Source organism: Lolium perenne, chromosome 3 (assembly GCF_019359855.2).
Source record: "Lolium perenne isolate Kyuss_39 chromosome 3, Kyuss_2.0, whole genome shotgun sequence".
Lineage (NCBI taxonomy): Eukaryota > Viridiplantae > Streptophyta > Magnoliopsida > Poales > Poaceae > Lolium > Lolium perenne.
In genome coordinates, this window is record NC_067246.2 from 91045703 (window position 1) to 91117408 (window position 71706).

General features: G+C 43.1%; 4 protein-coding genes across 8 annotated transcripts; 3 read left to right on the forward strand and 1 right to left on the reverse strand.

Annotated features, from left to right (window-relative positions):
• Nucleotides 1-17410: 17410 nt before the first annotated feature.
• LOC127341944 (GDSL esterase/lipase At5g45920) lies at nt 17411-20385 on the reverse strand. The gene is made up of 5 exons (XM_051367884.2): nt 20126-20385; nt 19829-20053; nt 19676-19743; nt 18862-19029; nt 17411-17833 (listed from the first exon to the last, which is right to left on the reverse strand). Exons 1-5 carry the CDS (start codon nt 20222-20224, stop codon nt 17674-17676), a joined length of 720 nt encoding a protein of 239 aa, XP_051223844.1. The 5' UTR covers nt 20225-20385; the 3' UTR covers nt 17411-17673.
• Nucleotides 20386-22812: 2427 nt separating this feature from the next.
• On the forward strand, nt 22813-30398 carry LOC127341940 (transcription factor GTE3, chloroplastic). 4 transcript variants are annotated; one of them, XR_007876057.2, is made up of 7 exons: nt 22813-24196; nt 24281-24368; nt 24512-24634; nt 24764-24839; nt 26184-26413; nt 26620-27614; nt 29854-30398. XR_007876057.2 is itself a non-coding variant. In XM_051367880.2 (5 exons), the coding sequence occupies exons 1-4, from the start codon at nt 22955-22957 to the stop codon at nt 24823-24825; spliced, it is 1509 nt and encodes a 502-aa protein (XP_051223840.1). In that variant the 5' UTR covers nt 22813-22954; the 3' UTR covers nt 24826-24839; nt 29854-30398. The 4 variants fall into 4 exon arrangements, 2 of the variants coding, with proteins under 2 accessions (XP_051223840.1, XP_051223839.1); XR_011755073.1 differs by lacking the exon at nt 26184-26413; XM_051367880.2 differs by lacking the exons at nt 26184-26413; nt 26620-27614 and having other exon boundaries at nt 24287-24368.
• Nucleotides 30399-30704: 306 nt separating this feature from the next.
• On the forward strand, nt 30705-34097 carry LOC127341942 (uncharacterized). Of its 2 annotated transcripts, none has more exons than XR_007876058.2 (8): nt 30705-31160; nt 31265-31506; nt 31667-31763; nt 31920-32103; nt 32186-32267; nt 32354-32399; nt 32469-32575; nt 33740-34097. XR_007876058.2 is itself a non-coding variant. In XM_051367881.2 (8 exons), exons 1-7 carry the CDS (start codon nt 30771-30773, stop codon nt 32520-32522), a joined length of 1095 nt encoding a protein of 364 aa, XP_051223841.1. In that variant the 5' UTR covers nt 30705-30770; the 3' UTR covers nt 32523-32560; nt 33740-34097. The 2 variants fall into 2 exon arrangements, 1 of the variants encoding a protein (XP_051223841.1); XM_051367881.2 differs by having other exon boundaries at nt 32469-32560.
• Nucleotides 34098-34566: 469 nt separating this feature from the next.
• Nucleotides 34567-35214, forward strand: LOC127341943 (signaling peptide TAXIMIN 1). The gene is made up of 2 exons (XM_051367882.2): nt 34567-34819; nt 34903-35214. Exons 1-2 carry the CDS (start codon nt 34683-34685, stop codon nt 35024-35026), a joined length of 261 nt encoding a protein of 86 aa, XP_051223842.1. The 5' UTR covers nt 34567-34682; the 3' UTR covers nt 35027-35214.
• Nucleotides 35215-71706: the final 36492 nt, after the last annotated feature.

Sequence of the window (71706 nt, forward strand, 5' to 3'; positions counted from 1 at the left end):
CTTTTGAAAAAGGACAACCAATTCTAGTATAGAACCCTAAACTCCATCTCATATGTGAGCAGACATTGTTTTAGATGTACCTCAAGGAACAACGAAATATGAATAGTATGTTCTGAAAAGTATAGCCTGACCTACACTTGACGTGCAGCGAGAGGAACAAATCCAAAATATATATATGCATTAAGCTTTACCAATCAACCATAGAACATCTTAAGCACATTGGCAGGGAGTCACCCAAGAAAATGCTTGAACCAACATGTAACAAATAACAACCACAATTTGGTATCATATAAACTGATTTGTCTTGCAATTTAAAACAGTTAAATTATGACAGCTTGGTATCTTAGAAACTGACTCTGAATGTAGTACTTCTATGACCTTTCATCCATATATTTTGCAACCCAAAAACATATATTCTAAAATGAAGCCAATGAAATGAGGCTTAAGAATAAGGTACAAGACATGAAATAGCAAGGACCAGAATTACCTCAGCATTTGCATCTGTTGGACTCCTCTCAGTTTCACCAATCAGTTGATCTACTGCTCCCTCATCCTCTTCATGTCATTCGTAAATCAAGGCACTAACTGAAATATAATCAATAAAGACTGCCCAGTAATGCAGTGACTTCATCATTTCCTAGTACATGACTAACATGACGGTGTAATGAACTGAAATATGCAAAAAAAAAAAAAGGGTGTTGTTAGAACGAGTTACATGAGAGGATCATATATAATGCAAGAAAATAAAATGGAATATAGTCTGAGTAAATATCCTATTTAACTCCAGAAACCATGATAACAAAAATGCAGATTCAGCTTCTAGTTATATGTAACACAAATTCTTTCAAGCATGCCATATGATCTATGAATGACTTTTAGTTTTAAGGATCTTACTTTTGTTTTCACAGATGATAAAGTAGAGGCGACATCAAGATCAAGCAACCTCCCTTGACTGTCCATGTTTTCGTTCAAATCCTTTTTGTTTATCTCCAGCAGCTCATTTTCATTTTCTAGGAACTTGACCTCTGTGCAATAAAAAACAATTATAACGACTGTCAGCCTGGCAGACAGTAATCAAATTCAAGGGGAAGAATCAAGAATTCACTAATGTTGCATCATGGATAAAAACAGTGTTGCTTATGTCTAATCAGGTTGCTAAAATTAGGATACACTATCATATGATTCCTTAAATCAAATTATGAGACAAATTAGCTTAGGTTAAATGGCACCAAACACCGCTGATGCAAACAACACATGTAAAAATAATGTATTAAAAACACAACCTCCTAAGAATGAAATAGATCTGCAGGTATTCACTAATCAAACCTAAATGTGAGCTAGGTTTTAGGCAAGCTCTAATTTAATTTACAGGAGCTCAATATCCACCATGACATCCGAGCATTTAAGTTGAGTTCATATGTGACAGCAAGCCCAGCAAGCCATACCTATATCAAATGGAAACCTTGTTTAGACGGAGAAGAGCGCATATTTGTTGAATTAAAAAGATGCAAGTTCTCTAATGCACCCAACAAGTGAACGATTGGGTGAAGCAAGATCATAAAAATAATTAGAATGGCATTCTGAGACAGCAGATAATATATACTTCATTATCGAAAAAGATAATACATACTTGGTTCAGTACTTGGTTCAATCGTTCCAGGAGGAAAGCGCACAAGTACTGCCATGCAGAAAGCAAACAAAAAGTTGAGAGCAATTCCGTTCGCAGGTAGAGCCATTCAATAGCTGCAAGGCTAGAAAATAAAGGCCGAGAAAAACAATCCAGGAGGTACAGATAACATAGTAGTCGTGGTTGCCTCCGCTGCACATTTACAACAGCGCCGCTGCCACTCTTGGGGAACATCTCCTTTGTCACCCAATGATTCATCTTCTTCGTACAATCCACACGCTTGGTCCCCACAATCAACAGGAAGTAGGTAATAAGGAGGAGCACTCGGATAGCATATGCTAGCATGCAACCTACAATATCAAACATAAAAACACCAGGCGTGAGAATTTCCGCTGGTACCCGAAGCTGTTGCTTGGGTAGAACCGCTTTTCCACAGAGTAAGAGGTCGATCAGTACGAAAACAAAAACATATAAGCATTTACTTTTTCTGTATGTGTTAAAAATGTACGCAGAAACAAAATAGTGTGGACATAATTTTGTCATTCATCTATAGCAGAGTTCACAAGCTAATTAACCTCAATAAGTGCTAATGTCTCCAACATTGTCCATTGATTTGACCTCATGTACCCACGCTGTTTCATCTCATCAGCAATTTGTAGCCGAAGGAACCTTCTGCCTTCTGGCAGTACCTTGCATAAGTTGTCCAAGGTACGAATCTCATCCAACATCACAGATGCATTAGGCATAACAGTGAGGGAAGGAGATTGGTACAGGAGGCCATACCTTGTGACGACCTAAGCGAGGGTCTTGATGTAGTTGTTGATGATCTCTTCATCGGGGACGCTGGGGTTGCCGGAGTTACTTGGGAGCGGCTCCATGACGACCAGCCAGTGCTCTAATTTCACCCGTCCATGGCCAAGAGGGGAAAAGAGAGTCCATCAGTCGCCGACGTCCTGGGGGCTGCGCGATGGATCAACAGCTTTAACGGCGGAGAGCGGAATGATGTGGGGGACGAGATGAGGGAGGAGGAACCGTTTCCGTGGCTGCATCACCGCAAGGCGATGGGAAGGGCTGGCGGCGGCAAACCCTAGCGATGTTGGTCGCCTCTCTTTCTTCTTTCTGCATGGGGTTTCCAGGTACGTGCGATACGGGATGTGTGCTGAGTTGGGCCTACCTGTCGGCGCGGAGCATTTCCTGATACGACCAAAGAGTTGACGTATTGGAGGTGGGCAGAATAAGGAACATGTTCCTCCTTTTTAAGTAGTGTAGATTTTATCTAATTTTAACTTTGCTTGGGTGACAGCCGTGGAAAACATAGGGCCCATATAAACTGGCCGTGGCCCCCATATGTTTGGCAAAACGGCTTTTTTTTCAAGTAAAATAGGAACTTTATTAACTAGGAAGGGTTACGAAACGATCATGATCTATGACCTAAAGAATAGCATCAGGTCCAGAACCTAACCACATATACACTACTAGGAAAATGCTTATAGATAGAAATAGATTCGGTGGCACATTCAAAAAGCCGTGCTCCACAAAAATATTCTATGGCGCATAAAAAAATATGCTCCACAGAATTGTTGAAATTCTGTGGCGCATAAAAAAATGTGCCACATAATTGAGGCTTTCTGTGGAGCATATTGATATATGCGGCACAAAATGTGTAATTTCTATGGCGCTATATGCGCCACATAATTTTTTGTTTGGATTTTTAAAATCTAGATTTTTTAAAATTTTAGGCTTTTTTGAAATTTTAGAGTTTTTAAAATCTTTTTCAATTTTTGAACTTTTAGGGGTTTTATTTTTTATATTATTTTTAAAAAATCTAAAAATCTATTTTTGAATATTTTTTAATTTCTATATTCTTTTGATATTTTTTACATTTTAAAAATTTTAGAATTTTTTAGATTTTTCTAATTTTGAATTTTAAGAATGTTTGATATTTTTGAAAAAATGGTTTTTTCAAAAAAAAATGAATTTTTTAAATTATTTCATGTTTGAAAATTTTACTTTTTTGAAATTTTCAATTTTAAAAAATTTATCAAATTTCTTGGCTTAAGAGGATTGATATGATACTAATATCAATAATTAAGAACTATAGTAGCATAAGGGTAGCTCAATCAAATAGAACTTAGAAGTTAAACGTGCTTAGGTTGGATGGGTGACCTAGCGGGAAGTTGTCATTTCAATATGATTTGAGATATGTTTGCAATGTTACTAGATGTTTAAAAAAAATCAAATATTTAGTTTTTCCAGATTATTTCATTTTTTGATTTTTTCTATTTTTTGATTTTTTTATATATTTTGATTTTTTTAATTTTTTGAGAATTCTGTGGACCATATAGTGGATATGCGCTACATAAATTTAATAATTATGTGGCGCATGTAGATATGCGCCATAGAAATAAAATTTAGTGGCGTGACTTCTGTGGCGCATGGAATATGAGTCACCGAAAGTAAAAAAAAAACGTGCGCCACAGATGAGGGTTTTCCTAGTAGCTATATGTGCAATGTCCCGATCGTGCCAAGTTGGCAAGGCAGAGGCTAACCCTAACCTGAACCGTTTCACTTTTACAAAAACACAAACTCTATCGCGACTAGATAAATTCTTAATCTCCTAGTTGACGCGATGCACGCCACCTTCCTAAGCACACCCGTATGCACGGCATCAAAGACAGTGCTTTCTATAGATGACATAAACTCGCCGGAGTTTGACTTTCTCTGAAATTTCAGGCGGTCCGGTGATAGTTGGTCATGAAACTTCTCTCCCGCCATCCGTTGACCGGCTGGCAGAATTGCCTCCAAAACTGCGAATACAAAGTTCTCGGGCGTGGGTTCACGGCGCCCTTTAAAAAGGTTACGGGACAATCGAGTTTTACGAGATCTGTTACGGATTAGTTTTTTTTTTTACCTAAACCTTGAAAGTCGGTTATTTTAAGGATTTAATCACTTTTACGGATCTGCTAGAGACGCTCTCGCTAGAACTGTAGAACCCACCCATGGCAAACTTGCTAGTCGCCATCCCCTAAAACAAGATGTTTTGTATCTGAGCATGGTTCTAGATAGGCTTATTGAGGTACTTAGAGCATGTCTAACAGATCCCGTATTTCGCTGCCCCGTATAACGCTCGCATTTCGCCCCGTATCGAAAAATTGCTAACGGAAGAGCCAATCCGTCTAGCAGACCCCGTATTTCGCCCCGTATTTTCAAAAATAAAAACTCCGGGAAGTTCATCTTCATTGATCATACTACGGATCATACATACATTGCGATCATACTACATCTATCCTACATCTACTCGTCAAGGATGACGAAGGGGATGAACGCGATGGAGGCCGCCTCCTCCTGCGCCTCCCGCGCCTCGAACTCCCGGACGGCGGCGATGGCCGCCGCCTCCTCCTCTGCCTCCGCCCGAGCTTTCTCGGCGGCATCCTTCTCGGATTCGGCCACCGCACGCCGGAAGGCCGCCTCCTCTTCCTCCTCGCCGCCTCCGCTTCCTCCGCCGCTGGTGCTGCCGATGGTCGCCGCCCATGCCGCCTTGGACGCGCGGTCGCGCTGTGATACGTCTCAAACGTATCTATAATTTCTTATGTTCCATGCTACTTTTATGATGATACTCACATGTTTTATACACATTATATGTCATTATTATGCATTTTCCGGCACTAACCTATTAACGAGATGCCGAAGAGCCGATTCTTTGTTTCTGCTGTTTTTGGCTTCAGAAATCCTAATAAAGAAATATTCTCGGAATTGGACGAAATCAACGCCCAGGGTCCTATTTTGCCACGAAGCTTCCAGAAGACCGAGGGAGAGTCGAAGTGGGGCCACGAGGTGGCGACACACCAGGGCGGCGCGGCCCAGGCCCTGGTCGCGCCGGCCTGTGGTGTGGGCCCCTCGTGACGCCCATTTACCTGCCCTTCCGCCTACAAATAGCCTTCGTCGCGAAACCCCCAGTACCGAGAGCCACGATACGGAAAACCTTACTGAGACGCCGCCGCCGCCAATCCCATCTCGGGGGATTCAGGAGATCGCCTCCGGCACCCTGCCGGAGAGGGGAATCATCTCTCGGAGGACTCTACACCGCCATGGTCGCCTCCGGATTGATGAGTGAGTAGTTCACCCCTGGACTATGGGTCCATAGCAGTAGCTAGATGGTTGTCTTCTCCTCATGTGCTTCATTGTCGGATCTTGTGAGCTGCCTAACATGATCAAGATCATCTATCTGTAATGCTATATGTTGTGTTTGTTGGGATCCGATGAATAGAGAATACTATGTTATGTTGATTATCAATCTATTACCTATGTGTTGTTTATGATCTTGCATGCTCTCCGTTGTTAGTAGAGGCTCTGGCCAAGTTTTTGCTAGTAACTCCAAGAGGGAGTATTTATGCTCGATAGTGGGTTCATGCCTCCATTAAATCTGGGACAGTGACAGAAAGTTCTAAGGTTGTGGATGTGCTGTTGCCACTAGGGATAAAACATTGATGCTATGTTCGAGGATATAGTTATTGATTACATTACGCACCATACTTAATGCAATTGTCTGTTGCTTGCAACTTAATACCGGAAGGGGTTCGGATGATAACCTGAAAGTGGACTTTTTAGGCATAGATGCATGCTGGATAGCGGTCTATGTACTTTGTCGTAATGCCCAATTGAATCTCACAATATTCATCATGTCATGTATATGCATTGTCATGCCCTCTCTATTTGTCAATTGCCCAACTGTAATTTGTTCACCCAACATGCTATTTATCTTATGGGAGAGACACCTCTAGTGAACTGTGGACCCCGGTCCATTCTTTTACATCGAATACAATCTACTGCAATACTTGTTTTACTGTTCTCTGCAAACAATCATCATCCACACTATACATCTAATCCTTTGTAACAGCAAGCCGGTGAGATTGACAACCTCACTGTTTCGTTGTGGCAAAGTACTTTGGTTGTGTTGTGCAGGTTCCACGTTGGCGCCGGAATCCCTGGTGTTGCGCCGCACTACATCTCGCCGCCATCAACCTTTAACGTGCTTCTTGGCTCCTACTGGTTCGATAAACCTTGGTTTCTTTCTGAGGGAAAACTTGCTGCTGTGCGCATCATACCTTCCTCTTGGGGTTCCCAACGAACGTGTGAGTTACACGCCATCAAGCTCTTTTTCTGGCGCCGTTGCCGGGGAGACCAAGACACGCTGCAAGGGGAGTCTTCACAATCCAATCTCTTTACTTTGTTTTTGTCTTGCTTTATTTTATTTACTATTTTGTTTGCTGCACTAAAACAAAACACAAAAAAATTAGTTGCTAGTTTTACTTTATTTACTATCTTGTTTGCTATATCAAAAACACAAAAAAAAATTAGTTACTTGCATTTACTTTATCTAGTTTACTTTATTTACTATTGCTAAAATGAATACTGCTGAGAATACTAAGTTGTGTGACTTCACAACCACAAATAATAATGATTTCATATGCACACCTATTGCTCCACCCGCTACTACAGCGGAATTCTTTGAAATTAAACCTGCTTTACTAAATCTTGTTATGCGAGAGCAATTTTCTGGTATTAGTTCTGATGATGCTGCTGCCCATCTCAATAATTTTGTTGAACTTTGTGAAATGCAAAAGTATAAAGATGTAGATGGTGACATAATAAAATTAAAATTGTTCCCTTTCTCATTAAGAGGAAGAGCTAAAGATTGGTTGCTATCTCTGCCTAAGAATAGTATTGATTCATGGACTAAATGCAAGGATGCTTTTATTGGTAGATATTATCCCCCTGCTAAAATTATATCTTTGAGGAGTAGCATAATGAATTTTAAACAATTAGATACTGAGCATGTTGCACAAGCATGGGAAAGAATGAAATCTTTGGTTAAAAATTGCCCAACCCATGGACTGACTACTTGGATGATCATCCAAACCTTTTATGCAGGACTGCATTTTTCTTCGCGGAACCTATTGGATTCAGCTGCTGGTGGTACCTTTATGTCCATCACTCTTGGTGAAGCAACAAAGCTTCTTGATAATATAATGATTAATTACTCTGAATGGCACACGGAAAGAGCTCCACAAGGTAAGAAGGTAAATTCTGTCGAAGAAACTTCTGTCTTGAGTGATAAGATTGATGCTATTATGTCTATGCTTGTGAATGATAGGACAAATATTGATCCTAATAATGTTCCATTAGCTTCATTGGTTGCACAAGAAGAACATGTTGATGTAAACTTCATTAAAAATAATAATTTCAACAACAATGCTTACCGGAACAATTCTAGTAACAACTATAGGCCATATCCTTATAATAATGGCAACGGCTATGTTAATTCTTATGGGAATTCTTACAACAATAATAGGAATACACCCCCTGGATTTGAAGCCATGCTTAAAGAATTTATTAGTACACAAACTGCTTTTAACAAATCTGTTGAAGAAAAGCTTGGGAAAATTGATATACTTGCTTCTAAAGTTGATAGTCTTGCTGCTGATGTTGATCTTTTGAAATTGAAAGTTATGCCTAATAGGGATAATGAAAATAAAATTGTTACTACATCAAATGCCATCCAAGTTAGAATTAATGAGAATATAAGATTAATGGCTGAACTGCATGCTAGGTGGGAAAGAGAAGAAAATGAAAAACTAGCTAAAGAGAATAATGTAGCTAAAGTTTGGATTATTACTACCACTAGCAATGCCAATGCTACACATGTTGCTGCACCTCCTACTAATAATGGTAAAAGAATTGGTGTTAGCAATGTTTCCACTTCTAATGCAAAGCGCGAAAAACTGCCTGAAACTGCCTGTGATAAAACTGCTGAAATTTTTTCCAACATTGGGGACAATGATCCCATTGCTTTAGATCATAATGGTTTGGATTTTGATGATTGTCATATCTCTGAAGTTATAAAGTTCTTACAAAAACTTGCTAAGAGTCCTAATGCTAGTGCTATAAATTTGGCTTTCACGAAACATATTACAAATGCTCTCATAAAAGCTAGAGAAGAGAAACTAAATCGCGAAGCTTCTATTCCTAGGAAGCTAGAGGATGGTTGGGAGCCCATCATTAAGATGAAGGTCAATAACTTTGATTGTAATGCTTTATGTGATCTTGGTGCAAGTATTTCTGTTATGCCTAAGAAAATTTATAATATGCTTGACTTGCCACCATTGAAAAATTGTTATTTGGATGTTAATCTTGCTGATAACTCTACAAAGAAACCTTTTGGGAAAGTTGATAATGTTCGTATTATGGTTAACAATAACCTTGTCCCCGTTGATTTTGTTGTCTTGGATATTGAATGCAATGCATCTTGTAACATTATATTGGGAAGACATTTTCTTCGAACTGTTGGTGCTACCATTGATATGAAGGAAGGTAATATTAAATATCAATTTCCTCTCAAGAAAGGTATGGAACACTTCCCTAGAAAGAGAATGAAGTTACCTTTTGATTCTATCATTAGAACAAATTATGATGTTGATGCTTCATCTCTTGATAAAACTTGATACACACTTTCTCCCCTAGCTGAAAGGCGTTAAAGAAAAACGCTTATGGGAGACAACCCATGTTTTTACTACAGTACTTTTATTTTATATTTGAGTCTTGGAAGTTATTTACTATTGTAGCAACCTCTCCTTATCTTAGTTTTATTGCATTGTTGTGCCAAGTAAAGTCTCTAATAGAAGTAAGATACTAGATTTGGATTACTGCGCAGAAACAGTTTTCTTTGCTGTCACGAATCTGGGTAAAATTCTCTGTAGGTAACTCAGAAAATTATGCCAATTTACGTGCGTGATCCTCAGATATGTACGCAACTTTCATTAGTTTTAAGTTTTCTCATCTGAGCAAGTCTGGTGCCTGTTAAAAATTCGTCTTTACAAACTGTTCTGTTTTGACAGATTCTGCCTTTTATTTTGCATTGCCTGTTTTGCTATGTTAGATGGATTTCTTTGTTCCATTGACTTTCAGTAGCTTTGTGCAATGTCTAGAAGTATAAAGAATGATTGTGTCACCTCTGAATATGTGAATTTTGATTATGCACTAACCCTCTAATGAGTTTGTTTCGAGTTTGGTGTGGAGGAAGTTTTGAAGGATCAAGAGAGGAGGATGATATACACTATGATCAAGGAGAGTGAAAGCTCTAAGCTTGGGGATGCCCCGGTGGTTCACCCCTGCATACATCAAGAAGACTCAAGCGTCTAAGCTTGGGGATGCCCAAGGCATCCCCTTCTTCATCGACAACATTATCAGGTTCCTCTAGTGAAACTATATTTTTATTCCATCACATCTTATGTACTTTGCTTGGAGCGTCTGTTTGTTTTTGTTTTTGTTTTGTTTGAATAAAATGGATCCTAGCATTCATTGTTTGGGAGAGAGACACGCTCCGCTGTTGCATATGGACAAATATGTCCTTAGGCTTTACTCATAGTATTCATGGCGAAAGTTTCTTCTTCGTTAAATTGTTATATGGTTGGAATCGGAAAATGATATATGTGGTAATTGGTATAATATCTTGAATAATGTGATACTTGGCAATTGTTGTGCTCATGTTTAAGCTCTTGCATCATATACTTTGCACTTATTAATGAGGAAATACATAGAGCAGGCTAAAATCTGATTTGCATGTTTGGTTTCTCTAAGGTCTAGATAATTTCTAGTATTGAGTTTGAACAACAAGGAAGACGGTGTAGAATCTTATAATGTTTACAATATGTCTTTTATGTGAGTTTTGCTGTACCGGTTCATCCTTGTGTTTGTTTCAAATAACCTTGCTAGCCTAAACCTTGTATCGAGAGGGAATACTTCTCATGCATCCAAAATCCTTGAGCCAACCACTATGCCATTTGTGTCCACCATACCTACCTACCACATGGTATTTCTCCGCCATTCCAAAGTAAATTGCTTGAGTGCTACCTTTAAAATTTCCATTCTTTACCTTTACAATATATAGCTCATGGGACAAATAGCTTAAAAACTATTGTGGTATTGAATATGTACTTATGCACTTTATCTCTTATTAAGTTGCTTGTTGTGCGATAACCATGTTCCTGGGGACGCCATCAACTATTTCTTTGTTGAATATCATGTGAGTTGCTATGCATGTTCGTCTTGTCTGAAGTAAGAGCGATCTACCACCTTATGGTTAGAGCATGCATATTGTTAGAGAAGAACATTGGGGCGCTAACTAAAGCCATGATCCATGGTGGAAGTTTCAGTTTTGGACATATATCCTCAATCTCATATGAGAAAAATAATTGTTGCTGCATGCTTATGCATAAAAGAGGAGTCCATTATCTGTTGTCTATGTTGTCCCGGTATGGATGTCTAAGTTGAGAATAACCAATAGCGAGAAATCCAATGCGAGCTTTCTCCTTAGACCTTTGTACAGGCGGCATGGAGGTACCCCTTTGTGACACTTGGTTAAAACATGTGTATTGCGATGATCCGGTAGTCCAAGCTAATTAGGACAAGGTGCGGGCACTATTAGTATACTATGCATGAGGCTTGCAACTTGTAAGATATAATTTACATAACACATATGCTTTATTACTACCGTTGACAAAATTGTTTCTTGTTTTCAAAACCAAAGCTCTAGCACAAATATAGCAATCAATGCTTCCCTCTGCGAAGGGCCATTCTTTTACTTTTATGTTGAGTCAGTTCACCTATTTCTCTCCACCTCAAGAAGCAAACACTTGTGTGAACTGTGCATTGATTCCTACATACTTGCATATTGCACTTGTTATATTACTTTACATTGACAATATCCATGAGATATACATGTTACAAGTTGAAAGCAACCGCTGAAACTTCATCTTCCTTTGTGTTGCTTCAATACCTTTACTTTGAATTATTGCTTTATGAGTTAACTCTTATGCAGGACTTATTGATGCTTGTCTTTAAGTACTATTCATGAAAAGTCTTTGCTTTATGATTCAATTGTTTACTCATGTCATTTACCATTGTTTCAAATCGCTGCATTCATTACATGTGCTTACAATAGTATTGATCAAGATTATGTTGGTAGCATTGTCAGTTAAGAAATTATCTTTGTTATCGTTTACCTACTCGGGACGAGTAGGAACTAAGCTTGGGGATGCTTGATACGTCTCAAACGTATCTATAATTTCTTATGTTCCATGCTACTTTTATGATGATACTCACATATTTTATACACATTATATGTCATTATTATGCATTTTCCGGCACTAACCTATTAACGAGATGCCGAAGAGCCAGTTGCTGTTTTCTGCTGTTTTTGGTTTCAGAAATCCTAGTAAAGAAATATTCTCGGAATTGGACGAAATCAACGCCCAGGGTCCTATTTTGCCACGAAGCTTCCAGAAGACCGAGGGAGAGTCGAAGTGGGGCCACGAGGTGGCGACACACCAGGGCGGCGCGGCCCAGGCCCTGGCCGCGCCGGCCTGTGGTGTGGGCCCCTCGTGACGCCCCTTTACCTGCCCTTCCGCCTACAAATAGCCTTCGTCGCGAAACCCCCAGTACCGAGAGCCACGATACGGAAAACCTTACTGAGACGCCGCCGCCGCCAATCCCATCTCGGGGGATTCAGGAGATCGCCTCCGGCACCCTGCCGGAGAGGGGAATCATCTCCCGGAGGACTCTACACCGCCATGGTCGCCTCCGGATTGATGAGTGAGTAGTTCACCCCTGGACTATGGGTCCATAGCAGTAGCTAGATGGTTGTCTTCTCCTCATGTGCTTCATTGTCGGATCTTGTGAGCTGCCTAACATGATCAAGATCATCTATCTGTAATGCTATATGTTGTGTTTGTTGGGATCCGATGAATAGAGAATACTATGTTATGTTGATTATCAATCTATTACCTATGTGTTGTTTATGATCTTGCATGCTCTCCGTTGTTAGTAGAGGCTCTGGCCAAGTTTTTGCTAGTAACTCCAAGAGGGAGTATTTATGCTCGATAGTGGGTTCATGCCTCCATTAAATCTGGGACAGTGACAGAAAGTTCTAAGGTTGTGGATGTGCTGTTGCCACTAGGGATAAAACATTGATGCTATGTTCGAGGATATAGTTATTGATTACATTACGCACCATACTTAATGCAATTGTCTGTTGCTTGCAACTTAATACCGGAAGGGGTTCGGATGATAACCTAAAAGTGAACTTTTTAGGCATAGATGCATGCTGGATAGCGGTCTATGTACTTTATCGTAATGCCCAATTGAATCTCACAATATTCATCATGTCATGTATGTGCATTGTCATACCATCTCTATTTGTCAATTGCCCAACTGTAATTTGTTCACCCAACATGCTATTTATCTTATGGGAGAGACACCTCTAGTGAACTGTGGACTCCGGTCCATTCTTTTACATCGAATACAATCATCTTGCAATACTTGTTTCTTGTTCTCTGCAAACAATCATCATCCACACTATACATCTAATCCTTTGTAACAGCAAGCCGGTGAGATTGACAACCTCACTGTTTCGTTGGGGCAAAGTACTTTGGTTGTGTTGTGCAGGTTCCACGTTGGCGCCGGAATCCCTGGTGTTGCGCCGCACTACATCTCGCCGCCATCAACCTTCAACGTGCTTCTTGGCTCCTACTGGTTCGATAAACCTTGGTTTCTTTCTGAGGGAAAACTTGCTGCTGTGCGCATCATACCTTCCTCTTGGGGTTCCCAACGAACGTGTGAGTTACACGCCATCAAGCTGCCACTCGGCGAGCCACTTCTCGAAGGCCCGGCCGCTCATCGGCTTGAGAGGCGGGTCTTGTCGGTACCACCGCCCACCCGCGGCGAACTCCCGGAGCGAATCCGGCACGTACAACGCGCCGGCGTACCGGCACGCCGCACGGCGGCTCCCGGCGGCGGAGTACCGGCACTTGAGCCGCCACGCCTCCTCAACGGTGTCCGGCGAGCGGGATCGCTTCGATCCGCTCGCCGGCGAGGCAGTACTGCGGTGTCGGGCGTCCATGCCGGAGCTGGGGTGGAATGCGGCGCGAGGGAGTGAGGAATTGCTCGCCGGAGCTAACTACGGAGGCGGCGGCGCACTGCGGAGCTAGGGTTGCGAGTGAGGGGTTAACCCCTCACTCGCACCTGCGCCCAGTATAAGTAGGGGGCGACGGGGCCGATTTCCTGAGCCCCGTATTTCGCCGAAACGGGCCGGCCCGAATACGGGACCTGCTAGACGGCCCATATCGCGCCTGCCCCGTATGCCGCCGGAATTTTACGGGGTGGGCGGGTTATACGGGGCTTGTTAGACATGCTCTTAGCGTCCTTAGAGTGATCCTAGGAAGGCAGTGTGAGTAGTGCTAGGCATGTTAGGTCAAGTGACATGGTGTGTGAATGTTGGGTTTTTTTTTCTCTCGAAACTTTTGGATAACTTTTAAATATTGAACTTGAAGTGTAGTGCACTAGAAGACCTCAAAGTCTAGCGCATCCAATATTGCTCCAACTTTAGCATAGTGGATTTCAAACACATAAACTTAGGATGATAAAATATCCCGATTAGTTCTTGTGATCTCATGGCTTCTTCTTCGGTGCGATGATGAAGCAGCATTCAGTAGGTTTCGTTTGTGAAGGATGTTTTTCTCACTTCCGGTGCATTCAACGATCGATCTTTATGTTCACAAATATCCGGGATGAGCAGGTCATGTGTTATTTATTTTTGAGGTTAGTCTATCTAGCGAACCTTTAATGTTCGATCTATAGTTTCTTCACTGAAGTTCGTGTGGAAGGTCAAGATGCAAGAAAATGCATCGTAGAACACGACTTTGGTTTTTAATATAAGTTCCATTTATATCATAGTATGTTATTCATTTTTTATTTTGTTTTGTTCAATTTTATTATGCTCTACTTGGTATATCCATATAATCAGATGTTTGCTAAAATAAATAAATAAATCATTTTTTGAAATAGCTGAGCCTCAGCCTCTGCATCAATTGATGCATATGAACATTTTATTTCATTATTAAAAAAAATCATAAAATATTACAACTTATGGATCACATAAGGTTGAAATAAAGCTAATAACGACATGAAGCATTGATCCATCAACATGATCATGCTATCAAGCTAATAGCCGCACCAACTATATTAAAGTTATACAAAAACAAACATCATTACTTCTATCCATGTAAGGCGAAAAAGTCACATTGTTGCGCACCCCTTATTCTTAGTCTTCGGATGAGACGATTGGGTCCAACAAGGTACATTCAAGTGACACATATAATTCTATTTGATTCTTCTGATTGTTGTGGAGCAAAGAAGTATAGTGATATGTGACATGTTGTTTTAAAGTTGTATAAAAAAGAGTAGCATTACTCCTTATATCCATGTAAAGCGAAAATGTCACATTATTGTGCACCCCCTTACCCTTATTATTCGGATGAGACAATTGAGTACACCAAGGTACATTCAATTATCGTGGAAGAGATAAGTATATTGATACGTTACATGTTGTTTTCTATCCAATTATTTTTATGCCAAAATCAAGATTTAGACAAGAATTAGATGAAAGTAGAGAGCATCTGGATCCAAAGATAAGAAAGACTTTGATGAACATTGTTGGTTTTTATTGAGGAGAGACAAGAAATGACGTAGAAATAGGTAAATTATGTTGTTGGAGATGCTCTCCTATGCCTATGATACATGGGAGGAGGGAGTAGATTCTCAAGGACAAGTTATCAATTGTACTCTACGGAGATTTGTTGGATAGGTCGAAGAGATCAAGAAAAACTTCCAAATGTATATGCCTATGATACATGGGAGGAGGGAGTAGATTCTCGAGGAGAAATTGTCAATTTATACTGTATGGAGATTTGTTGGAGAGAGTGTAGAGATCAAACAAAATTTCAAAATTGATAATCTAGGTGTTGAACAATTGTATGATAGATGGAGAACAAGAGATGCGACTCAAAGGACACTGATGTCGCCCATCGCCCAGAGGGGGGGGGGGGGGTGTTGAATAGAAGGTTTTAAACCTATACGATTATGGCTTAAACAAATGCGGAGTAAAACTAGCGTTTAATTTGTCAAGCACGGAACCTATATAACTAGGGTTCACTTATGTGCACCAACAATTTATGCTATGCAAGACAAGCAACTGTGTGACAACAAGATATATAATATCAAGCACAAAGACTATCACAAAGTAAAGCACATAAGTAAAGAGCTTCGGTATAGAAATAACCAATGTGACGTGGAGACGATGATGTACCCCGAAATTCACACTCTTGCAAGTGCTACTCTCCATTGGAGCGGTGTGGAGGCACAAAGTCTCTCCAAATGCCACAAAGGCCTCACCGTATTCTCCTGGAGCCTTCTCACCAAAAGGGAAGTCCTCGATCCACTATGTAACCTTGAGAGTGGTCACCGAACCCACACAAAGTTTGGGGCAATCTCCACAACTTAGTTGGAGGCTCCCAAGAAACTGCCACGAAGGCCTCACATTTGAGGAATCTCCACAACTTAATTGGAGCCTCCAATAACACCACTAAGATCACTAAGCCGTCTATGGTCCAAAGAACCAAAAGGAACAAGCTCCCGAAGAGAATATCTCACGAACTTCTACCTCCACGTATCACCGCCGGATAAGTCAAACCGATGCACCAAATGCAATGGGAAGAACGCCGCTAAGATGCACAAATCCTCCACTCTCAGATTCCAACAAAGCTATGACTAAAGCTATTGGGAGAATAAGAGAGGAAGAACAAATAAGAAGAGGAACACCAAATTTTTCTCCAAGAACTAGATCTAATGGGCTCCCTCACGAAGAGAGGAATTTGATTGGTGAAGATGTAGATCTAGATCTTCTCTCTCTTTTACTCAAATGGGAGTAAGAATCATGGAAGTAATAGAGAGAAAGCAACCTCAAGGAAGGTCAACAGTGGGGGCAAAAAGAGCTATGCAAAGTTAAAATACCATTGGGAAAGAAGACCCCCCTTTTATAGCACTTTCACAAATGTTACCATTGCATGCGCAACACGGGCGGTAGTACTGCCACTAGGAGCGCCTACCACTACGGGTGGTAGTGCTGCTCCTACGAGAGGTACTACCTCTTAGCTGTTGAAACTGAATCCCAAAAGAACAATTCATAGAAGAAATTGAGAGGGGCGGTACTACCGGCGTTCGAGCGGTAGTACTAGCTATTGCAAATAAATTTACACTAGGCGGTACAAACGGATCACTACTGACTGATGCATGTAAAATGCATACATAAACTTTGTAGTTTGTTAATACTTATTCTTACATAATTGCATCGTATGTAATGTTATAATCATGTTTTATATTAATTTTTGAGGATTTTTCAATGATCCCCTTATTTTGGTTATAACTTTACGGAACAGGAAAATCATGTTTTATGTATTTTTATTTTTCAGAAACCTAAACAAAGTCAAATTGATCGGGAACTTTTCAAGACTCGGTATTTCACGAAGAGAAGAAGGTGGAGCACTACTTCACGAAGAGAAGAAGCTGGAGCACTGGAACCACAAGAGGGGAGCCCCACCCTTGGTCCATAAAGTTGAGTTACAATTTGTTAAAAGCGTATCAGAATAACTCTCGGCTATGGTTCGCAATTAGTTAGTTGCCCGTAGTGTGTTGGGATCTTGCAGTAACATTAAGACCTTGTATTTATCGGTTTCATCAAATGAAATCGGGGACGTGCCTCTCAATTCAAAAAGAAGATGAGAACTGGAAATCATGCTTGACCATACATGGTTTAGCTTACCATATATCAAACGCGTGGCAAACGCAGCAGAAACCAGCTTCCCTGCACCTTAGGGAATGTACCGGAAAACAGTAGAAAATGCCATTTATTTTCACTGTGTTTTTCACTAGCAAACCGTACAATGGCATAACCACTTTGTGAGAAATACATGGAACATAAATCACATCTTCTAAACAAGCGGCGCCCATGGCATAAGGTAGCCTCACACCTTCTAAACAAGTTATGCAAATACATGGAACATATATCACATCTGCTAAACAAGTTATACGAATACATCAGAGTTCAAACCAAGCAGAGCTTCCCTTCTGAATAATCAAACGATGCAGTACCTTGTTCAAATTTCCAATGCTTTCAAAGGGTCCTTCGGGTCAATTTCATGGAAGAGAGGGAGATCGGACCGGAGACTCTGCTGGCTGAAACCAATTATTTCCAGTGTCTTGAGCACCTCGTCAAACAAAATCTTGTTTCCAAACGGGGTGAAATGAAGTCCATCGCTGCATGATATGATAAGGTTATCTGCTGCTTATAGTCAGGGAGCCATAATTCGTAGTAATGCTTTGGCAAGATACTGTGTAATCAAAATCTCAATTCACATAATACAAGGTCATGAAAAGTGAGTAAGTATAAAATATTCTACTCCATCCGGCCCTAAATACTTGTGGCAGGTTTAGTGAACCTAGACATGTTTCAGCCTACATTTTGCTTAAATGTGCGACGAGTATTTAGGACCATACTGGCCAATTGATGATCGACTATCAAATCACTGGACAGGAAAAGTGAGTAAAATAGCCTTCATAGTTTCAAGCTAGTCTAAGCACATATACAAATGTCTATTAGTAAATGGTAAAAGATGATTCAAACATAAAGCTTTTGATAGATTATAAAGTATCTAAGAACATCTACAGAATGTTCAATCTTTGGGAGAAATTACGTGTTCAAGAAGTAAAGGATAAAACTTCGGCAGTTTCCACAGAGAAACAAAACAGCTAATATGTATTTTGCTTATTTGTAAATGCAGGTTTTTATCTGTCATTCAAAATGTTAGAGAACAGAGTCATGGTTCAGAATATCATGTGAAATTTATGGGGCTAAATAATCATTGTTTTTACAGTGAGATTGGTGGCACGTGATGCAAATAATCAAATGAATTTTATCTTGGGTAGTCAGTTTCTCTGTTGCCCTCGTAAGAATGTGAAGCATAACCAAGAACATCGCACTACAAAGTTCAAAATCCCTATAAGTTGGTTCCATCAGATGCACATAATTGTGAATCTTCATTTTACTAAGAACGCCAATAACAATGTCACATCATAAAGCATGCCAGAAACAGTCGGAAACTAAACTGGACACAGATTCAAGCTAAGTAGAGTTTATCCGAGAATTGTCGCCCGCTGATTAGTTTTATATCAACCACTTCTAATCATTAAGCTTTTCTATGTTGGCACAGGAGATATAAGATTCTTAAAATTTAAAACAGATTTGCATGATCTAATTTTACTCACACATGAAAAAAGATTCCTACCATAGTGCAGATGTTTGCCAATCAGGAAACTGCTGCATCTGTGTCCAGATGTCTATAACTGGATGATCCAATTCTTTAGCAACAGATATGCATGCCTGTGCATAAGTGCCAGCAGCTTCATTTGTTCTTTCAGGCTGTCTTGAAGAGGCATTGTCTCCATACATGTCTCTGCATGGAAAGATGTCGCATAAGTTCAGTTTGCTAGCGAATCAGCTTTGCCAAAGGGTATAATTTCTAATATTTGCTTGAAAGGAATATTTAGGCCAGATCACAGGCCACCAAGTGGCAAGTGGATAACAGGATATGCATAGAGCCCAATAGTACGCCCCAACAATGTTCAAATGTGCATGCTCTTGAATGAAAATTGAGTCAACATATAAGGAACTCTACCCCATGGGCTTAATAAAAAGATGCCAATACGTCAAATACCAAGCATGCCCTGGTTACAATAGTAAGTTCAGCCAAATTTCTTAATATTGTGATTAATATTACTAACAGGTTTGCTCGACATAATTCACTACATAAAACATAAACAATTTTCAGCAGTTTTCCTCCTGTTTTATTCATCACAATTATCAGAGTAAATGAACAGATGATGTCGAATATACTGTTGTAAGAGCTAGTACATGTCAGTAATACATCACCAACTGCATCAAGAGTGGCATTTAGCTCAAGGAAAACAAAAAGGGGGATCAGCATACAGATATCTAGTGGATCCTATCCCGTTGACCCCCGAGACCTGATCACTCACCATAAACAAAGCTAATAAGTGAAGTAATACTAGCTATCTGCAAGGTGAGGGAGCTATTGTTACCGGATCCTCGCCGGCTCGTGGATCGGCGGAGGGGTGATGAGTATGATAGCAGCAGCCGGCCACTTATTCTGCAAAATCAAACCACGGATGAGTAATTGAAGAAGCAAGCAGACAGTGTTTTTCCAGGACAGTGTGTGTATGGCCGCGGGCAACCTTGAAGTAGGCACAGATGGCGCGGAGGTTGGTCTGGTACTCGTCGAGCGGCACGTGCTGGTGCGCCTGCTGCTGGTCGGGCAGGCTCGCGTCGTTGGCGCCGAAGAACACCGTGACGGCCGCCGGGTCCGCGCTCTCGCTGGCCGCCCCCTCCATGGCTCTGTCCAGCACCTTCAGCGCCCACCGCGTGTTGTACCCGCTGAGCCCGCGCAGCACCACGTCCGCCTGATCGGCGGGAATCCGATGTCAGCAGCTAGCGCGCGGCGGCGTAAAATGGAGAGCGGGGGCGTGTTGTACCTGGCGGCCGAAGTGGTTAGCGAGGGCGGCGCCCCAGCCACCGGCGGCGAAGGACAGCTCGGTGATGGAGTCGCCGAAGAGCACCAGCCGCGGCCGCATCTTGTCTCCCCCACTCTCTCCTCTTCCCTCCGACACGGATCACGGATCGGCCGCTGGACTGGGCTGGCTACCTCGGAGTCGGAGATGAGATCACGGCGACTTCACGACCACCTCACTTCTGCAGTGCAGTAGTATATAATGCCGTGTGGTAGCATCACCTGTCGTGGTAACTGCTTATGGGCGGGTGTGGTAGCCGCCTGAACCAGACGGAATCTCTACGTCTCTACACCTTAAAATTAAGACATTTATTGATTCATAGAATTGAAAAAACATAAAAATGAAGAATCATAGGATTAAGATACCGTGCTCAAGTTAAATCCTATGAAAAGATGAGTTCTCTTTGATCGGATGAAAGGAATTTTCATGAGACGATGTAATATTTTTTTATTAGAGGATTTGCGTTAAAAGATTTCTATAGGATATGTTCCTATGAATCAAACAATAGTGTAAGAAAAACATCTGTATGATCTAAATCAACCACAATTCCTATACAAATCCTATGAAATAAAGGAGCCCTCAAATTGCAAATACTAGGTAGTGAAAATATGGAATCCACTCGCCTGAACTGGAAATACTCATAACCAACGTGTGGTTGGATGGTTAGGAGTGCAGTGGCACTCCTAGCCCATAAGAGTTTTATTCCAGATTTGACATTTTAGTGGTGTCATTTGACACTTTGGTGTTTCATAAAGACGGAATATTTTTCAGTGGGAGGCGACGTTTTCGTCGACAGCGAGGCGTCTGTGGTGAGTTCGTCAATCTCAAGATCCGTCGGATCAGTTTTTTCGACGCAGTCTTTCGGATATGCTCATAGAGGGAGTGTGTGCGCGTTCATAGGGATGAGTGTGTGAGCGTCTTTAATTGTACCGTGTTTCGTAAAAAAAAGAACAAGACGAAATCCTAGATGACCTCGTCCTTAAGTAGCGAGGAATCCTCCGTACCCCATTCGAGGTATGTTCTAGCCGGTCAGATCAACTCTACCGTACACCTTAATTAAGACCTTCCTTGATTTATAGAATTGAAAAACATAAAAATGAAGAATCATCGGATTACAATCTCCTGAAAATTATAGAATAGAAAAAGTATAGGATTAAGTTTGTCATGCCAAGTGTGTATTCACAGTACAATGGGCAAGTGAATTTTTTTACTCCAACTACTTGCATGTTTTTAAAACAAAATCTACCTTGCATAGTGGAGTAGGAATTTATGGCTTCTGAAATTCCATTGATCCTTTTATTTAAAACTCAAAAAGTTATTTTTACAAGTTTTTAAAAAATCCTTGGATGTATTAACGATGTATCCTACAAATATGCAAAGTTTGCATTTTAAAATACTTTGTATTCTGAGCTACATCAAAATGAAAAAAAAATATGCGTATAACAAACATTGTATATTTTCAAAACTACAATTTTATTAGATTTTTTCATTTCCACATATCCCAAATTCAAAAAAAAAATAGCATTAAGTTTTGCATGCTTGTAGGATACACTGTTGACCACATCCAAACTTTTTTTATACTTGTAAATAATATTGTTTACTTTTAGAATAAATGGATCACTCAAGCTCAGGAGCCAAAGAGAGTTTCCATGCATAGTGCTACTAACATTGTCATGATTCTAGGTGGGAGTCTTTGGAATTTTAAGTAAGGCGGAGAATCTTTCTCCCATCATATATGAGCTTAAAGATCTCCCACTCTCAATAACTTACATAAAAGTAATGGTTCCACATTATTTCAGTCATTATAATTTTTTGCAATAAATAAAAATTTGTTATTTCAATCACACATAAATCATTAATAGAACGTAACGCGGAAGCAGTTGCCTTCTAACATTGTTTTGTTTCGTGACATACTATCAATTGTATGCAATATTTTGTTCAAAAACACAACTCTATGAAACATCAAAATTTCGTTCTATATTAATTGATAAAAGCACAACTTATTTCATCACATGTAAGTAGCACATTTATTTCACTCCAATGATAACTATCTCCGATGAATAAATCATACGCGTAACAAACATGTGCATTAGAAAGCCAAAACTTATATATGTCCAACATGATGTGCAAAAGATAATATGTTTGAAATTTGTCCACACTGTTTCAGCCCTAAAATATCACACACACATGACTTTGCACGCATTGACTATTAATATGTGTTGCAAAAGACTACGTCTCTATACTATCTTTGTAGATATATTATAAGTCAAATTTATAATCACAATTGCACGCGCTAAAGACAAGAAAATGCCAAATGGTGTTCTTTTCTTCGATTCTGATCAATATGGATAGCAGTGCACAACTTTTGATGGGAGCTCGTTTGGCTCCCATCAATATGGCTGGAATCAAAGAATTTATATTTTATTGCTAGAATCAACTTATATTTGGATGCTATGAATTGGTATTAGAATTCGATTGAGAAATTTCATGGATTTCACTGTATGCCTAATCTTAATTACCCTTTCATTATAGCAAATTTTCGAAAGAAATGAAGCAAAGTTTCAAAATTTAAAAAGAAGCCAACAAAAAATGAGACATGTCGGACATGGAAAAAACCCGACCCTCCGTCGCATGGCACACTAGCAGGCAGCTGCCCGCCCCCACCAAGCCCTCACCGAACCCCTTCGTTTTTGTGTCCCATCTCGCTCTCGCCTCCCTCCTCCGCCAAATCCCCAAATCGCAGCCCCCCGATCCGCCGCCGTCCCCGATTCCCCACCGCCGTTGACCGCGCAAATGACCTCCGGCCCGCCGTCGCCTTCCGGCAAGGCCTACTCCCGCAAATCCGGCCCCAAATCCTCCAAGCCGTCCGCCGCCCGCTCCCTGGACGCTCACAATGGCTCCGTGATCCCCACCGTCACCTTCCCCTTCCCCTCCTCGCCGGCAGCGCGGCGGGAGCTCCGCCGCCGCCTCTCCTCCGAGCTCTCCCAGGTGCGCGGCGCCTACAAGCGCATAAACTCCCTCCCCAACGCGCCCGCGCCCTCCTCCGCGCTCTCCGCCACTGACCCCTCCACCCCGCTCCCGCCGCACCCCAAGCACAAGTCGTCCAAGAAGGCCCCGCCGAACCCGGCTGGTTCCGCGGAGGCGCGGCGCAAGCTCTACGCGCCCGTCTTCAAGAGCTGCGCCTTGCTGCTCGCCAGGCTCATGAAGCACAAGCACGGCTGGGTGTTCAACGTGCCCGTCGACGCCAGCGCGCTCGGCCTGCACGACTACCACACCATCATCGTCAAGCCCATGGACCTCGGCACCGTCAAGCAGCGGCTCGCCGAGGGGCACTACAAGTCCCCCCGCGACTTCGCGACCGAAGTCCGCCTCACTTTCCAGAACGCCATGAAGTACAACCCCAAGGGGCAGGACGTGTACTTCATGGCCGAGCAGCTTCTGAACATGTTCGAGGAGAAGTGGCCGGAGATTGAAGCCGAGATAGCTCAGCTGTCGCCGCAGCCGCCGACACCGTCATCGGCTGCACCACCCAAGAAGCCGAGGGAGATGGAGAATTCTAGGGTGTTAGAGAGGTCTGACTCCACGGCGCATCCTGCGGGACTGGAGGCTACCCCAAAGCAGCAAACTGGCACTGGCACTGGCAGACCCCCGGTTTTAAAGAAGCCCAAGGCAAGGGAACCTAATAAGAGGGAGATGACCTTCTGGGAGAAGCAGCGGCTTAGTAACGACCTCCAGGACTTGCCAGCCGAGAAGCTTGACAATGTTGTGCAAATCATAAAGAAGAGGAACTCGTCGCTCAATCAGCATGATGACGAGATCGAGGTTGATATAGATAGCTTCGATGTAGAGACATTGTGGGAACTTGATAGATTTGTGACGAATTACAAGAAAAGTATAACCAAGAATAAGCGCAAGGCGGAGCTCTCCGTGGCAAGGCAGGATGAGTCCGAGCATGAGCCAGATTTGGAGAAGATTGAGCATGCAAGGCAGGATATAGAGGGAGAACAGGATCAGATGATCAATGCACAACAGACGGTATGTTTTTTAGAGATAGTGCAAAAGGCTTTTGTTAGTTATTAGGCGATATGGTTCATATGGTAATTACTAATGTCCCAACAGTTACAGATACCGGAACCAGAAGCAGTTGATGTGGTAGATGTTGAACCACCTATGGTTGATGCTGAACCATCCAAGGAAATTGCAGCAGGCAAGCCTAAATAGACACCTTTACAGCATGCTTGTATTTATTGTTGTTGACTTTGAGACCAGAACAGATGCGTCAGCTATTACTACATCTGTAGCCTACCTTAATTCAGTGTAAGTGTAATACCTAAGTTTTCTCACTTACAGATGACAATGGGAGGTATGTCGGTTCATCATCACCTGCCCATTTGGAAGATCAGAAAGGAGAAAATGCCGGTAGATCAAGTAGTTCTGGAAGCTCTAGCAGCGAGTCAGGGTCTTCCTCCAGCGGTAAACATTCTATTTTTTTTGTGGCAGAGATGTATAACAATCATGGTACCTTTTGCACTATTGTATATAGAGGTTTTATTCGGAAGTATGTGTAAAACACGTGGAATTTACCTTGAGAAGCATGTGCAGATACAGATTCCGATAGTTCATCGGCAGATGGTTCTGATGCTGCACAGTCACCCAAATCGTAACATCGATAGGCCAGGTATATTTTAGATTTTCCTTAGTTAACAAACGTTCACTCTCATTTATTTTCAGTAAGTTAATTGGTGTATTCTGTCTTTTAAGTGTTTGAAAAACATACTCAAGCCACGGAGCAATAGTAAGCATAATGAGAACATCCATGTTTCTGCAACTTGCTTAGCTTTTGAACTTTTTTTTCATGTAGACTAGCCGAGCGGCTGTGTGTTGCGACGGATCTCAAATAACCCATGCTTCTCTAGAATTATGGCAACTAAGCAATTGGTAACTTGCCAATACCTTACCTGAGCCGACTCGTAAACATTAAAGTCTATAGCATCAAAACAAGATGACAGAGATAATAATAGTATACAGGTAGGAACAAAATTCACAGGCTAAACGAGTGCATGCATGATACTAAGCAATAAAAGGTAAAGCTTACAGGGATGCTAAAATAATTTCATATACAGAAGTACAAGGTCTTGTTGTAACTTGCATGGACTATAATGACGCAACCATAGAGATAGACACACCTCCTTTTCTCTTTTCAGTCGCGAAATACGTTCTATACAAGTAGAGTTCACTCAACATGGATTGTGGTGTCCCCTAGTGGATTCAACAAAACCCACATGTTCATTACCCCAAAATTCAATTTGTCAGTAATAAGAAGGAATACATGTTTCTTAGGCTCCTACAGTTTTAAGCAAGAAGATATTGATTATCCTCATTTTGTGAGCACGTACTCCCTCCATTATCTTTTAGTCTACATCCTTCAAATTTTAAGACAAATTAGCAATTCATTTAATGCTACTACTTCGATATGGAAACAACCAATCCAAGGCTCGGCTTCAAAACCGTACGTGGAGCTTCCGCCTCATACGGCTCCTCTAGGGATGGGGGTTAATGACATCCAATAGAGAGAGTGGGACTGTTTCGTTTTCTGTGTTGTTGATTACAAAGCTAAAATGTAGACTAACATGGAACAAAATTTTAGTCTAAGATGTGGACTAAAGGAGAACAGAGGGAGTATAAATTATCTTCATGTTCCTTTCTTATTATAGTACAGAGTGTAATCAAATCACGTGGAGAGGAAGTAAAGTCTAATAGCAAAAATAAACCTCAGCCTGATTCCACCAAAGGATAAATGGGTAATGAAGGTTATGTATAACTATTTAACTTAAAAATTGTCTTTGAAGTCAACACATTCTTCAATTCCATAATCTCAATGAAAGTAGTTAACTGTTGTTTCAGTACTGAACCGCTGCGTTGCTTTACTGTTAAAATTAACACACACATTGGACCCAACTAACTCGTAGCTCCTAGTCCGCTTCGGTTATGCCTCCAGGAACTCATTTTCCTATTTTCTTAGCTGTGTGAAACCACTGGCCGCTCCTTACTCCACTGGATGCTTCGGATCCTTTAATAGACACAAGAAGTCAGTCTCGCCCACTGGATCCCCTCCTGCAGCGCGACGCGACCACCTCGACAAGGAGGCATTGAGACTGCCATTGAGCATGCAGTGATGCTGCTAAGGCTGGCAATCGGGTCGGGGTGCACCTGGTTGACCTTTGCTAGACCCATGCCCGAGTACCTAGTCAGGTATGTGGCATGCCCACGACCCTGCCCATGGGTCATTTTTCAGACACATGTCCGAACCCGTTGGGCAACCCAATCCAATCGGGCACCCATCTGGTCTAACGTCTGTCTTTATTTTTCGTTTCACAATCTGCACCAACGTCTAATTTTGGTTGGTTTGGTGCATCTCCTCATGTTCAGCTGACCCCTCCTCATGTCTTTGATAGCAGAATTGGACCTACTGTCAGCTTGAGCGAGCGAAGTGGGACTGAAGAAGCTCCAGCTTCTATACTCGTTTGTTGTCGCTCATGTAAAAGAGCACATGTGGTAGCTGGGTTGCCTTAAGAGGCCCAATAGACCAATATGGTGCACCGCCAGGTCTTTTCGGCTCTCATTTAATTTACTTGTGGACCGGAATCAATCTAGAGCAAGCGAAAGCAGCTCAAGGTCAACATGCATGCATCGCTATTGACAAAGCACCATCTAGGCAGTTACATGATAATTAGCTTACATATTCACAAAATTAAGTCCGCATATCATATAAAATATAAAATATGAAAATATTTAATAACTAATATTAAGCGGGCGACCCATCGGGTCACCCACGGGCGCTCCGTCGTAATCATACCCTACCCATTAATAATCGGGTCACCCATGGGCACAACCCGGGCCCATGGGCGATGATGACCCATACACTACCCATTGGGGCCGGGTCCCATGGGTGGACGAACCCATGGGTCAAATTGCCGGCCTTAGATGCTATACCGGTGCTACTTAATCCCACACACCTTGCCGCCGATGCCACTCAAATCGACCAAGGGAAAGGAGTGCAGGCTCTTGCTGACCTCCGCTCGGTGCGATGTAGGCGGTAAGGGTAGGCCAACTGGGTCGTCCCGACCGCTCTCACATTGGGCTACAGGAACTCAGGGAGGGGGTAATGGTGCGATGATGGAGCTCGCTGAAGCACAATCTCCCGGCCTGTAGATCTGGATGGAGGTACAAGGGGGTGCGATGCAGGGCCTCCACACAGGTCCGGTGATGATGAGGCCTCCACGCAGATCTGGCAACGGCGAGCGACCACGGAGGTCGAGACTGAACTTGATGGGAGGTGGAGGAAAAAGACATGTCAATGGAGAGGGTTGGAGACTTGGAGGCCAGAGGTGGCAGGAAAAGGGGGATTGGAGCAGACGGGGATGCGAGGCGACAGGCAGCAGGGGATCGTGGGGTAAGCTTGTTCCCTATGATTTTTTTAGATAGAGCCGATCGTTTCCTTGGTAGGGTTACCTTGGGTCCACTTGTCAGGGCTGACACAAGTGAACGGACGACCAGGAACTGCTACTTTTATGAGTAATATAATAAAAATAAAAATAAAATAAATATTTCATGTAGAAAACTATACTCACTTTAGATTTCTGACCTGACATGCAGTGGCTGCTCATTTATTGAAAATCAGTAGCTAATTTGTGCAAAGCCAGAATGATACTAAGCTTAATTATAGTGCTCTGTTTGTCCTATCTTATGGCTATGTGCATCTTTCAAAGAACCAAAGTGTGATGATCTGATGTGCTTAGATAGTTCCATGTACTTTTTTGATTTCACTGTTGCCACAGACTAGCAGACACCATCTTTATCAGTTTGCGCTAATGTTGTCATAGGTTAGAAATAAAATGGATGTATGCTAGAGGATGACATTGTTCTTGGTTGTAGGTTAGACATGACACAATAACCTACCTTACATGCTCGTAGAGTAGGACCGGAAGTTTATAATGGGTTGCCATTCAATTATGCAAGCATTTAAGCGGAGGCCTATGTGTTCCTAAAAACATCATCATCATCAACAACAACATGAAAGCCTTTTTCCCAAGCAAGTTGGGGTAGGCTAGATGTGAAACCCAACAGAAATAAAAGGAAACCAAAACAAGAAGGTTTCAATAATAGAGGCATCTCATGGATAGTCTTGTAAAAGATTGAATAAACTTTGCATATAATATACTGCTATGGAACTTCTCCCTGCTTTGCCAACTTAAATGTTTGAGAATGTTCTTTCTTTTGCAGCAAAAAATACGGTACATTCTTTTTTTAATATTCGTATAATTTTGATTTTAGTACCAAATGGGTTTGTCCAAGTTATAGTTACAACAGTCGGACGATACTAAATTATACTAATGCTTGAGCAGATATCAGTAGTTTAGGGTTTAACACTGCCAAAGGTGTCAACACAAGGAAACATGAGCAGATCATAATTTCCTTGTGTTGACACCTTTGGCCGTGTTAAACCCTAAACTACTGCAAAATATCATAATTAAAAATTGAAAGATGCAGTCTAAATACTTGGCGGGATTAACATTGAGCTCATCTAAATTACCTTCTTTTCTTATTATGAATAATTGGATATCAACTTCAAAAGTAACATAGAGATAGCTACATGGTCTTTCCTTCCTATTCTCATGAGCTATCATTGCCAGGGTCATATAGTAACGCAATTCAGGTGGGAATGTTCTGCAGTTCTACTTTGGAACCATTCGAGAATATAAGTTTGCACGAATATTTAAGTGAACTAAATAGTATGAATTCAGCTATAGTTTGTGTAGCGATGTTTGTCTCTAGTAGCAGCAGAAGGAAACATCTCTGGCATTCACACTGCGGACTCACTAACCGCTGTCACAAGTGCAGCATAAGTTATACTACATAATTGAATGCTGATATTTGCCCACAACAACAACAACAACACTAACATCAAATCTTTTCCCCAAGCAAGTTGGGGTAGGCTAGATATGAAACCCAACGGAAACATAAGGAAACAGAAAATAAGGAGAGAAAAAAGAACAAGTAAACTAAGATTCCGGCACATGGATCGCTGATTTCCATGCAGTCCTACCGAGTGCCAAATATCTAGGAACATTCCAATCCCTCAACTCTCTTTTTACCGCCTCCGCCCATGTCAACTTTGGTCGCCCTCTGGCCCCTCCTAGTATTTCCCGTACTTTCTTAGAATTCCACTGTTAACTGGTGCTGATATTTGCCTACTGCAGTTAAATGTTTTTTCATTTGTGAGTAAACTTTTGAGAAGTTAATCAATTTTAATAAAGTAAAGATGGATATTTCTACTGTCTGAACCTTCTTGAGCTTAAAGTGATACCTCATTTATGTTTTGTTTCATATATTGGACTAGCTCGTGAGCCTAGATGCATTAGAATTTGTACTCCATACAGCCACTTGCCGAGATTGATGTCCAAATAAATAAATAAATCTGAAAACCATTTATTTTTGTGACTATATGTTGTGACACAAGCATGGCAAACATGAATGCTATCCCATCTGTTACTTCCGAAATGCATCTAGCCGTAAGTGCAGTCTATAGGTTGATTTGTTACCACAAGGAAACACGTTGAATAATTATTTATGACAGTAATCTTACTATCCAAAATGATAAACCTTACATCTCCAATTTCCTTTCACTGCAGATCTTAACTTCAGACAGAAGATGATAACTTGTAAGTTCACCAAAGATTGTGGCACCATATGGTCGACAAGATTCGATGTTGCCGTCTGTAAATTTTGGCCATGTAGGGAAGCCTAATTGTTGCTGCTGTCTGTGTTGCTGTTTGGCCTTTGTTAGCCTCATAGTTGATGCCGGAGCCCGCGCATGCATTTCATGCGTCTGTACCATTATTTGCAGTTATGTACTTATTGTAGAGTGCTGCGTTTACCTAGTCATTGCGCTGGAAGTTACCCTAACATTGGACAGAAGAACCTGCAAATCAGGCAGTAAAGACAGCCGGTGAAGAAGACCAGGAACCTGGAGAGCTCTCACCCTGTTGTAAGATTGTAAAATTGTTATAGTTGGGTAATCTCGTTTGTTCTATTTTGGAACTAGCTAGTCTGTAATTTATGTTGTGTTGGATTAGCGTGGATAATCTTTCGGGTGGTACTGGTTGCTATAAGATCTCTGCACACGTGTTTGAGCTGAAACATTAGATAGAATCTGTCTGGCTGTCATTTATTTCCAGGCCGTCTATCTGAGTGTTCCTTTACAGCAAGAAAGTGTACCAAGTTAATTTCTTGTCTCGTGAAATCTACACTAATGTGATTGGTCAGGTGGTCCGAGTAAATGGTTCTTTACTTTTGTTGTCAACATGAACTCTCCCTAAACTTATGAAGTTTGAATTACCATTTTGTACTTCGTTCAGCGAAATGTGCCTTTGGCACAGAAATACAATTTTCAAATGTTTCAAAAACCAGGTGGACCTATGATCAGTATGATCGGTCGCCATTGACCTGAGCACCTGACATTTTGTTCGTCGTCCTGACCATTATCCCAGCCGTAAACCTCCCACCCCACACACCTCCAAGCTCAAATCCAAACGGCTCCACCGGCCAAATGCTCCCGCTTCGGCGCCTGCCCGCGCTACCGCTGCCGCATGGCTCCACGCGCCGCCGCCTCCTCGCCACCGGGGCCTCCGCCGCCTCGCCGCTCCCATGGCCAGGCCTGCACGCCTGGCGCCGGGCCCCTCCCAGCGAACTCCGCACGTGGGGCCCGAACGGCCCCTGCGTTCCGGACGCGGTCACGGCGGACCAACCAGAAGCCGGCGCCGTCGCCGTCGCCGGCTCGTCCTTGGCCGAGATGGGCGCCCTCGTGCTGTCCACCGCCGACCCCCTCTCCAAGACGCAGCTCACCCACGCCGCCTTCTCCCAGTGGGCGTCCGGCGGGCTCCCCGTGGGCCTGGCCCGGGCCCCCGACCACCCCGCCAGGCCGGACAAGCCCCTCGTGGTAACTGCTCATTGCTCATCCACCTCGTAGCTCTCTGCTCTCTCGTCTGGGCATTTCATCGAGCAGGTTGGTCGGTGCTGCTCTTGCTGCTGCTGCTGGTGCAGGTGACGCGCAAGGAGATCCCCACGCACAAGGCGATGGGCGTGCCGCTGAACGCGTACATGCTGCACAACCTGGCGCACGTGGAGCTCAACGCGATCGATCTTGCTTGGGACACCGTGGTGCGTTTCTCGCCGCTGCGTGACACCCTGGGAGATGGCTTCTTCACGGATTTCGCACGCGTTGCCGATGACGAGAGCCGGCATTTCCGGTGGTATTCACAGCGCCTGGCAGAGCTTGGGTTCAGGTGAGTGAGTAAAGAACACGGCATTGTGTATTTGTGTGAACATTGTGAAATCACTACACTGATAGTTCTGTCTGCGGTCATACATTTGGGTCGGTCACGGTGATAGCTTTCTTTATGAGCTATGCCATCTGTTGTAACGTTTAATAGCTCCTGTGGACAGATATGGCGATATGCCCGTTCACAATCTTCTGTGGAACGAGTGCGCGAAATCCTCAGGTGATGTTTCTGCGCGGATGGCAGTGATACCTCTAGTGCAGGTACCTGATCATGTTCCTTCAGTGTGATACTGTCCAAAATACGTTGATTATCACCTGCTTACTGGAACCAGGAAGTTCCAGATTGTTTACACCATTATTTGACGATCTTTGCTTTATCCCGCATGACCAATATGTTGATGGTTAGAATCTTAATAGGAAGCTAGAGGCCTTGATGCTGGACCAAGACTAGTCCAAAAGTTACTTGGCTTTGCGGATCATAGATCTGCAGAAATTGTGTCAAAAGTAGCAGAGGAAGAGCTTGCGCATGTTTCTGTAGGTTTATATTGGTTCCTGAAAGTATGCCAGATGATGGGTCGTGTCCCTGGTGCTACTTTTAAAGGTTTGATTGGTTCTTTATGTTCCATTAAATACAATAATATAAAATTATGTTGATTCAGGGAATTATGTTCTTAACATTGTAGATTTAATAGAGGAGTATGGTATTGTGGTGAAGGGTCCATTTAACTATCTGTCTCGCGATGAAGCTGGTATACCTCGAGAATGGTAAGCTTTTACTTGACTGCAACTATGAGTTTAGAAGTATTGCATGTTTATATCAATAATAAAATGTTATTGTTGATGTTATTCAGGTATGATGAGAAGGTTAAACATGAAGCTGCAAGTAAACTTTCAGAGGTGAGGTGCTATTTGTTGTTTGTTCAATGCATTTCGATCTATCTGAACTTATGTTATATTACTTGACAGGTGCACGATAGGCTAGCTATTGTTGTAGAGATGGAGAAAGAGAATGCAGGTTGAATGGCTAAGTCTCACCTGCTGAATGCATGAGTTGCTTGGTATGTACTACACTGGTATTCTAGCACACTGAAACTCAACAAGCTCTTTTCATTCAATAGATCTTTGTCAATGGATGCCAAAAAGGCAACAACCATCAATTTCTTACCTCCATTGACTAAACTTAATTACATTGTCACCTTTGTCATTTTGAGTAACAGATTTAATATTCTTATACTTTACTTCTTATTGGACCCTTTTGATTTGACATGCATAAACACATTTATTATTTTCAAAAGATAAGAAACTCTTCTTTTTTGTTAAGATGCCAAATTAAGCTCATTTCTTCGCTTGCTTAAGTTATTGTGAACCTGGAAAGATTGTAGAAGAAAAAGGTCAAATCCTCACCAAGCGTTCTAGTGGTTGACAGTGGAGACCCACCTGCCAGCTGGTCTCACATATCTTATATCTAGGCACTAGGGTCTCACAAAGTTCATTTTAGATTAGCCTTGATGAAGTATTTGATGTGCTACAACCTATTAGCGTTGCAAGTTGGGCTGGCACAGGTACCCACCAACCCATCCCAGTTAATCTGCTTCAGAACTTACGCAAGTACCATGGATACGAAATGAGTGGCAATTAGCGGGGAAACGAACCACCAATTAAATAAAGCGGGTGTGTGGTCGACCCACTATCATTCACATGATGGTGTTTTTGAAAAAGAAGTTGGTCTGCGCCTACTGAAATGTCAAGGACAAGAAGACTTCTATACCTTTGTTCTTATATGCACGGATTTCACAACATCCCACATGCTAACTTAATGAAGTAGTACCATTTTGTTAAAGAAAAACCTACATATAGTATTGAGTCATTGCGCAAGTTTCGTCTGCCGGCTTTATTCAGAAATGGGGATCACATCTGGTGTCGCGTGCTCTTGTAAAGTACAGAGCATTAGCTCAGTGCCATTCACAGGAGGTACAGATTGGTTGGATGATACCATAATGATGCGTTTTCCCCATCTGGGGCCTGAGGCCGCATAGTAGTGACAGATTGGGTGTCATTGTCTTGGGTGATGATTCTGATTGTACTGGGCAGTTTGGTTGGATGGGCGCGAATCTATTTGACTATTTTGTTGTTTATGTTTTACTTTCACTTCTGATATGAAACGTCGGTTTCTGTTTTCAGTTCGTATACTGACGTTTCCTTATGGCGCGTCCTTTTTTGTTTTGTTGAATTCTTAGGCTAGCTGGAACGGTGTTTGCCAGTTTGAGATGCAGAAGCGCCTGAAGCTTGTACAGTAGTAGTAACCATCAGTGCTGCCGGGAGGGAGAGGGAAGGTGTACTTGGCCTGAACTGCGGAGAGCTGAAGAATACCGGACAGCAATCGTTCATGGCGAGAAGAATCGAGTTGTTCAGTCTAGTCGCGGCTGACAAGTGTCAAGCATTTCGCCCCCTACCGCGTCCGTGGATGTGCATCGCCGTGGCGCTGATTAATAGAGATATTCGTTTTCTGTTAGTAGAGAAGAATCAATGTAGATAAACACGGTTGATCCGGTACCGTGTCAAGCTTTGCAACCCCAATCCTGAAATTTCGTCTCACAGAGCTTTCAGCTGCTATTTGTATGGTTACCGATTTTGTCGGGATGAGCATTTGAAATTGGTCAGAGTTTCTGTGTGGAAAGAATCCAAACGTGTACGTGGGAGCCGGTGGCGCAACCGCCGCGGCCAACTAATCACATGGTGTCATGTCATGCTGTCATTAGTGTCTGGATCCATGCTAAACCTGCCCTGTGCGCCGCCGGCACGCACGCGTCCCGGGCCAGTCAAAACACCAGCGTCTCAAACTGAACTGCCGCACCGGTCAAACGCTGACGTTCGTTGCAGCGGTGCTTCCCAGCAGCTTCTCCCGCCATCTCCGCCGTCCGCTGCCCCACGGACGGACCAGCCAGCGATCTCCCTCGCTGCCGTCTGCCCACTGCCTGCCCGGCAGCATTATTTGCAAAGCCGCGTGCGCCCTCTCGCCGCGCGCCGGAAAGCGACCTCCGGCCCGTCCGCCTCCCTCCTTGATATACATCCTCCTGTACGCACTTCGCTTACGCCCATCGCCCAACCACCGCGACAGCCGCCAGCACCGATCTGATTCTGACCAGCACGCGCGCGCGCCGAGGAAAGGGATCAGCAAAGATGGGCTGCTGCTGCTGCGGCGGAGGCGACGGCGACCGCGACCGCGGCTGCAGGCCGCTGGGGTTCCTGCTGGGCCTGCCCTTCGCGCTCGTCGCCGTCCTCGTCTCCATCGTCGGCGCCATCATCTGGATCATCGGGTACGCCTCCCTTCCCTCGCTCTGCACCAATTTGCTAGTACCAACGTGTTGGTTCTGAATTCTGATGTGATCCGTTGATGTAGGCTGCCCATCTCCTGCATCTGCCCCTGCTGCCTCTGCGTCACGCTGCTGCTGGAGGCGGCGGTGGAGCTCGTCAAGGCGCCGCTCCACGTCATGACATGGTTCACCTCCAAGATACCCTGCTGATTCGTTTCATCGCCTCCTCCTCCTCCTCTCATCTCCGATCGCTCGCTCCGTCGCCTCGCCCATGGCTTAGTTAATTATGTGTTGCACATGTCCGTAGTTTGTTTATTCTGTTATTTGGATCGAAAACTATGTTGACAGATCGACTGGCCGTATATTCGTAACATGCTCTGATATCGTGATTCCTGCCCCTTCCCTGTCGTTCGTGTCTGATTGTTTTTGACTGTTAGCCACTGCCTTTGACCCCTGAGTTCTTCTATATATCCGTGCGTCAGTTTCGGCGCCTCTGATCGAGTGATTACCATGGATGACCGTTGACTGTACCGTGTGCCCATGTTGATGCTCACTGGTTTCCTTCTTCCGTAGATTGGCGGTGCGTTTACCAAAAGTTCAGTACCATCCAAGCATTCATCGTCAGTCCCAGTAATCTCTAGCGCGCGTACATCACAAGCGGAGCCAACAGATTACGTCGCCGCGGGTTCGTAGTTTTCGGCGGGTTTCCTTGTATCCGTCCATCAGTTTCGGCGCCTCTGATCGACTACCGTGGATGACCGTTGACCGCACCGTGTGCTCCTGTTGATGCTGACTGGTTTTCTTCTTCCTTAGATTGCTGCGCTTACCAAAAGTTCAGCACCATCCATGCATTTATCGTCAGTACATATAATCTCTATCCTACATCACAAACGGAGCCAACAGATTGCGTAGCCGCGGGTTTCTAGTGTTTGGTGAATGCCCGTGCGTTGCTACGGCCTCTATTTTCTCTCGCAATATGTTCATACACTGCATGAAAAAATTACGTGTATGAAAATACAACCACAATATATTATTAAAACCCATAAAATTTTACCTTGTTTGAAGTATATGTCGACACCCAATACAATTGACATCATTTGAATATGAAATAAGCACTCAACTAATTATTATTTCTGTTAACTAATATCTACTCCTCGATGCTTAGATATTGTCTTATAATGTTAGATATTTTTCCTTCTGCTTCATTTTTATGATACTTGAGAAAAGTGTACCAAATAATACCTCAGACCAACTGACTATTGCCACTATAAATTCATAGTCTCCAAGTTCATTTTTTGCCAAACCTAAAGCTCGACTGCTTGTCATTGGATCCTTATCAATCTCGGATACCTGAAATAAAAGAAGGAAATAAATGCTATAGTTTGATGTAGGTAAAGAACAAAAGAAACTACATCATTATCAGTACCAAATATTTTTGTACCTGAAGTAGAGCCTCTTGGATGTCTACACACTGTAATTTGGTAGATTTAACACTTTCAACATGACTCTCCCAACGGGGAGCTGACACTGAATTAAGTATCTATCCTGATATGTTTTCTTTCAGAATATGTCACTTCTTAGTAGAATTAGCAAAAGGTGTATATATGCGTTGGATGATTCCAAACAAGTCATTATCTCTACCATGAGTTTTGGCCATATCACAAAGTGTTAAATTAAGGCTATGACAATCACAAGCAGAACACAAAGCTCTAGGGTTCACATCCAAAAAGTTTCCGTTGTACCCCTTGATATTTTTTTCATATTTGACCCATTGTCATAAAGTTGTCATAGCACATCATTTATGTCAAGATCAAGAAGTTTTATTTGATTCTCTAGCACATAAAAATTCCTTGCCCACTCCTATAGGATTCTTCTATGCAAAGATGACTTGAAGATAATTCCACATGTCTTATAATTAAAGAAAAATTCTCTTGGTGACTTGTATCAGGGGTACAATCAAGTATGACAACCAAATACTTTGCACACTTTATTTTCTTAATAATTTTAGATCTAATAGAAAAAGGAAGCAAGTATAGCAACTCGTTCTGAATCTTAAAATCAAGATAATGTACATGAGTTTCATCATTTGTAATATGACAAACATGCTCCTGAATAATAGGATTAAATTCATCCAACAATCTCTACCAAACCCAAGAAATCACCTTTGCTCTCTTCATACAATTTGTTGTTACTACCATGAAAGACTAGACTTGCTTGGCAAGAAATTACTATCATTTGGTTTGCTCCTAGATTTTTCGTGTATCTCATAAATTTGGCTTCGACGTGAAGCTGTAGAAGGTCATACCACCTAAAAGTCATGCTGTGCAAGTAGATTTATTGCCAACAAGTTATGTTGAGCATCATAGCATAATTTTAGGCTTATTGTTTGGTTTGGCCCTGGTTTTGTTTCGCGTTTTGGGACTGCATTTGGTTACGACCCATTTCCGCATACGGTTACCACGTCCGCTTTGCGGTGAACCTAGCTAAGCTATCAACATTGCACAGAAGGTGTTCGACAAATGAGCATTTCAGATATATAGCACATAAACAACAACACACACACACATAGTTCAAGATTAATACCACATAACATAGCATTGTCTGCACCATGGTTCAAGACACGACGGGTCATAAACGAAGTTTAGAACACGACGACATGATGGTAACAACAAGTTCAGGATAATAGACTGACATCAAAAGATATTATCATCACTGGCTATCGATCAAATCACATCTTATAATAGGAAGAAATATTTCTCGGTATCAATCCCATTGCCCCTCATTCTTTGAGAATTAGAAGGATCCTTTTTGAGTTTCCACTCCATCTTCGCAAGGGCCAGATCATGCTCTGGGCAATTCTTCACGATCTCAGTCATGGAGTAGTCGAAGATGGTAACCCTGTAGGCATCGTTCTTGAGCGCCTTGAAGGTCAAGAAGTACCCGATTGATTTTGTGATCGATTGCAAAACTCGCCCAGCCTTATCCATGGAAATCTTTCCGTCAAATTTTCTCACCTTGATCATCCATGCGTAGCCAGTGTTGGTCTTCGGCACAATGATCTTGGGGACGTTGCTAATGTACTGCCTGAAGCCTTCAGGAATTGGCAACAATTCCTAGCCATCTGACATGACAACCTTGGCGAAGTGGCTTGGACCAACATCGCCATGAAAGCTCCCAACCTTGAAAGGCCTTCCCCTTGGCCTCTTTGTGGGCGCTGCCTTCTGCAGCTATGTTGGAACAACAATCTCCCAGGTTCTGGACACCATACGCAGCCATCGAGCACTGCCACAAAGCGATCCAATTGAAATATACTAAAGGTACAATTGCAAACAAAGTAGAAACCTCATATCAATGACCTAGGCCACACTGATGATCCTTCCGGACCAAATGCAATGTACATGCTTGAGTAACTGTACATTAACCTAGGACGCATGGATGATCCTTTCGAACCAAATACAATGCACATGCTTGAGTAACTATACATTGCTCAAGGTCAGAAAGGATCACGTGAAAACCAATTAGTGGTCCCATTTTAATCACTAGCTTATGATGAGCAAAACTATGAACATTCATACGAACGCCTCATACAATAGTCAGCGAGATGAATCTATGTCTACCTAGGCCGGTGTACAAGCAATATTCTTGGACATAACAAAAGGTAGATACATATCATATCGTTGACATTTTAGTAATTGGCTCAATGATACACAAGCAATAGCTGGCCTCATTTCACAGAAGTGGGCATAATAACCTTAGGTAGGAGTCAGTGAACCTAGTACAATGCAAACACTTCTGTTAGCAAAAATGTACACAGTTCACTTACCACTACCATAGGATTTTACCTTATTGTAATCATTGTCCAATACACAAAATCAAGTTCAATGAGATGCATACAAATCTGGCTCATAAAAAATTTGGCGTCTCATATTACAACCTCAAACAGAGGGAAGATATGATCCTACTGATCTGAAGGCATGATCAAATGCTGCTTTATGATCATATTACTAGGTTCGGTAGAAACATCCCCGCAACATTGATGGAAGAGATGATCCTAGTCAGCCTAAGCCATGATCAAATCAAGGTCGATGATCAAGCCAGTAGGTTGCGATGGAACATCCCTTCATGATGAAGTCCTTCATCATCGACATCTAGAGTAAAAAAACCCCAATTGTACAACATATCTAACCCTAAAAAACGAATCCGACCATATCAGGCAAAATTAAACCGTTCAACCATGTATGAAAATGTAGATATGGTAACCACATATTGCACGAACAGAAAAGTTGAACTTAAACGAGCAAAACTTAGCTTAATTGTCTAAATCGGAAAAAGTACAAATCTGGTGTGCATGCAACGATTAGGCATGATCGTAAGCTCGACAACTTAGATGTACACATTTCCAAGCACATTAGAGTGGTTTGACAACTTACAGCCATTGACGACCTCGAGGAGCAGTCCCTGGAAGCAACAAAAATGTGTCGACATCGGAGTCGATGAAGTCCTCCGCGATGAGGGCTTCGAGCGTTAGCTTCTCCATGGTTGCAGTAGTGCTTGTTGATCTACTGGCGGCCGAGTGGAACTACTGACGGCGAGAGGAAGGAGAGAAGACGAGTGGAGGGTGAGGGTGAGAAAAGAGACTGAGAGACGAGAGGGCGGCGAGACGATTTATAGCGCACCATCTCGATGCGTGCCGACATCTCCCCTCTTTTTCCCACGCGTGCAAGCATTTTTCCACCTTGCACTCGCCAACGCCTGCCTTGCCAAGAACTTCCGAATCGAGCGTGCCTTTGGAACTAACTTTTGAACCGCTTTAAGAACCATGCGATACAGGAATGCGGAAATCCGTCGCACACCAAACGAGCAAAACTTAGCCCAACGCATGCGGGAAACGCGCTAGCGAGCAACCGACCTATTGTGTTCGCTGGTTTTCCTTGTATTCCGGAAGAAACAAAGACAAGAAATCTTAAGCCTACTTCTTTTAAGAGCATCTCGTATAATAGAGCATCCGAAGACAATTTTCGGGCAGCAACACAAAAACTTGCGGCCTGCCCCTAGCTGATGATGTAAAATAGAGATCCACTATCCTAACAGGTGATGTACAATAGGACACTATCTCGTATAATCTAGGATTTTTATATAGATTTTTTTTGAAACTTTAAAATATAAGTTTTGATTTTTTAAAAATAAAGAGCTACATGTAGCTTGGCCTCCGTTTGCAGTTTTCGATCTAGACCATTGGATAAAGAAAAATAAAAGGGCCATAACAGTTTGATATACAGTAAAATGACTAAAAAATTGTCAAGTCAACGGAAATTTAATTCGGCTTGCTGGTGCATATGCTTCGCCCACAAAAAAGACATATTTCTAGGAGCAATGCTACACTTACGGGCAATTTAGTTACGTAAAAGGCCTACGGGCTGACGTGGTTAGCAGTGCTGAATCATGATTTGCTCAAAACTAACCGCATCCCAGCACTTACCCAACCTCATCCGGACACGTTTCCCCGTAAGCCCATTCCGTAGGTTTAGCCCGTAGGTGTAGGATTATTGTATTTCTAATTATTCCAACAAAAAAACATCTCTTTGTTTGGACGAGCACATATCAAACTGGTTCAGCTGGATTGTTCTGAACCACTACTACGGGAGCAGCTCAAAGGTTCTTGCCTCTACTTCCTCATAAAATTCGTATGCAAAGACATGACCTCATCCATGTTTTTTTTTGATAAAAGCATATTGTTGCAAGCTAAAAAGATTCAAAGCATACGGATCCAGTCTAACACGCATATATGATCATCTATCAAGTACCAATGCATTTAGAATATAAATTAAAAGAAAGAATGCTATGCATGTATTTGCAATCTGAAAAGTTATTTGTCACAAAGCTCACGAGAAAGATTACATCAAATTCCTTGCTCGTTACAAGTCGTCACATCAGACGAAAGGCCCTCGATCGTGCATATCATTACAAAGAAGTCTAAGCAAATCTCTAGCCACGTTTGCATAAACTACTACACACACTCTCCCGTGCCGATCAATAATCAAGCTACAATATGCCTTGCGCGGGCATCGGAAGATTGCGTTTGCACGCCAGCACACTGGAATTACTGATCAAGGAGAGGTGCCTCCGAACCAGCAGGTGGGGCTAGAAAGCCAACTAACTCGTCGATACTGAAGTGCAGCCGATCCGGCAGCTCGAAATCCATGAACTCGTCGTCGATGTTCAAGTCCTGCTGATCCGGCAGCTCAAAATCCATGAACGACTCATCGCCGGAGAATGATGCTTGACCAAACGGTAGCATCCCTGCCGCCGGCGCTGCACCACCGTACTCATTCATCATGCCTGGGGCTCCTTGATCTGGTGACGGCGTAGCGCCAGGCCCTGCGTATCCTCCAACGTCCGCACCTGGGAAGCTCCAACCGTACTCGTATTCGTACTCGTTGACTTGATTGGAGTACGACGTCGTAGCCGGCCATGCGCTGCCGCCATCTTCATCATCCACCACTTGCGCTGCAGGGAAGACATAGTTGGCCGCAGAGATGTACTCGGGCTCGTCGTGTGCTGTCTCTTGGGCGCCACCGTCGTCGCCGCGCTCCCTCCTGGAGTTCTTGCCATGTCCACTGAGCCGGATACGATACAGCCTCTGCGACGACGAGGCGAGATGGTCCGGGGCCGTGATGGAGTACTCGTGCATGACCCATCCAGTGCTACCTTTCTCGCCGTTGCGGTGGAAGTTGAGCATGTATTTCCTCCAGGTGATCTCATCCGTGCCTCCGATGCCGGGGACGCGCAGCCTCTCGCCGTCCACGAGGGGCTTCTGCCCTTCCCAAGACCCGCCGACGCAGGTTCGCTTCTGCCGATTTCCTTTGTCGTGCTTCGTGTGTCCGTTGGCGAAGAAGAAGGCGTCGCCCTCCCGCTTGTGTTTTTCGAGGAGGTCCCATGGCGCCGCGCTCAGCAGATCGTCCTCCTCGCAGATCACGCGCTCTAAGGGGAGCGGCTGGCGAAGGATCCGACGCAGCAGGTACAGCTCCACCAGCTCGTCGTCGTCAGGGTCGAACTTGAACCCCGGTGAGAGGCCAAGGCCGCGCACGTCCTGCGTCTCCTCCATGGCGCGCCTTGCTAGCTAGGGTTTGCTGGATGGTGTTTCTCTGTGTGAGAGGTCAAGGCCGAGCACGTCCTGCGTCTCCTCCGTGGGCTATTTATGCATGCGGGGCATGCAGGGCACCAGAATCTCCGAACTGGGTTCCAATTAGAGTAGAAAACTTAATGTAAAAGTTTTGACATCAACTGGCCGCCGAGATACATGTAAAATTCTGTTATTCTGTTAGTATCCATTTTATAATCGGATTCAAATCAGAATTGGAAAACTTGCCGCAAAGTTTTCACGTCAACCAGCACTGCGCCCGTGGTCTGCCGTGTGGATCAACCGATCAACGTACCACCGAGGAACGGCGAGAGTGACACGTAAACTTCAAATCTACAGTGATGTATACTTCCAATCGAGCCTGTAAATGTCGATGCATCTTCAACTCCAGGCAGGCCAGAGCCAGAGGATCGTACAAGCGCAAAACTGCAAACGTTCGGGTCATCTGTCAGACTGTCACGCAAGTTTGCAAAAATGCTGACCAAGGCAGTGGTGTCCGTCCTGATCTAGCTTCCTCCTCACCGTCGTCCGGCATGGTTCCTCCTACCCGAGCTACAACGCGATTGTACAACTTCGGCGACTCCATCGCCGACACCGGCAACCTCTGCATGGGCGACTGTCCGTCGTTGCTCACCAACGGCCAGCCTCCGTACGGCGACACCTACTTTGGCCGCCCGACAAGTCGCTGCTCCGACGGCCGCATCTTCATTGATTTCCTAGGTAAATATGTACCTTGTTGATATATCAACTGTCAAGTATGGACTATGGATTGGTGTAGCTGAGTTCTTCGGTTTGCCTCTGCTCCCACCGTCCAAGGCGAACAGGGCCGACATCAAGAAAGGCGCGAACATGGCCATCATAGGCGCCACCACCATGAAGATGGACTTCTTCCAGTCTCGCGGCCTAGGCAGCCTAAGGCTGGACGTACAGGCCGACTTTTTGGCTCGGCCCGAGCTTTTTGAGGCTCGGCCTGAGTTGAGCTCGGCTCGCGGAAATGGCAGCCCGAGTTGAGCCAACTTTTCTGGACCGCTGCGGCCTTTTGGCTTGGTAGGCTCGGCTCTGGCCAGCCCGAAAGCTCGCCATTTTTTTCTGGAATTAAGAGAGAGGAGGAGGGACGAGGTGAATTGGGCTGATTTCTTTGTTCTGGCCCGTAACCGTATCGACTAGGTCAGGCTCAGGAAGAGGATAGCCTCTCAGTTCATTCGTCTGCACCTCTCCACACAGCGATATAGGCACACGCACCGCTGACATAGGCATCCCAGATGAGCCTGCCGAATAAAGTACCCGGGGATAATTGAAGGCCCACGACCCGAAGATTGTGGAGCTCGGCAACCCAATAAGCATCGATATGGGAAGTAGAGACATATTAGGAATAAGACTTGTATCAATACGGGAAAGACTCGAATAAGTCTCCTGGACTTTGTAACTTGTACAATAAGAAAACCTCGGCTCTATCTCGTATATAAAGGGGAGCCGAGGGAGAAAGAAAGGATCGAATCATTATCGACATACACCCTAGTTTTTCATAGTCAAGCACCTTTTCGGCTGAAACCATCGAGATCTACTTGCCCTCTACTTTCCGTGAAACCCTAGTCTACAACTTGTAGGCGTTGCCAAGTTAATACCTTGTCAATTGGTGCCATCTGTGGCAATTGGAGGCGACAAGGAGATGATCTCGATGACACGTTCAACATCAACAACATCATCAGTAGCAAGCAACGCGATGGACGGAGGTAAACATGCCAAACCTGATCTCGTCGATTTTGTTCCTCACCCTCCCGCCCGTTTGCATGCATATGCTGATCTGGAGGAGTCGATGGAGATGACGTTCGGAAGCTTCCACTTCCGCGTCGGGAGAGAATGATCGCATCGCCTGGTAGCACCGATTTTTTCGGGACCGTTAGCGGCTGATTCAGATTTCTCGGGATCATCATCATCAATCGAGTCAGGCGACGAGGAGGCTTCGCCGCCAAGCTACAGCAAACGGAGAACTCGCCGATCTGCTCGGTGGGATGTCTTTTGGGTCGTTCACGGATTCCGATCTGGACAGCGACTCAGAGGGCATCGACAGTTTCGACTTCATCGACATATCTACTTCTATTCGGGAGGTCTTCGCCGATCGTTACGACAGTGTCACCGATCCCGAAGATGAAAACACAATGGCAAAATATCACCAAGTCTACGTGATTGGAGAAGCAAGCCGACAAGAAGATGAAGCGTCGGAAGCTTTCAATGATTTGGGCAACCCATACATTGACCCTGCGAATTTCACCCGCGGAACAGGCCCCAAATATGTTGGCCCCACACCGCGAGAGAGGGTGCAGCTACCGCAATCATCTTGGGATAGAGCTGGAAGAGCCATGAACGGCACAGAGTCGATGACCATGATAGCCACGTCAGAAGAATTGCAAGCATATCAATATAGACTCGCTCGTGCTGGACGTGAGCTGGAAAAACAAAGAAAAATACTCGATGATAGAAAAGCTGCAGCTTCCGCGTCAAGTACGCACAGAGCCAACCTAAGCCGACAATCAAGATCGATGGGAGATAGTCACAGAGCGGCACACGCGAGAGGAAGATCTCGGCTAGCCAATGTGCCTGAGCACGAAAGAGAGAACCTGATACAAAACCTCGACATGTCGTTTATGTCGATAGATACAAGAGGGCACATCATCCCCAAAACACCGGAAGCAGGTTATTTAGCGACACATGCTTTCATGTTAGCATCTAAACCACCCGCGGGAGATCCCAGGGAGGCATTGTACAACATGTCCATGGCAGGAGTTGGAATCATGGGGACATCAATACAAGGATCAACTACACCGCAACCCGAGAGCACACCAAGGCAAAATAATCCTCAGCCTACTTCGGCAGCGTGAGATCCTCCTCGAGTGGGTGACGCAAGAGATACGATGATACAAGGACGAGTTGATAGAGCACGGCAGGAGAGAAGAGAATGTTGGCACTCACCAGAAGTCGACGAATAGGACATGTGCGGGCTCCCTTATTTTACTCGACGAGTCCATAAAACTCGGGTTCCTTCTGGGTTTAAGTTACCCGATAATTACAAAAAGTTCGATGGCTTGCAAGACCCAGATGATTGGCTAGTAGATTACCTTGAAACGGTGAAGTTAATAGGTGGAATACTAGAGCAACTCCGATGCAGAGCATCCAGGTTCACCTCAGCGGAGCTGCAAGATCATGGATAAAGAAATTACCGGAAGGATCCATCGACAGCCGGGTGACTTTCGAGGACTTGTTCGTGAAAAACTTCCGCTCAACGTGCAAGAAACCTGCATCAATAGAGGTGCTGAGGGCCTGCAAGCAAAACTATGATGAACCAATGAGGATGTATATCCAACGATGGAACATCATAAACAATTCGGCAGAAAACATATCTGACGAAAGAGCAATCGACGCATTTGTTGCGGGGATCCGAAGAAGAGACTTAATCGAGGATTTGGGTAGATCCAGGCCAAGAACAATAGCAGATCTCATGGAGATAATGAATCGTTGGGTGGATGGAGAAGATGTTGTTCATAATAAACGACATAGATCACCCGAGGAAGATTGCGACAGAAACAACAACCAAAATAGGCGATGATATTCTCGTCAGTTCTCGGATTATGACGGTCCCAGCCAAGTGGCGGCTGGCTTCCGAGGAAACAATGGAGGAAATCATCGGGATGATTACCAGAGAGGTAGCGAGCAACGCAATGATCATAGAGATGCGCTAAGCTCCAGCAGACAAAATAATCGGCCAAGGTTCCCAAGGCCATACAATATATCACCTGAAGATCTTATGAACGGGCCATGCCAAATGCACCTTATCCTCGACAGTGAAGGGAAAAGATAGTCAGGGCACCTTCAGAAGGACTGCCGAACATTCCTAGCTCTGCACAGATATGCGGAACATACAAATGCACAAGCAGCAAACAAGGGGCCAAGGAGTGAGGTTCACCTACCACCACCACTCGCAGTTACTAGTGAAAATGAACATCAGTTGCAGTTGGCGTCAGCTCCAACCAACAACGGCCCTTACATCGACACAATAGGAGCAGTGTTGATGATTTAGAAAGGGAGACCCTCGAATAGGACACAAAAGGTAATTTTGCGACAGGTCTACATGGCAGAAAAGATGCCTCCACCAACCATCGAGTACCTTAATTGGTTAGGACAGGACATAGGATTTACTCAAGCGGATCACCCACCTCAAGTTCCACGACCAGGACAATCAGCTATGATTTTACTGGCAGTCATCACAGGATTCGAGGTCTCGCGTATATTCATAGATGGAGGGAGCAGCCTGAACCTCATATACGCAGACACCCTAAGGAAGATGAATATCTCTCTGTCAAATCTGACACCAACATACGCGCTTTCACGGCATCACACCAGACTACCAGAGAATCCGAACTATCCTTTGGGAAAGAAAAACCTCGATGTACAATTTGGAACTCAAGAAAATTACAGGAGCGAGAAGTTTGAGTTTGAGGTTATCGACTTTCCATCACAGTATCATGCTATATTGGGACGACCCGCGTATGCCAGATTCATGGCTGTACCACATTACACATACCTGTTATGGAGGATTCCTGGTCCCAATGGCCCAATCACAGTGATGGGAAGTTTTGTTCTAGCAGATAAATGTGACAAAGACTTTCATAAGCTTTCCGAAATATTCGGGATGCAGGCTGAGTATGAAGCTTCTAGGCTCACCACCAACTACGACATGCTACCCGACGGAGGAAGGCCACTTGTAAGGGTATATTGCCCCTATGTGTGGTTTTGGTAATTAATGACAACCCCTATGGACTAATGTTTTCATTGAGTTTATATGAAGGAATATTCCATAGGTTCTACTTGTATTCCATGTGTTGGATTCAAGTATGGATGCCATGTAAATAAAGATACATCTTGTGTATTAGCATCAAGATCATCGGTTTGAAGATATATATGTGATATGATCAAGAAGAAGAAATGAAGATGGAGTTCTTATGTGGAACTCAATATTAGCCATGCTCTATCTTAAGTGAGTATGAGAAGATACAAGGTTGAGTTGGGCAAGTTCAAGATGAGCATCTCAAGTGGATCACATGCTTGAAGCTTGCCGTCCATTTGGTGATAATGGACATGTGTGCATCAATGGAGCTTTCCCATCATAGTGTATGGGGGAGCATTTGTGAGTCTTCATGAAGCAACATTGATCAAGTGTGGCATTCCGGCTTGTGTAGAGCTTGAAGAGTTATCATCAAGATCAAGCGGGATACGCAAAGGGAAAGGTATGACCTTGATAGGTTTTCCTTTTACCGGTCTCAAGGTGGTTGATGGGAGACCGGATTATAGGATAGATAGCCGCACTATCGAGAGGGGCTTTCGGTTGGGTAACTTGATCGCATCGTCTTAGGGAGCTCAATCCTTTGCATACTTTACATATTCCTATTGCTTCTTGGTGTTTCTCTGTGTGAGGTTCTTGAGCTTGTTGCTAGCTTTACAACAAGCCCAAGTTCATCGAAAACGGAATCCGCATGCATCTTCTATTGCGTTTTCGAGGTTGGGTGATTTTACCGGTTATTCATGATATAAGGTTCTACCTTTTATATTCATGATAAAATCCCCTCCTACAGACTTGTGTGTTTTCACTTTCTATTGGATAGCATTTTTTGCTATCTTCCAAACAAAATTGGTTTCATTCGAATCGGAGTTCGGGAGAATTTGTTATTAAAGAAAAAGGAAAAAGGAGAAAAGAATAAAAAGAAAAAAAGGGGGAAGGGGCCAGCCGGCCGGACCGGCCCACCCGGCCGAAATCGGCCCGTGCGCTCATGCCATCCGGGCGGTGTCCCGTGGGCCGAGCTGCCCCATCTGGCCCAGGAGCCGGCAGCCTACCGGGCCGCCCAGCGCGTCGCCCAGCCCGACCGGGCGCACAGCCCGGTTGGGGCTCACACCTCAGCGCGGCCCACCCGGCGCCACCCCCAGCCCAGCCGGACGCCCCGCTGGCCCGCTCACTGCCGCGTCGCCCATGCGGCTGCTACCGCCTGATACGTCTCAAACGTATCTATAATTTCTTATGTTCCATGCTACTTTTATGATGATACTCACATGTTTTATACACTTTATATGTCATTATTATGCATTTTCCGGCACTAACCTATTAACGAGATGCCGAAGAGCCAGTTGTTGTTTATTGCTGTTTTTGGTTTCAGAAATCCTAGTAAGGAAATATTCTCGGAATTGGACGAAATCAAAGCCCAGGGTCCTATTTTTGCACGAAGCTTCCAGAAGACCGAGGGGGAAAGGAAGTGGGGCCACGAGGCGCCGCCACAACAGGGCGGCGCGGCCCAGCCCCTGGCCGCGCGGCCCTGGCGTGTGGGGCCCTCGTGTGGCCCCCCGCGTTGCCCTTCCGCCTACTTAAAGCCTCCGTCGCGAAACCCCCAGTACCGAGAGCCACGATACGGAAAACCTTACTGAGGCGCCACCGCCGCCAATCCCATCTCGGGGGATTCAGGAGATCGCCTCCGGCACCCTGCCGGAGAGGGGAATCATCTCCCGGAGGACTCTACACCGCCATGGTCGCCTCCGGATTGATGAGTGAGTAGTTCACCCCTGGACTATGGGTCCATAGCAGTAGCTAGATGGTTGTCTTCTCCTCATGTGCTTCATTGTCGGATCTTGTGAGCTGCCTAACATGATCAAGATCATCTATCTGTAATGCTATATGTTGTGTTTGTTGGGATCCGATGGATAGAGAATACTATGTTATGTTGATTATCAATCTATTACCTATGTGTTGTTTATGATCTTGCATGCTCTCCGTTGTTAGTAGAGGCTCTGGCCAAGTTTTTGCTAGTAACTCCAAGAGGGAGTATTTATGCTCGATAGTGGGTTCATGCCTCCATTAAATCTGGGACAGTGACAGAAAGTTCTAAGGTTGTGGATGTGCTGTTGCCACTAGGGATAAAACATTGATGCTATGTCCGAGGATATAGTTATTGATTACATTACGCACCATACTTAATGCAATTGTCTGTTGCTTGCAACTTAATACCGGAAGGGGTTCGGATGATAACCTGAAAGTGGACTTTTTAGGCATAGATGCATGCTGGATAGCGGTCTATGTACTTTGTCGTAATGCCCAATTGAATCTCACAATATTCATCATATCATGTATGTGCATTGTCATGCTCTCTTTATTTGTCAATTGCCCAACTGTAATTTGTTCACCCAACATGCTATTTATCTTATGGGAGAGACACCTCTAGTGAACTGTGGACCCCGGTCCATTCTCTTAATCGAATACAATCTACTGCAATACTTGTTCTACTGTTTTCTGCAAACAATCATCATCCACACTATACATCTAATCCTTTGTTACAGCAAGCCGGTGAGATTGACAACCTCACTGTTTCGTTGGGGCAAAGTACTTTGGTTGTCTTGTGCAGGTTCCACGTTGGCGCCGGAATCCCTGGTGTTGCGCCGCACTACATCTCGCCGCCATCAACCTTCAACGTGCTTCTTGACTCCTACTGGTTCGATAAACCTTGGTTTCTTACTGAGGGAAAACTTGCTGCTGTACACATCATACCTTCCTCTTGGGGTTCCCAACGTCACAAGGAAGCTACTACGCCCACGTCAACTGTGCGCAAGCAGCTCTTTTTCTGGCGCCGTTGCCGGGGAGATCAAGACACACTGCAAGGGGAGTCTCCACAATCCAATCTCTTTACTTTGGTTTTGTTTTGCTTTATTTTATTTACTACTTTGTTTGCTGCACTAAAACAAAACACAAAAAAATTAGTTGCTAGTTTTACTTTATTTACTATCTTGTTTGCTATATCAAAAACACAAAAAAATTAGTTACTTGCATTTACTTTATCTAGTTTACTTTATTTACTGTTGCTAAAATGAATACTGCTGAGAATACTAAGTTGTGTGACTTCACAACCACAAATAATAATGATTTCTTATGCACACCTATTGCTCCACCTGCTACTACAGCGGAATTCTTTGAAATTAAACCTGCTTTACTGAATCTTGTTATGCGAGAGCAATTTTCTGGTGTTAGTTCCGATGATGCTGTTGCCCATCTCAATAATTTTGTTGAACTTTGTGAAATGCAAAAGTATAAAGATGTAGATGGTGACATAATAAAATTAAAATTGTTCCCTTTCTCACTAAGAGGAAGAGCTAAAGATTGGTTGCTATCTCTGCCTAAGAATAGTATTGATTCATGGACTAAATGCAAGGATGCTTTTATTGGTAGATATTATCCCCCTGCTAAAATTATATCTTTGAGGAGTAGCATAATGAATTTTAAACAATTAGATACTGAGCATGTTGCACAAGCATGGGAAAGAATGAAATCTTTGGTTAAAAATTGCCCATCCCATGGACTGACTACTTGGATGATCATCCAAACCTTTTATGCAGGACTGAATTTTTCTTCGCGGAACCTATTGGATTCAGCTGCTGGAGGTACCTTTATGTCCATCACTCTTGGTGAAGCAACAAAGCTTCTTGATAATATGATGATTAATTACTCTGAATGGCACACGGAAAGAGCTCCACAAGGTAAGAAGGTAAATTCTGTCGAAGAAACCTCTTCCTTGAGTGATAAGATTGATGCTATTATGTCTATGCTTGTGAATGGTAGGACTAATGTTGATCCTAATAATGTTCCGTTAGCTTCATTGGTTGCTCAAAAAGAACATGTTGATGTGAATTTCTTTAAAAATAACAATTATAATAATTCTAGGCCATATCCTGCTAATGGTAACTCTTATGGTAGATATGCTTCACCTAATGAGGAAAAGATGTTAGAAATTGAAAGATCCACCAAGAGCTTTATGCAATCACAATATGAGCAAAATAAATTGTTTACTAAAACTATGAATGAACAATCTACCTTGTTGAAGAATATAGGAAATCAACTTGAAAATCTGAATATGGAGATCTCTGGGTTGCAAACTAAACTTGCAAATGCTGAAAACCGAATCTCATACATGTCTCCAAGGCCACAATCTTCTTTAATTAATAAAATGGCTGCTAAACCTGAGGATATAGATAATAAAATTGTTACTACAGCAAATGCCATCCAAGTTAGAATTAATGAGAATATAAGATTAATGGCTGAACTGCATGCTAGGTGGGAAAGAGAAGAAAATGAAAAACTAGCTAAAGAGAATAATGTAGCTAAAGTTTGGACTATTACTACCACTAGTAATGCTAATGCTCCACATGTTGCTGCACCTCCTACTAATAATGGTTAAAGAATTGGTGTTAGCAATGGTTCCACTTCTAATGCAAAGCGCGAAAAACTGCCTGAAACTGCTAAAACTGCTGAAACTGCCTGTGATAAAACTGCTGAAATTTTTTCCAACATTGGGGATAATGATCCCATTGCTTTAGATTATAATGGTTTAGATTTTAATGATTTCCACATCTCTGAAGTTATAAAGTTCTTACAAAAACTAGCTAAAAGTCCTAATGCTAGTGCTATAAATTTGGCTTTCACAAAACATATTACAAATGCTCTCATAAAAGCTAGAGAAGAGAAACTAGAACGCGAAACTTCTATTCCTAGGAAGCTAGAGGATGGTTGGGAGCCCATCATTAAGATGAGGGTCAAAGACTTTGATTGTAATGCTTTATGTGATCTTGGTGCAAGTATTTCCGTTATGCCGAAGAGAATCTATAATATGCTTGACTTGCCACCATTGAAAAATTGTTATTTGAATGTTAATCTTGCTGATAACTCTACAAAGAAACCTTTGGGGAGAGTTGATAATGTTCGTATTATGGTTAACAATAACCTTGTCCCCGTTGATTTTGTTGTCTTGGATATTGAATGCAATGCATCTTGTCCCATTATATTGGGAAGACCTTTTCTTCGAACTGTTGGTGCTACCATTGATATGAAGGAAGGTAATATTAAATATCAATTTCCTCTCAAGAAAGGTATGGAACACTTCCCTAGAAAGAGAATGAAGTTACCTTTTGATTCTATTATTAGAACAAATTATGATGTTGATGCTTCATCTCTTGATAATACTTGATATACACTTTCTGCGCCTAGCTGAAAGGCGTTAAAGAAAAGCGCTTCTGGGAGACAACCCATGTTTTTACTACAGTACTTTTGTTTTATATTTGAGTCTTGGAAGTTGTTTACTACTATAGCAACCTCTCCTTATCTTAGTTTTATTGCATTGTTGTGCCAAGTAAAGTCTCTAATAGAAGTAAGATACTAGATTTGGTTTACTGCGCAGAAACAGTTTTCTTTGCTGTCACGAATCTGGGTGAAATTCTCTGTAGGTAACTCAGAAAATTATGCCAATTTACGTGAGTGATCCTCAGATATGTACGCAACTTTCATTAGTTTTAAGTTTTCTCATCTGAGCAAGTCTGGTGCCTGTTAAAAATTCGTCTTTACAAACTGTTCTGTTTTGACAGATTCTGCCTTTTATTTTGCATTGCCTGTTTTGCTATGTTAGATGGATTTCTTTGTTCCATTGACTTTCAGTAGCTTTGTGCAATGTCCAGAAGTATAAAGAATGATTGTGTCACCTCTGAATATGTGAATTTTGATTATGCACTAACCCTCTAATGAGTTTGTTTCGAGTTTGGTGTGGAGGAAGTTTTCAAGGATCAAGAGAGGAGGATGATATACACTATGATCAAGGAGAGTGAAAGCTCTAAGCTTGGGGATGCCCCGGTGGTTCACCCCTGCATATATCAAGAAGACTCAAGCGTCTAAGCTTGGGGATGCCCAAGGCATCCCCTTCTTCATCGACAACATTATCAGGTTCCTCCCCTGAAACTATATTTTTATTCCATCACATCTTATGTACTTTGCTTGGAGCGTCTGTTTGTTTCTGTTTTTGTTTTGTTTGAATAAAATGGATCCTAGCATTCATTGTGTGGGAGAGAGACACGCTCCGCTGTTGCATATGGACAAATATGTCCTTAGGCTTTACTCATAGTATTCATGGCGAAAGTTTCTTCTTCGTTAAATTGTTATATGGTTGGAATTGGAAAATGATATATGTGGTAATTGGTATAATATCTTGAATAATGTGATACTTGGCAATTGTTGTGCTCATGTTTAAGCTCTTGCATCATATACTTTGCACTTATTAATGAAGAAATACATAGAGCATGCTAAAATCTGATTTGCATGTTTAGTTTCTCTAAGGTCTAGATAATTTCTAGTATTGAGTTTGAACAACAAGGAAGACGGTATAGAGTCTTATAATGTTTACAGTATGTATTTTATGTGAGTTTTGCTGCACCGCTTCATCCTTGTGTTTGCTTCAAATAACCTTGCTAGCCTAAACCTTGTATCGAGAGGGAATACTTCTCATGCATCCAAAATCCTTGAGCCAACCACTATGCCATTTGTGTCCACCATACCTACCTACCACATGGTATTTCTCCGCCATTCCAAAGTAAATTGCTTGAGTGCTACCTTTAAAATTTCCATTCTTTATCTTTGCAATATATAGCTCATGGGACAAATAGCTTAAAACTATTGTGGTATTGAATATGTACTTATGCACTTTATCTCTTATTAAGTTGCTTGTTGTGCGATAACCATGTTCCTGGGGATGCCATCAACTATTTCTTTGTTGAATATCATGTGAGTTGCTATGCATGTTCATCTTGTCTGAAGTAAGGGCGATTTACCACTCATTTAATGGTTAGAGCATGCATATTGTTAGAGAAGAACATTGGGCCGCTAACTAAAGCCATGATCCATGGTGGAAGTTTCAGTTTTGGACATATATCCTCAATCTCATATGAGAACACTAATTGTTGCTACATGCTTATGCATAAAAGAGGAGTCCATTATCTGTTGTCTATGTTGTCCCGGTATGGATGTCTAAGTTGAGAATAACCAAAAGCGAGAAATCCAATGCGAGCTTTCTCCTTAGACCTTTGTACATGCGGCATAGAGGTACCCCTTTGTGACACTTGGTTAAAACATGTGTATTGCGATGATAATCCCGGTAATCCAAGCTAATTAGGACAAGGTGCAGGCACTATTAGTATACTATGCATGAGGCTTGCAACTTGTAAGATATAATTTACATAACTCATATGCTTTATTACTACCGTTGACAAAATTGTTTCTTGTTTTCAAAACCAAAGCTCTAGCACAAATATAGCAATCAATGCTTCCCTCTGCGAAGGGCCATTCTTTTACTTTTATGTTGAGTCAGTTCACCTATTTCTCTCCACCTCAAGAAGCAAACACTTGTGTGAACTGTGCATTGATTCCTACATACTTGCATATTGCACTTGTTATATTACTTTCCATTGACAATATCCATGAGATATACATGTTACAAGTTGAAAGCAACCGCTGAAACTTCATCTTCCTTTGTGTTGCTTCAATACCTTTACTTTGAATTATTGCTTTATGAGTTAACTCTTATGCAAGACTTATTGATGCTTGTCTTTAAGTACTATTCATGAAAAGTCTTTGCTTTATGATTCAATTGTTTACTCATGTCATTTACCATTGTTTCAAATCGCTGCATTCATTACATGTGCTTACAATAGTATTGATCAAGATTATGTTGGTAGCATTGTCACTAAGAAATTATCTTTGTTATCGTTTACCTACTCGGGACGAGTAGGAACTAATCTTGGGGATGCTTGATACGTCTCAAACGTATCTATAATTTCTTATGTTCCATGCTACTTTTATGATGATACTCACATGTTTTATACACTTTATATGTCATTATTATGCATTTTTCGGCACTAACCTATTAACGAGATGCCGAAGAGCCAGTTGCTGTTTTCTGCTGTTTTTGGTTTCAGAAATCCTAGTAAGGAAATATTCTCGGAATTGGACGAAATCAAAGCCCAGGGTCCTATTTTTGCATGAAGCTTCCAGAAGACCGAGGGGGAAAGGAAGTGGGGCCACGAGGCGCCGCCACAACAGGGCGGCGCGGCCCAGCCCCTGGCCGCGCGGCCCTGGCGTGTGGCCCCCCGCGTTGCCCTTCCGCCTACTTAAAGCCTCCGTCGCGAAACCCCCAGTACCGAGAGCCACGATACGGAAAACCTTACTGAGGCACCGCCGCCGCCAATCCCATCTCGGGGGATTCAGGAGATCGCCTCCGGCACCCTGCCGGAGAGGGGAATCATCTCCCGGAGGACTCTACACCGCCATGGTCGCCTCCGGATTGATGAGTGAGTAGTTCACCCCTGGACTATGGGTCCATAGCAGTAGCTAGATGATTGTCTTCTCCTCATGTGCTTCATTGCCGGATCTTGTGAGCTGCCTAACATGATCAAGATCATCTATCTGTAATGCTATATGTTGTGTTTGTTGGGATCCGATGGATAGAGAATACTATGTTATGTTGATTATCAATCTATTACCTATGTGTTGTTTATGATCTTGCATGCTCTCCGTTGTTAGTAGAGGCTCTGGCCAAGTTTTTGCTAGTAACTCCAAGAGGGAGTATTTATGCTCGATAGTGGGTTCATGCCTCCGTTAAATCTGGGACAGTGACAGAAAGTTCTAAGGTTGTGGATGTGTTGTTGCCACTAGGGATAAAACATTGATGCTATGTCCGAGGATATAGTTATTGATTACATTACGCACCATACTTAATGCAATTGTCTGTTGCTTGCAACTTAATACCGGAAGGGGTTCGGATGATAACCTGAAAGTGGACTTTTTAGGCATAGATGCATGCTGGATAGTGGTCTATGTACTTTGTCGTAATGCCCAATTGAATCTCACAATATTCATCATATCATGTATGTGCATTGTCATGCTCTCTTTATTTGTCAATTGCCCAACTGTAATTTGTTCACCCAACATGCTATTTATCTTATGGGAGAGACACCTCTAGTGAACTGTGGACCCCGGTCCATTCTCTTAATCGAATACAATCTACTGCAATACTTGTTCTACTGTTTTCTGCAAACAATCATCATCCACACTATACATCTAATCCTTTGTTACAGCAAGCCGGTGAGATTGACAACCTCACTGTTTCGTTGGGGCAAAGTACTTTGGTTGTGTTGTGCAGGTTCCACGTTGGCGCCGGAATCCCTGGTGTTGCGCCGCACTACATCTCACCACCATCAACCTTCAACGTGCTTCTTGACTCCTACTGGTTCGATAAACCTTGGTTTCTTACTGAGGGAAAACTTGCTGCTGTACACATCATACCTTTCTCTTGGGGTTCCCAACGTCACAAGGACGCTAATACGCCCACGTCAACTGTGCGCAAGCACCGCTCGCGCGTGGCTGGGCCACCTTGCTGCCCAGTGCGGCGCGCCACCCCGCCCGGTTGCTGGGCAGGCCCGACGGGGACCCCTACTTGCCTCCTCAGCGCCCAGTCCGGTCGGCCGGCATGGCAGCCGGCTGGGCCGTCTTTTCTGGCCGTTTTTCCTGCGATTTTCACCTGACTTTTCCCCCAACGGTTTTATATGCTCCCTAGCTATAAATAGCCCTTCTTCCACCTTGAGCAAGTTTGTTCTTCCCATTCTCTCTCCTCCATTGTTGCATTTGAAGAACTTTCTCTCTCTCTCTCTCTTGTATCCCCCCATGATTGTTGCTCATTCTTGAGGGATCTAAGAGAGGAGATCTAGATCTACACTTCCACCAATCCATTTCTCCTCTAAATGAGGGGAACTCTTGGGATCTAGATCTTAGAGTCTTTTGTTGACTTTCCCCATTGTTCTTCCTCTCCAATCTCATCCTAGCATTTGTTGTTTGGGTGGGATTTGTGTGTGAAGGACTTGAACACCTCTAGTGTTCTTGCTTTGCATCATTGCATAGTGTTGAGCTCTCCACCACGATTAGTTCGAGTGAGAGACGGTGAGCTTGTTACTCTTGGAGGGAGACCTCCTAGTTGGCTTGGTTGGTGCCCCGGTGATCTCTTCGTGGAAGATTGTGAAGGGGCCCGGGCTTCTCCTTCGTGGAGCTTGTGAAGTGGTTGTGGAGCTTGCCATCTCCGGAGCAGAGGAAAAGCTAACCATAAGGAAAGGGCCATTATCCTTCGTGGGTGTGGTTCGGAGAATACGGTGAGCATTCGTGGCGCGGGGAATCCTTCGTGGGACCTCCACTCCTCCAAACGTGACGTACCTTCTTGCAAAGGAAGGGAACACGGGAATACATCCTCGTCTCCGTGTGCCTCGGTTATTTCTATACCCGAGCTCTCTTTCCTTGTGATAGCGATCGTGCTTGAAGTACATATATCTTGCTATCACTTGTGCTACATATATCTTGTGTCTATCTTGCTTAGATCTAGTTGCTATTGTTACACTTAGTTCAGCTTAGCATATTTAGGGTTTGTGCTTATAAACTAAACATTAGTTTAATTCCGCATTCTTACAAGACAAATCCGCAAGAGATTTTAATTGCCTATTCACCCCCCTCTAGGCAACATCTCGATCTTTCAATTGGTATCAGAGCAAGGTCTCTCCTTGTTTAAGGCTTCACCGCCTTGAGAGTAAATATGTCGGCTAGTAATTTAGTGCACAATGACACAATTATCTTTGTTGGCACAAATTATCTTTTGTGGCGAAATTGCTTGCTTTGCAATCTTCGGACCTTGTGTCCAAACATTGAGCAATTTCTAGATGTAGGTTTTTATCCTCCGATGGATCCTCAAAATCTATCTTTAGAGGATGAGAAAAACTTACATCTTGAAGCTCAAGTATCTAATGAGCTTTTATTCTCCCTGAGACCCGATTTTCGTAGGTTCTTGATATATATAAAGCGAAAGTCGTCTCATGAGATGTGGATCAAGCTTAAAGAAATGTTTGGTGGATCCATTTCTCATTTGATCGGTGGTGTCTCCGAGGAGCTCTCTTTCCCTTCACATCATGAAGAGCTCCAAGTTGCTTCCACCTCCGGCCGTGATGAGTTCTCATCTTCTTCTACTTCACCAACGTGTAGCAAGACACGAGGTAATGATATGGTGAGTGGTGAGGAAAATTGCAATGATGATATTGTGCTCAATAGTGATGATTCTTCATCTCTATCCCATTGCAATGCTTCCTCTTTGGACTTAAACACATCTAGCATTGAAAATAATCTACATGCTTGTGTTGATAGTCCTTGCATATCATGTGTAAATTTCTTACATAGATCTCATGATGATATGCTTGCCTTGTCTTGCTCCCATAAGAAAAATGCTTCTATTTCCTCTAGTTGCTTGTTGACTAACAATGTAGAGGAAACCGAACACTCTATGGATGAAGACATGATTTCAAGTGAGGATTCAAGAATATCTTCATCTTCATCCTCCGGTATGCACATGTGCCTTATGGCAAATGGATCAAAGGTATCTCCTACTTTGACTCCTAACACTTCCTCTAATGATGAGAGTGATGATGACGATAATGATGAAGAATATAATACTTTGTTGCATGATATGGGAATGTTATATGCTTCTCTCCATGGTAATAAAGAAGCTCGTGCTAATCTCGAACACTCTATGGAAACCTTGAATAAATACAAGGAAACCATAGTGGAGTTGGAGTCCCATGTTGAAAATGGGAGAATGAGATTCAATCTCCTCAAGCAAGAGCTAAAAGATGAGACGCATACTAATTTTATGCTCACACAAAAAATTGAATCCTATGAGCTTGAAAATGAAAAATCTATTGTTGATGCTTGTGCTACTAACTCTACTTCTTGTGAAGCATCTATCTTAAAGGAGAATGTTGAGCTAAGGGTCAACTTGATTGGCTAACTAGCAATTGTAGGGAATTGGAAGAAAGCAATAAAACACTCTCACACTCTCTTGGGGATCTTCTAACTTCCTACGATGAGCTAAAGTTAGCTCATGAGGTAAGTATCACTAAAATAGTATCTTGTGAGCCTCATGTGGACATTAGCACAACCTCAACTCAAAATGCTATTTTGCCATGTGCTAGTCCTAGTAGTCCATCTAGTCAAACTAGTGATACACCTTGTGTTGGATTACTTGCTTTGCCTTGTTGCTCTAACAATGAAGCTTCTACTTCCTCTAGTACTTGTTTCTCTACTAACCATGTAGAGGAAATCAAAGAGCTCGAGGCCCAAGTCCTTTCTTTGAAGAAAGACTTGGAAAAGCGTCATGAAGGGAAATCCACACTTGACAAGATGCTAAGTGTGCAACAATCCCCCAATGACAAGAGTGGACTTGGATTCAACTCCAATAACAAGAACAAGTCCTAGAGCAAGAACAACAAGAAGAATTGCCAAGACAAAGTCAAGGATCCGGCCAAGTTGGTTTGTTTCAAGTGCAAGGTTGAAGGGCATCATGTTAGATTATGCCCATTGAAGAAGAGGAAGCACTTGAGTGAGAAACAACAAGGGAAACGACCACAAGGTCAAGGTCAAGCTCATGCTCGACCTCAAGTTGAAGATAGGCCACTTCCCAAGAAGAATCAAGATAAAGTTCCCCAAGAGAAGAAATCAATAAAGAAGAAAAAGGGGAACACTTGCTACTTATGTCGTGAGAAGGGGCACTTTGCTTCTTCTTGCTTAGGTGGTACCTTATCTAACCCTATAATTGTTGATGATGATTATTCTCTAGGGAAGGATAAGGATGGTAATGTGTTTGCCAAGTTTGTTGGAACTCAAAGTGGTTTCAAGAAAAGAACCATTTGGGTTGCCAAGCCTATTGTGACTAACCTCTTAGGACCCAACTTGGTTGGGGACCAACAAGCTCAAACTTGATCAATAGGTACAAGTGGAGGGCATTGGAGATTTGGCTACTTAATGAAGAAATAAGGGATCTTCATATATTATATTTTACCAAGCGAAGTCATAAGGATTATCATATATATCTTATATCCAATGTTCCTCCTTGCGGTAACTTATACTCCAACTCTTCATATTTATTGTAAGTTACTTGCCCCTTTTGCATGTTTGGTTTTGTACCAAATATGTGTATGTATGTGTTGTGTCTTACTTGCCTATCTTGTGTATTCAAGTATGTTTGTTTGACTCATCATATACTTGTGTATTGTTTTGAGCCTAATGCATCTTGATGACATTTTATTTGGCTCTCTTTGAGTGATTAATGGAATATCCCAGTTTGGGGGAGTGATATGATTTGTGCATCTCTCTTTCTTTAAAATGTGTGTATATGGGTACCACCACTTAGTATTGATATTGCAAGATTATCTAGTCACTATGTGGTGTGTCATACTCATGAGAAATTCAAATTCTAATGTCCATTAATCATCTCTAATCGAATTTTAGTTGCCTCTTGTTTAGAAGAAATGTTTTATCACATTATGGGGGAGTAATATGTTTTGTACATATCACAAGCCAAGAAAATGTGAACATATGAGGTAATGCCACTTAGAGTTGATGCTCTTAATTATCTTGTTCCTAGGTGGCATGTTTGCTCAAACAAGCTCCACTTCTATGGAAAAACTTTTATTGCTCATCTTATGGATTCTTGTTTGAGTAAGAAATTCTTGGTACGGTTTTTCCTCAAATACGTATCTCTATATCTTATTTGGGACACCGATTGCTTCAAGTTATTCTAATCATTGCCGTGCGTGATTGTTTGACTAGTTGAAGCTATCAAGAATCTTCATCCGTGCATAGTGCTTAATTTTATATACTTATCCTATGCCTTTTATTGTGAAGTTGATCCTTACTACCATTGTCAATACTCCACCAAAAAAATAATTCCAATATACTCATTGTCTTTGACAATTGATAACCTTGTATGTGGTTGAATTCATGGATCATCTTCACCTTGGATTATTTCTTATTGCCTTATTTTATTTCCAACAAATCCTTGTTGCTCCCATGTGTCTTCCTTGTCCCTTTGAAAAATCTTTTGATAAATCCTCTTGATTCATATCAAGTGTTTGTTTTGGAAGACAAACCTTTTCCTTACGGTACATTGTGCCATTGTGAAAAGTGTAGAGGGTCTGGTTTATTTGTTTGAACCTTGCTCTTTTGGGAGTTTGCTATCTCATTCCTTCTTACATGCTTTATTTGCTTGAATGAGATAAATCTTTGAGCATGTTTTCTTTATTTCATCCTTTATGCTCAATGGTTTCTTCTTAGTTCATTTGTTAAACTTTGTTGAACAAATCTTTTGTGATTTGCGTCTTTGCTACAATTTGGACAACAAATTCGTTTGGTCACACCTTTATGCCTTCTTCAATTCATTTGGTGTTTTGTCCAACGTATATCTTTCTTGGATCTTTAAAATTCTTTGTGCATGCTTATATGTAATTTGTTTATATTTATAGCATGCTTTCTTTCCTTGACCCATTATATAGGATATACTCCATCAAATCCTAAATGGCTAAGATGTGCATGAAATTCAAATTTGAATTTCATCTAAATATGCACATATTTATATGGAGTGTGTCCTATATATTGTGGTTAGTCTAACCATTTTGTACCCAATAAGTTTGGGGACCAAGATGTACTTGAATATTGTTTTAGGTACATTGGAGATGCAATGGAGGCTTGCCTAATCTATAAGGAAGGTGTTGTCACCATATGAGAATTGGAGTCAAGCTAGGATGATCGATGAAATCTTATCTACTACATCAAGCCATTGCTATCTCGGTAACAAGTATCTTATTCATGCATACTCATATAGCATCCATCCTCTTGTAGGTTGCATCTTGGCATGAAATTCTTTATTTCGAAAATATTGAGGTTCTTGAAAAATCCTTTTTAAAGAAAACTTATTATTGTACATTTGAGTAATTTGAGAAGATGCATATGATAGGAATATATATATCATGTTTATGATTCACCTATCCCAAATATGCCCTCTAGCAATTTATTGCATATCAATTCCTCAAAGAACTCTTATGTGCAATTTTGATGAAATTACGAAATAAATCCCTATTTGTGATACTTGTTGCCTCTCTCAAAACATTCCAACTAGCTTTACTTCCCTTATTGTTAGTTGTGATGTTTTTGAGATTTTACTTGGTTGAAGTTCATTCATATACCATAAGTGAAAAGTGGAGCCATAGGCTATATATGCTTTTAAGCAAACATCCTTTGGTATATGTTATTACTTCATCTTGGATATTTTGTCTTATTTATTTTGTTAACCTCTTGTGTGTGCATGTTTCTTTATGGATCACTTTGTCCACTTTAGAAACTTATATACATAAGAGTGTTAATCCATCACCTTGATATCCTTGTTCTTTGCCGACCATTTTTTTTCCTCTTGATTTTAGTGGTGTTGGTAAAGAATATTTATGAGTGCTTGGTTTATTTGTTCTTCTTCATGCACTCATACCTCGTAATTGTTGGACTCAAGTTGTTCTTGATAAGCATATTCTCTTTATCTTGGTTTTGTTCTAAATGATATAGAGGAAGTGAGGATTCCATGATTGTGCATATTGTATTCAAATGCAAATATTATAAATTGTGCACGAACCTTGGGGAGCTTTCTTATTTTATTTAGAGCACCATATCTCTCTTATCATGATATCTTTGTTTGTCCAATTGGATCTTTGATTGCTTGCCTTATTTGTTGAAGCTCACTTCACCATGTTATCTTTATGTAATCTTTGATCCTCAATATAGTTTGACTTCCTTCAAGTATTCGTCATTGGATATGTGCACTTGATTCCACTCAAATTATGAGGAGTGCACACCTTGGGGAGGAACTCACATTATATTGGCTTTCTAAATTTTTCACCCATTTTGGCACTTGTTGCCAATGGGGGAGAAGTTTAGAGGGTTTAAGGGAACGGTTTTATACTTAAGTTTGGTTTGTGCTTAAGTATTTTGCCTCTCATGCATTCCATATTTATATGTCTTGCATGGTTGTATATATATAGTGGAAATTGTCCCAAAGGTTAATCTTGACAATGTATGCAATGAATTCATGTTCATCACACGTGCATACATTGTGGGGGAGTTTGTTCCATATATTTTGGTTCTACTCACATCCCTTGCATTAGTTGTAGTTGTGTGAGTAGAGTTGGTTTTGATATGGGATAGTAGCTTTGTGTTACTTGACCATATCAAATACAACCTCTTGTATACAACTTATTCTCGGATAAGTTGCATACTTGCTTCTAATATTCATTATATAAACCCTCTTATTGTGGTTGTCATCAATTACCAAAATGGGGGAGATTGTAAGGGTATATTGCCCCTATGTGTGGTTTTGGTAATTAATGACAACCCCTATGGACTAATGTTTTCATTGAGTTTATATGAAGGAATATTCCATAGGTTCTACTTGTATTCCATGTGTTGGATTCAAGTATGGATGCCATGTAAATAAAGATACATCTTGTGTATTGGCATTAAGATCATCGGTTTGAAGATATATATGTGATATGATCAAGAAGAAGAAATGAAGATGGAGTTCTTATGTGGAACTCAATATTAGCCATACTCTATCTTAAGTGAGTATGAGAAGATACAAGGTTGAGTTGGGAAAGTTCAAGATGAGCATCTCAAGTGGATCACATGCTTGAAGTTTGCCGTCCATTTGGTCATAATGGACATGTGAAGATGTGCATCAATGGAGCTTTCCCATCATAGTGTATGGGGGAGCATTTGTGAGTCTTCACGAAGCAACATTGATCAAGTGTGGCATTCCGGCTTGTGTAGAGCTTGAAGATTTATCATCAAGATCAAGCGGGATGCACAAGGCAAAGGTATGACCTTGATAGGTTTTCCTTTTACCGGTCTCAAGGTGGTTGATAGGAGACCGGATTATAGGATAGATAGCCGCACTATCAAGAGGGGCTTTCGGTTGGGTAACTTGATCGCATCGTCTTAGGGAACTCAATCCTTTGCATACTTTACATATCCCTATTTCTTCTTGGTGTTTCTCTGTGTGAGGTTCTTGAGCTTGTTGCTAGCTTTACAACCAGCCCAAGTTCATCGAAAACGGAATCTGCATGCATCTTCTATTGCGTTTTCGAGGTTGGGTAATTTTACCGGTTATTCATGATATAAGGTTCTACCTTTTATATTCATGATAAAATCCCCTCCTACAAACTTGTGTGTTTTCACTTTCTATTGGATAGCATTTGTTGCTATCTTCCAAACAAAATTGGTTTCATTCGAATCGGAGTTCGGGAGCATTTGTTATTAAAGAAAAAGGAAAAAGGAGAAAATAATAAAAAGAAAAAAAGGGGGAATGGGCCAGCCGGCCGGACCGGCCCAGCCGCCGGCCCACCCGGCCGAAACCGGCCCGGGCGCTCATGCCATCCGGGCGGTGTCCCGTGGGCCGAGCTGCCCCATCCGGCCCAGGAGCCGGCAGCCTACCAGGCCGCCCAATGCCGCCAGCCCCGACCGGGCGCACAGACGGCCGGGGCTCACACCTCAGCGCGCCCACCCGGCGCCACCCCAGCCCAGCCGGACGCCCCGCCGGCACGCTCACTGCCGCATCGCCCACGCCGCTGCTACGGCCCGCGCGTGGCTGGGCAACCTTGCGGCCCAGTGCGGCGCGCCACCCCGCCCGGTTGCTGGGTGATGACGCGTGAAACACACGTCCGTTGGGAACCCCAAGAGGAGGGTGTGATGCGTACAACAGCAAGTTTTCCCTCATAAAGAAACCAAGGTTATCGAACCAGTAGGAGATGAAGGCCACGTGAAGGTTGTTGGTGGAGGAGTGTAGTGCGGCGCAACACCAGGGATTCCGGCGCCAACGTGGAACCTGCACAACACAATCAAAATACTTTGCCCCAACTTAACAGTGAGGTTGTCAATCTCACCGGCTTGCTGTAAACAAAGGATTAAACGTATGGTGTGGAGAATGATGTTTGTTTGCAAAGAACAGTAGAGAACAATGATTGCAGTAGATTGTATTTCAGATGTAAAACAATGGACCGGGGTCCACAGTTCACTAGTGGTGTCTCTCCAATAAGAAATAGCATGTTGGGTGAACAAATTACAGTTGAGCAATTGACAAATAGAGAGGGCATAACAATGCACATACATATCATGATGACTAATATGAGTTTTACTTAGGGCATTACGACTAAGAACATAGACCTCTATCCAGCATGCATCTATGCCTAAAAAGTCCACCTTCGGGTTAGCATCCGCACCCCTTCCAGTATTAAGTTGCAAACAATAGACACTTGCATTAAGTACTGTGCGTAATGTAAACAATACAAATATCCTTAGACAAAGCATTGTTGTTTTATCCCTAGTGGCAACAACACATCCATAACCTTAGAACTTTCTGTCACTGTCCCAGATTCAATGGAGGCATGAACCCACTATCGAGCATAAATACTCCCTCTTGGAGTCACAAGTATCAACTTGGCCAGAGCCTCTACTAGCAACGGAGAGCATGCAAGATCATAAACAACACATATATGATAGATCAATAATCAACTTGACATAGTATTCCATATTCATCGGATCCCAGCAAACACAACATGTAGCATTACAAATAGATGATCTTGATCATGATAGGCAGCTCACAATATCTAAACATGATAGTACAAGAGGAGAAGACAACCATCTAGCTACTGCTATGGACCCATAGTCCAAAGATGAACTACTCACACATCAGTACGGAGGCGATCATGGTGATGTAGAGTCCTCCAGGTGATGATTCCCCTCTCCGGCAGGGTGCCGGAGGCGATCTCCTGAATCCCCCGAGATGGGATTGGCGGCGGCGGCGTCTCTGGAACTTTTCTCGTATCGTGGATCTCGGTAATAGGGTTTTCTTGACGGAGATAATATATAGGCGAAGAGGCAGAGTCGGGGGAGTCCCGAGGAGCCCACTCCCTAGGGCGGCGTGCCCCCCTCCTTGGCCGCGCCGCTAGGTGGTGTGGGCCCCCCTCGGCTCCCCTTCCTTTCCTCTTCGGCTTTTGTTTCGTCCAATTCCGAGAATATATCCTGTGTAGGATTTCTGAAACCAAAAACAACAGAAAACAGGAACTGGCGCTTCGGCATCTTGTTAATAGGTTAGTGCCGGAAAATGCATAATAATGATACAAAGTGTATATAAAACATGTGAGTATTGTCATAAAATGTAACACCCCTCTTTTAGCTAAACCTAATTAGGGTTTGATTGTGCATCATGAGCATCATGATTATTTTTCCTAAGAAAATTGCATAAGGAAATGATTTTGAAAACCCTAATGTTGGTTTGAATCTCTCTCAAATTCAAATTCTCCAAAGTGTTTCCAAAAGTTTTGAAACAAAATACATGGCCATAAGTATATTTTGAAGGCCATGGATAGTTTCCAAATTTGAAAGAAGTTTGAAGCTTCAAACATATTTCAAATACCAAAAAAAGAGTTTGGAAACAAAAATAGAAACAAATTTTGGAAAAAAGAGAGAAAACCTCCCTCCCTCACTCTATTGGGCTGACAGCCCAGCTCCTCTCTCTTTCTATCCACGCAAGCAGCCCACAGGCCGGCCCAGCAGCAGCCAACTCAGCCCAGGGAAACCCCCAGGGGGCTTTTCGCAAAACCACCGTCATCCCCGCGGCTCCAAGCAGCTGCCTGGCAGCGCTGCCGCCGCCCGATGGTTCTCCTCGCCGTCAAGATGCTCGCCGCCGCCCGCCGACGCCTATAAAGCCTCCTCCGCCACCTGGACGAACCCTAGGGCGCCATTTCCCCTTTTCCTTGGCTCTCCCCCACGCATGGGTTGAAACCCTAGCCGCAGTAGCTCGCTGGCCATCGCTCGCCCCCGTCGCTCCGGCCACCCCCGAGCTCCACCGACCATGCCATCCTCTCCGCCTCGTCGCCATGACCCTCCCCGTCGAAGGAATCGACGAGGGGTGCCCCGAATCGGCCCCGCCGCGTCCTTCTTCCCCGCGTCCGGCCGCCGGCCACCGGCTCAACGCCGGTGTTCCCCCGCCCTCACCGTCTCCTCCATCCGCTTCAGGGTGAGCACCCAAATCTCCCGAGCGCCTCCGCACCTTCCCTTACCCTCTGTAGCACCGCCGCGCCATGCACCTGCCCCGGCCGCCGCCGCACGTCATCGCCGGCGTCGCTCCGGCGACCAATAGGTCGCGACGCCGCGTCTATCTTGCTCCTTGTGGTCGCGCGGTCCTAACGCGCCCTTCCGCGCGTCCAGGGACGCGCCACAGCGCCGCCACGGTGTGGTCTCCGGCGCGGTTCGCCAGAGTTGACCACCGGTGTTGACCGCCGTGGGACCCACCGCCCCTTTTTCCTTTTTATTTTGTTTATTTCTGTAATTGGAAAATACACTGACATGTGGGGCCCGTCGTCAGAAATTTATTCATTTTCGTAAATATTTAGGAAAAGAATAAAACCCTGACAGTGGGTCCTGTCTGTCAGGCTTTTAACATTTTCCAGTATTTTCAGAAATGATTTAAAATGGTTAAAACTTGTAAAATTCATAAATAATTCATTTTAAATCAGAAAAATATGTATAATATATCAAAAATTTAGAAAAATGAGATCTACAATTTGGTTACACAATCATGCATTGTTAAGCAACTTGAACCCTAGTTGATTTAGAAGAACTAAAATGTACCCCTCTGAGGTTCCGGAACTACTGATCCTAGTTCCGTCGAACCCCAGTTAAATTGATGACGTCTTAGGGTTATTTCAGTACCTAATTAACATGTCATATCATCATACTTGTATGCGCATTGCATCGATGCCATGTGTTGATTGTTCCTTTACCTTTCCGGTGTTTGCTTCTTCGCGATCGATAGAGCAAGTGCCGAGACGATGAAGATCGACAACGACGCAAATCAATAATTGTCCACCGACAAACAAGTCAAGCATGGGATCTTCGAAGATCCATATTGGTTTGTCAGGGACAAAGGCTAGCCCTAGCCTGGTTCATATTATGATTTCAAAATGCTTTTACTTCTGGTTCCTACATATTGCACCCGTTTCTAATATGATTTATCGGCAGGTATAGTTATCCTATGTGTGTTGCATTTACCATCCTTGTAGCCGAAATACTCTGATCCACTGCTCCCAGCAAGACTAGGTTTGAGCTATGTGTGCATCGCTAGAGCCGTTGTATCAAATATGCTTAGCCATGCTTAGTTGACGAATTCTGATCCATCCGGAAGATGAATCAGAGCTGCGAATGAACCTAGTATGGCAGGATGACGTGGTAAGATCACTGATGATAATTAAACATGCTTAAAGGCTTGGATGGGCCGGCACATGGGGATGTGGTGATTTGACTCATTCTCGCCGATACTAGGACCTGAGGTTCTCGCCCGCGGAACCAAGACTGAGCGTACAGCCACACGTGGCCCATGGGAACCCCTTGGCCCGAACTTGCCTAGCTTACCCATGAGTCAATTAGTTTGCGAGTTCCATTTGGCATTCTGCATGGCGAAGGCATGGATAAGGTTTTCAAAGGTGCATCATACAGGGACGTGGCCGGGGTGAAGGATGCTGGAGGCATTGAACTGGATCCCCTGCGCACAATGACCGGGACCGCCTCGGAGAATGGCTACCTACGATGATGGAGTTCCCCAGTTAGATTGACTCATGGAATAGGCGAAGCAAGGGAAAGGTTTTGGTCGACCACCCTTTGCCGGCACACCAAGGAAGTGTGTAACATACGGCGCTAAGAGTCGGTCGGCGCGTGTGGGTAAAGTTGTACACCCCTGCAGGGTAAATCTTTTCAAAAAGCCGTGTCCACGGTTACGGACGACTTGGGAAAGGACGTGTTGATCATAGACAACTTTAACCTAATCGTAAAAGTTGGAATCAATGTGTGATAAGGATCCCTCCTCAGGGTATCGAGGGGGTGCTCCTAGTTGATAGGTTCAGCATATGATGAAGATTCGATGGATTCAATATGATGATCAGTAGAGCTAGTGATAGCGCCCTCTTATCCCTTTTTAAAATGATCTGAATAGACGAGCTTCTGCTCCCTCTTGTTTTACTAAGGAAAACTGGCTTTCTGCAAAATAAGCTCCACATAAAGCCTCGCATACCAGCTTTGCTAAAAGGTTGTACTAAGTCTTGCTGAGTCCCTGTACTCAGCTTTGCATGCTTTGTTTCAGACGAAGTCGCTCCAACAAATGAAGGTTTCTAGGTCGACATCGACGAGTAGCTTGGGATTCCCAGGTGGCAGCCTGGAATCTATGGGCTGGGACGTCGCCGCTATGCTCCTGGCCTCTTAGGCCTTTTGCTATCTTGTTATTTAGAATAGCATAACTTTGCTTCTGTTGATTGATGAAATGAAAGGTCAGTGATGAGGAGCTCTCTTTCCCTTCACATCATGAAGAGCTCCAAGTTGCTTCCACCTCCGGCCGTGATGAGTTCTCATCTTCTTCTACTTCACCAACGTGTAGCAAGACACGAGGTAATGATATGGTGAGTGGTGACGAAAATTGCAATGATGATATTGTGCTCAATAGTGATGATTCTTCATCTCTATCCCATTACAATGCTTCCTCTTTGGACTTAAACACATCTAGAATTGAAACTAATCTACATGCTTGTGTTGATAGTCCTTGCATATCATGTGTAAATTGCTTACATAGATCTCATGATGATATGCTTGCCTTGTCTTGCTCCCATAATCAAAATGCTTCTATTTCCTCTAGTTGCTTGTTGACTAACAATGTAGAGGAAACCGAACACTCTATGGATCAAGACATGATTTCAAGTGAGGATTCAAGAATATCTTCATCTTCATCCTCCGGTATGCACATGTGCCTTATGGCAAATGGATCAAAGGTATCTCCTACTTTGACTCCTAACACTTCCTCTAATGATGAGAGTGATGATGACGATAATGATGAAGAATATAATACTTTGTTGCATGATATGGGAATGGTATATGCTTCTCTCCATGGTAATAAAGAAGCTTGTGCTAATCTCAGAACACTCTATGGAAACCTTGAATAAATACAAGGAAACCATAGTGGAGTTGGAGTCCCATGTTGAAAATGGGAGAATGAGATTCAATCTCCTCAAGCAAGAGCTAAAAGATGAGAAGCATACTAATTTTATGCTCACACAAAAAATTGAATCCTATGAGCTTGAAAATGAAAAATCTATTGTTGATGCTTGTGCTACTAACTCTACTTCTTGTGAAGCACGAGCTGGCCTGGCAGCCGGCTGGGCCGTTTTTCCTACGATTTTCACTTGACTTTTCCCCCAACGGTTTTATTTGCTCCCTAGCTATAAATAGCCCTTCTTCCACCTTGAGCAAGTTAGTTCTTCCCATTATCTCTCCTCCATTGTTGCATTTGAAGAACTTGCTCTCTCTCTCTCTTATATCCCCCCATGATTCTTGCTCATTCTTGAGGGATCTAAGAGAGGAGATCTAGATCTACACTTCCACCAATCCATTTCTCCTCTAAGTGAGGGGAACTCTTGGGATCTAGATCTTGGAGTCTTTTGTTGACTTTCCCCATTGTTCTTCCTCTCCAATCCCATCCTAGCATTTGTTGTTTGGGTGGGATTTGTGTGTAAAGGACTTGAACACCTCTAGTGTTCTTGCTTTGCATCATTGCATAGTGTTGAGCTCTCCACCACGATTAGTTCGAGTGAGAGACCGTGAGCTTGTTACTCTTGGAGGGAGACCTCCTAGTTGGCTTGGTTGGTGCCCCGGTGATCTCTTCGTGGAAGATTGTGAAGGGGCCCGGGCTTCTCCTTCGTGGAGCTTGTGAAGTGGTTGTGGAGCTTGCCATCTCCGGAGCAGAGGAAAAGCTAACCATAAGGAAAGGGCCATTATCCTTCGTGGGTGTGGTTCGGAGAATAGGGTGAGCATTCGTGGCGCGGGGAATCCTTCGTGGGACCTCCACTCCTCCAAACGCGACGTACCTTCTTGCAAAGGAAGGGAACACAGGAATACATCCTCGTCTCCGCTTGCCTCGGTTATTTCTATACCCGAGCTCTCTTTCCTTGTGATAGTGATCGTGCTTGAAGTACATATATCTTGCTATCACTTGTGCTACATATATCTTGTGTCTATCTTTCTTAGCTCTAGTTGCTATTGTTACACTTAGTTCAGCTTAGCATATTTAGGGTTTGTGCTTATAAACTAAACGTTAGTTTAATTCCGCATTCTTACAAGACAAATCCGCAAGAGTTTTTAATTGCCTATTCACCCCCCTATAGGCAACATCTCGATCTTTCACCACTAAAGGAGCAAACCTTCGACACCTCCAAGAATTCCAAGGAAGTGCAGATTCACCCGACAGATCCTAAGAAGACGATAGCTATCGCAACAAATATGGATAGCGCATAGGAAAGCGTGCTCGTCGAGTTCCTCCGTAAGCGCTGGGAAATCTTCGCATGGTGTCCAGCTGACATGCCAGGAGTACCCAGGGAACTCGCCGAGCACCCCCTTAATCTAGATCCAAGAGCCAGGCCAATACGACAACCTTTGCGGCGTTTCTCCGAGCCAAACCGCAAAGCTATGCTATCAGAGATCAATCGACTTCGAGAAGCAAATTTCATCAAGGAACTACATACAGAGGCCACATGGGTCGCTAACCTAGTTTTGGTCCCGAAGAAAAACACTGATGTCCTTCGCATGTGCGTCGACTTCACGTGTCTCAATAAACATTGTCCAAAGGATCACTTTCCCCTCCTGAGGATCGATCAAATTATCGACTCCACAGTGGGATGCGAACGTCTTTCCTTCCTGGACGCATATTCTGGTTACAACCAGATCCGCTTAAAAGAAGAAGATGAAGTCAAAACAGGACGTGTTTTGCTACAGAACAATGCCCTTCGGGTTGAAAAACGCGGGAGCTACTTATCAGAGGATGATGCAAAAGTGTCTCGCCACGCAGATTGGCAAGAACGTACAAGTATACATTGACGTCGTCGTCATAACAACAAAGCAAGGGTC

Excerpts from the sequence above, each read along its gene's own strand:
- LOC127341944 (XM_051367884.2), bottom strand. The coding sequence starts at position 20,224 with ATGCGGCCGCGGCTGGTGCTCTTCGGCGACTCCATCACCGAGCTGTCC. Across the intron at positions 20,054-20,125 it reads CTAACCACTTCGGCCGCCAG|GCGGACGTGGTGCTGCGCGG; the intron begins GTACAACACGCC and ends CCCGCCGATCAG. Across the intron at positions 19,030-19,675 it reads CACGAGCCGGCGAGGATCCG|AGACATGTATGGAGACAATG; the intron begins GTAACAATAGCT and ends CTTTCCATGCAG.
- LOC127341943 (XM_051367882.2), top strand. The coding sequence starts at position 34,683 with ATGGGCTGCTGCTGCTGCGGCGGAGGCGACGGCGACCGCGACCGCGGC. Across the intron at positions 34,820-34,902 it reads GCCATCATCTGGATCATCGG|GCTGCCCATCTCCTGCATCT; the intron begins GTACGCCTCCCT and ends CCGTTGATGTAG.
- LOC127341940 (XM_051367879.2), top strand. The coding sequence starts at position 22,955 with ATGACCTCCGGCCCGCCGTCGCCTTCCGGCAAGGCCTACTCCCGCAAA. Across the intron at positions 24,369-24,511 it reads ATCCAAGGAAATTGCAGCAG|ATGACAATGGGAGGTATGTC; the intron begins GCAAGCCTAAAT and ends TCTCACTTACAG. Across the intron at positions 24,635-24,763 it reads GTCAGGGTCTTCCTCCAGCG|ATACAGATTCCGATAGTTCA; the intron begins GTAAACATTCTA and ends AAGCATGTGCAG.
- LOC127341942 (XM_051367881.2), top strand. The coding sequence starts at position 30,771 with ATGCTCCCGCTTCGGCGCCTGCCCGCGCTACCGCTGCCGCATGGCTCC. Across the intron at positions 31,507-31,666 it reads CTGGCAGAGCTTGGGTTCAG|ATATGGCGATATGCCCGTTC; the intron begins GTGAGTGAGTAA and ends TCCTGTGGACAG. Across the intron at positions 32,400-32,468 it reads CTGCAAGTAAACTTTCAGAG|GTGCACGATAGGCTAGCTAT; the intron begins GTGAGGTGCTAT and ends ATTACTTGACAG.